The 72,089-nt window shown below is 44.7% G+C and overlaps 2 protein-coding genes and 1 long non-coding RNA gene across 3 annotated transcripts; 2 read left to right on the top strand and 1 right to left on the bottom strand.

The window, feature by feature from the left end:
• Positions 1–44,207: 44,207 nt before the first annotated feature.
• On the top strand, positions 44,208–46,555 carry LOC138675842 (uncharacterized). Its single transcript, XM_069764409.1, has 2 exons — positions 44,208–45,154; positions 45,594–46,555. Exons 1-2 carry the CDS (start codon positions 44,744–44,746, stop codon positions 46,122–46,124), a joined length of 942 nt encoding a protein of 313 aa, XP_069620510.1. The 5' UTR covers positions 44,208–44,743; the 3' UTR covers positions 46,125–46,555.
• A 610-nt stretch (positions 46,556–47,165) lies between these two features.
• On the bottom strand, positions 47,166–52,061 carry LOC138675841 (uncharacterized). Its single transcript, XM_069764408.1, has 2 exons — positions 51,661–52,061; positions 47,166–48,626 (listed from the first exon to the last, which is right to left on the bottom strand). Exon 2 carries the CDS (start codon positions 48,618–48,620, stop codon positions 47,361–47,363), a length of 1,260 nt encoding a protein of 419 aa, XP_069620509.1. The 5' UTR covers positions 48,621–48,626; positions 51,661–52,061; the 3' UTR covers positions 47,166–47,360.
• Positions 50,356–50,967, top strand: LOC138674048 (uncharacterized). The gene is made up of 3 exons (XR_011320448.1): positions 50,356–50,622; positions 50,704–50,796; positions 50,874–50,967. It is a non-coding gene; the product is annotated as an uncharacterized lncRNA (long non-coding RNA).
• Positions 52,062–72,089: the final 20,028 nt, after the last annotated feature.

The following is a 72,089-nucleotide window of genomic DNA, read 5'->3' as shown; positions in this document are numbered from 1 at the left end:
AATAGGGGAGCAAAAAATGAAAACGCAAAACAAAAATACCTCCGGTCATGAAGGGATAAAGTTGTGTTCCAGACTGCACAGTCTATTAAGTGAACAGTCCAGGACATTTCATAGCAATAAACTGCCATTTATATATCAAAAACATAAAAGAATACACTACTTGAGATTACCAAAAATCAAGCTAATGAAAGTGTACTATCAATTTGTTTTTAAAAGTAAGAAATTAGAATTTGCTTGCATATTATATTTAGTCAGAAAATACCGTATTTTCCGGCGTATAAGATGACTTTTTGACCCCTACAAATTGTCCCAAAAGTCGGGGGTCGTCTTATACGCCGGGTACGGTGTGTGCAGGGAGCGATCCTGGATGTCGGCGTGTGGTTCCCATGGTCTGGAGGAGAGGAGACTCTCCTTCAGGCCCTGGGATCCATATTCATGTAAAAAATAAAGAATAAAAATAAAAAACATGGATATACTCACCCTCGGACGGCCCCTGGCTCACAGCGCTGCTAGCGTCTCCCTCCGTTCCTAAGGAATGCAGAGAGTGAAGGACCTTCGATGACGTCGCGGTCAGGTGACCGCTCACCTGACCGCTCATGTGACCGTGACGTCATCAAAGGTCCTTCACTCTCTGCATTCTCAGGAACGGAGGCAGACGCTAGCAGCGCTGTGAGCCAGGGGCCGTCCGAGGGTGAGTATATCCATGTTTTTTATTTTTATTCTTTATTTTTTACATGAATATGGATCCCAGGGCCTGAAGGAGAGTCTCCTCTCCTCCAGACCCTGGGAACCACACGCCGTATAAGATGACTGGGTGTATTAGATGACTGGGTGTATAAGATGACCCCCGTCTTATACGGCGGGCATATCCCAAATTCCATATTTTATATGGAAAAGTTGGGGGTCATCTTATACACCCAGTCGTCTTATACACCAGAAAATACGGTAACTTTCTTACATCAAGCAGGTCATCGCAAGAGAAAGAGGATTTTATTAACAGAAGGTTCTCATGGGTCTTCAAGGCCACATTAACAGCCCACCTACAACAGGAAAAGAAAAACCTTGTACACTGCCTATTTTCTGCAATCTTAGATCTTTAAAAATGAGAGAATACTTTACAGACATTTATAATTAATGCTGAAATGACTGGCCAAATCTATGTTTGTAAGGTGCATGTTAGAACACGGCCCTCAAGAATAGATCACAGGGACTGCTGTGTCCAGAGAGTGCACTTTATGCTTACACCCTGCATGGTCCTAACACAGCCTGTAAATTCACGACACATGTGTGATGCCCCAGGGTCCTGGTTGTCACAGTGGCATTGCTTTCCTCACGGGGAAAGCGATGTCACGCTTGGAAGCAATGAAGGATTTCTTTTATCAGGTTTTATCAGGTAACCACAATGCACAGAACATATTCACGCTCAAGAACAGCATTTAGTGTGCGTGCAGGAGAGCGAAGCACAGGAAAGTGACAACAGGGGAGGACAGCTGTGTATGGGTTATCTCCCTGTGAAGCACAGATTACCGTTAGCTGGAAGACCGTGGTTGTGAGGGACTCTAAAGTCTGCCGTCACACTAGCAGTATTTGGTCAGTATTTTACATCAGTATTTGTAAGCCAAAACCAGGAGTGGGTGATAAATGCAGAAGTGGTGCAAATGTTTCTATTATACTTTTCCTCTAATTGTTCCACTCCTGGTTTTGGCTTACAAATTCTGATGTAAAATACTGACCAAATACTGCTAGTGTGACGGCAGCCTAAGACTTACAGCAGAAACTGGCAGGACAGCTGGATTACAAATCACTTGTCTGCCTTAATACCCAGGAGGCACAGTGGCACATAGAGCCCAGGTCGTGATAGAGACCCTATAAAAAGGCTCGAGTCTCCTGTCATACGGGTTTGTGTCCCACCTTTATGGAGGACAGAGAGAACTGTGAGGACCTTGCCAGAAGCCATAGGCAATAAGGGACTACAATACCACCGCGCTATGAGGAAGGCTTTTAACTCCACCTGGTAAAGGGGACTCTGAATTCGCTTCCAAGCCGGCCGGACCCTGTCTGTACTGCCTGAAGTCTTCAGTAAACCAGGTAAAGAGTCTGCAAACCTGTGTCCTCCGTTCTTTGCTGCACCACTCACCATCGTCATCCATACACCGGGAGCCCTGGGGACCTACTTCACATGTGGGAAGTTATACCATCTCAACTGCCTTAACATCACCCCAGTGGGTAATCACCCCTTTAAGCAGCATTGGTCCCCATTGACTGAATACCACAGGTGGCATCACGAACACAAACCTTATTCAAAACCCCTTTAAGGACATTCCCTTTAACATGGGCGCCCAGGGCTACGGACCAGGTCGCCGCCACCGTGACATACCCCTGGGAATACCGGGCTCTGTACTGGGTACCCCACGGCCCTGGCGGGTGTTCCACATAAAGAAAGACTGAACTTATTACATCTTTACTGAAGAACGAACTGCAGATAATGCATATAAGTAAATCCTCTCTTCACATGGTGTCTGCCAAAATCTGCTGTCAGGGAATATTGTGTAAAATGAAAGCAGTATGTTTTCCTAGTCATGTTTACCTGTCATCCATAATTACCTGTATTGCAAAGGTACTGTATGTGGGACAAAGTAGTTAACTATAGAGCAGATGACATTACAGTGCACCAAATGTTCTAGGATTTCTGATATGTGGTCTTTGGAGGCCTCCTATGGACACATAGAAACATATAGGTCACTGGTGGACACAGACAGAACAAGACCCTTATGCAAGAACAATATATGGCTCCTTAGCAGACCAAAAGCTCATCATAATGCTCAAATCCACCTGTTTGGAGGTGGAAATGGGCCACTTACTTCTTGGACCCCTGTGTTGCTGCACAGGTTGCACCAATGATATGTCCACCCCTGATATAGGTGTATTATCCAGGTGAACAGTACATTGCACCATCACAGTTCTTTATGTTAACTAAGAGCATTTCCAGCACCATTGTGTCCATCAGTGAACACTCATAAGTAACCAGCTACCACCTATACTGCCAATGTTTTTCTCCTCCTTTCAGGCATATAATTCATCAGAGATCCTAAACCAGTGGCGTGCACATCTGTGTTTCACTATAACAGACTGGATGTGTCACAAAAATACATGTGTTATGTAAAAAATGTAGAACACATACCATCTGCTTGAAAGATTGCAGCTTTTTTTAATGGCATTCACTTACAGTATATTCACTTATATTTTCATGATGGATTGTTTCTGCGCCTTTAATATATTCATTTGTTTAGTTTTAAGCTTTAGCAGAACAGTATCTTTGTATAGGTAATAGGTGTGCAGAGAGAATGTGAATCAAAAATTATATCAAAGGATTTTTGTCGAATTTTGACACCAAATCAACACCTTGCAATCTGTTCTGACATACGCAGATAAATATTCTGAAGTGTCATCAAGATCTTACGGCACATGTGCCATCACTGGAAATGACGGTATTTGTGCGAGATCTCCGGCAGGGGAGCAGGTCACAGAAAAGAGTGACCTGTTAGTCAGTGATAGAAGGCCAACAGCAGTCTCATACTCAGGAAGATGAGTAGTACCATCACTGTGTCTGACAGTAGCTCTTCTGAGGAATTGGCTTCTTGTTCATCACATGTCTTAATGAGTCTTGACCTGGTCAGCAATAGACTGGTAGTCCATGTTTGGACCACTTTTGTTCGGTACCATTGCATGCAAAGAACACTCTACAAGACCTGTTACATTGGAGATACTCTGACCCAGTTATCTAGCCATCACAATTCAGCCATTGTCAAGGTGGATTAGATCATAACTAGTGATGAGCGAATATACTCTTTACTCGAGATTTCTCGAGCACGCTCGGGGGTCCTCCGAGTATTTTTTAGCGCTCGGAGATTTAGTTTTTCTTGCCGAAGCTGAATGACTTACATCTTTTAGCCAGCATAAGTACATGTGGGGGTTGCCTGGTTGCTAGGGAAAAAGCATTTTACCTGTGGATTACCTACGGATTTACTGCGGATTTACCTTGGTTTTTGTGTGGATTTCACCTGCGTTTTTACACCTGTGGATTCCTATTAAGGAATAGGTGTAAAATGCTGCGGAATCCGCTCAAAAAATTGACATGCTGCAGAGAAGTTTTCACACAGAATTTTCTGCAGCATGTACACTGCAGATTTGGTTTTCCATAGGTTTACATGGTACTGTACACCGCATGGAAAACTGTTGCGAATCCGCAGTGTCAAATCCGCAACGTGTGCACATACCCTTATTCTCAGGTAAATAATATTGATGGGGCTATAGAATGCCAGCTGCATCCAAATTCTATAGTACACTGCTAATAAATTGTTAATCTCAGCTAGAAGATAATTTTACAATTTTAGAAAGCTGGATGAGTGGGAGTACAGCACCCACAAAGCTAAGTTGTGATCATCTTCATTTGATCTTTGCTCCCTTTGACTTTATTTAAATGCCAATACTCATCTACCCATGATATTTGGGATCATCATAAAAAATAAATAGCATGTAATATTAATAATAACCAATAGTATTGTTAGAATTTGCTATTAATAATATTTGCGATTATTATTATTTTTATCGCAATCAGAAATATACATGTATCACAGTTACTAAACCATTATATTTCTTCGTTTTTTTTCTGTCTACAAAATAGAATGTGTTCTGTGTGCCAAAGCTAGGGTTATTTATAGAAGCCACCGAGTTTAACACAATTTCAATTCAGTGCATTTGATTTTTCATGCATGGCAACATTTCTTCATTTGCCTGCAGGCGGAGCTGAGAGCACCATGCCCCTAAACGGAAATTAATATTCATGAGTCTACAAATTATAGTCTACAAATACACTTTAATGATTATTAGCATTTTAAACCATTACTGCAATTTTTATTTGCAAAGAAAAACATATTTTGTAAGGAGAATAGTGGGAAGATTAACAAGATTAATGCATCACATAAACAATCATAATGACTCAACCAAAATGGTGATGTATTTTTTTTTCCTATTTTGTTTTTTATTCTACACTTACTACAGGTTACTGATTGTAGAGTTACCATTATCCATCATATCAATTAGTTGAGTAAAACAATGGTACCGGAATTCACAGGCTGAAAGAAAAAGTTTAGTTTTAATTTGAAGCAGCGTTTTCAGTAATTCCTAGAACATTCCATCTGATGAAAGAAGGAATCAATACTTGTATTATTACAGAACTGTACAGTATGGATGCATTCTCCAATTGTCTGCATGTCCTCAATGCTAAGAGTGTTGAAGACATCACATAGACTATGGGCAGATAATGGCAGCTCATTAATCAGTGGGTTTGATCATGCTGTTATCTTCAGGGCTGAGGCATAATATTTTTCTATAACTATGAAATTATGTGACTGCAGCTTCCTCAGTACAAGAAATGTGGTCACCGACTAACCTCAGGCTCTTATGGCCAGGGGCTGCCGTAAGTGAGGTGTGTAAGAGTCTTGCTCAGGCAGTTACACACCCCGAATGAAAATGGCCGCCCCCGGCGGTTAAAGTAGAAATTAATAAATGAAAAACTGAAACATTTAATTTTGAATTAAAATAATTGATTATACATCAATAATTATTATCACAAAATAAAAAATGTAATTACTGGTTATTCATCTGAATCAACAAAAAATGGGTGATGGCTCTGATAAGGTCCTACTCGACATAGCAAGCCTGGGGGACATTTTCAGACCTACAGAAGCCATGACAACCCATTGGCACCTTATGATTATGTAAAGAGACTGAGGGCTGTAGCTATGGACAATCTGCTGCTCCATGCCCCACTGGCACTTTGAGATGAGTACCTCGCCTATTGCTACCGCCCCGCACCATGATACAATTACACACCAGAGGTCCTGATTGGCTGACAGAAGAAGCCCTTTCTGTCTGTAAATTATTACACTGCTGTGACAAGATATTAGTTTCTATTTCATTTTTCCATTTTCGGCAGGCAGACAGTTGAGGAAAGGGATGAGTGTTAATAATGTTTGTCTCCCATTGTAGGTAAATTAAACAATGATAGTCCTAACTGACTGAAGGCTCTTCATACAAGATACAACAACCCAAAACCATGCACTTATCCTGGCTAGAACTTGACAGTATGATGTATTTCAATGCAGCTGTCATGCTCAGGTCATAAGAGCTGACGTTCAGTATGAGGATTGCAATGCGATCTCGGCGTGAGAAATACAGCCGCCTGTCTGCCCCCTTAAGTCTATGCTGGACATGTTTTTACTCATACATATATTGAGAAATGATACATGGTTCACCCAGCAAATACTGGAGTGATCCAGCAGGTCACAAATTGCAAAACTCCAACTGGAGCATCGCCGATAACAGAAGAAGGTGCTGTAAAGTGCAGGGAACTTAAGGTACCATCACATTTAGCGACGCTCCAGTGATATAGACAACGATCCGACCTAAACTAGATCGCTGGAGCGTCGCTGTTTAGGTCGCTGTAGAGATGTCAAACACAGCAACTCCAGAACGATGCAGGAGCGATCCAGTGACGTATTTACCGTTCTCGCTGGTTGTGAGCTCTGTGAAAAAACATTGCAGGCATCGTTGCTTTTGCTGTCAAACATGATGAATCACGCCGACCTGACGACCAAATAAAGTTCTGGACTTTCAGCTACGACCAGCGATGTCGCAGCGGGATCCTGATCGCTGCTGCGTGTCAAACACAACGAGATTGCTATCCAGGACGCTGCAACGTCACGGATCGTTGTCGTTCTCGTTGTAAAGTTGCTCAGTGTGAAGGTACCTTAAGATTAGTGACAGCCCTCCTGCACTGAATAAAAAAAGTGCTAGAGCAGTGATTTAAAGGGATTCTGTAACCAAGCTTTTTCTACAAAATAGATAATATGTAACATTTCCCACACACTGTATCTTTCGTATTATAAGACACACCCCAAATTTTCATGTGAAAAATAGGAAAAAAGCTTTTTTTTTTTTTTAACAAAATGGTGGTGCTTCTTATAATCAATGCATCTTATTGCTTACCGGGGATGGTGGTTGCGGTGAAGCGAGGTCCCAGGGTCGCTGCTGGAGGAGGCAAGAGTGGAGCGTTGCAGCAGGCTGGGTTGAGCGGGTGGTCCGATGTGCGGCACTCTGCTGTGGGTGGTGGTGCTGCGCTGTGTCCACGGTGCTGCGGGGGGGTTCTGCTGACATTATGCGAAAGGCCAGAGCCCCTGGCAGTCCTTCCATGGCTTCCTGTGCGGCAGTGTACTCCGGGAATATGGCTTATGGAGAAGCACCCATAAGTAAGTTATGCGTTTGTAAGTTAGTTAGGCTCTCATCGCTTCAGAAATGCCAAACATGTGGACGCTATATGTGGTTTAGGTACACTGTGGGGCTCAGAGGGGAAGGGTGCATTTGGGTTTGGGAGAATTTGTTGAATTCATTTTGGAGGGTTATGGAGCCATTTAGCTTTTCCAGAGCCTATTTACTACCAGTAACGCGGAAGCGCCCTATATTTCCGTTAAAAGATGGCAGACCTGAGTAGTGACTTGCTTTTTTGTGGATTGAGTTGCAGCATGTGTTGGGAACATTTGACATAACATTTGAGATCACATTTATCCGGCGCTGTACGCTGACCACTTAATTTGGGCTTTCCATCTAAATCTCTGAGTGAGGTGATTCAGCTGAATGCCCCGAGGGATCCATTCACTATAACGAGGCAGCAGAGTTACTCTGGACTCCATTTGGCCTCTGTTCAGCCATGTCCTTTACAGAAGTGCACGAAACTGTGGCCGACGGCACTTTTATGCAATCCTAAAAAGACGGACAGAGGTCGAATGGCGTCCACAGTGCCTCCATCTGCCTCATTATAGGGAATCTTCTGCCAGAGGTTCTGTCTGAATCATGAATTTCAGAAATTTACACGGAAAAACCAATGTAAGCGCTCAGCATAGAGCACAGGGTAAATATTCGCCGAGCCTTATTGCAATCTTTTGGAGGCAGAATGAGAAAAATCAACAGCAGGTGAAAAATTGATTTTATTTTTTTTTTTATGCCGTTCCTCGTGTGGTATAAATGATTAGGCAAGTTTATTCTTCGGTTCAGTGCAATTACAGCGCTACCAGATTTATATCGGGTTTTTATGTTTGGCTGATGTCACACACTAAAAGATGCTTTATATTGCAAAAAATAATTTTTGCATCACTATATTTTGAGAGCTATAATTTTTCCATTATTTGGCCCACACAGTCATATTAGGGCTTGTTTCTGCGGGACGAGTTTACATTTTATTGGCACCATTTTCAGGCACGTGACTTTTTTAACGCTTTCTATTCTGATTTTTGGGAGGCAGAATGAACAACAACCAGCAATTGAGGATTTTTTTTTTTTGGGGGGGGTTATGCTGTTCTGTGTGTGGTTAAAATTGATAAGGCAGTGTTATTCTTCGGGTCAGTACGATTACAGCGATACCTACTTTAAATAGTTTTTTATGTTTTTGGCGCTTTTGTGCAAGCTGACCGCTTGTAAAGCATGGGGATGCAGCAGCATTCCCATGCTTTGCAAACTGTCAGTTCTGCACAGGCAGAGAAGGTTGCTGATCGTGTACTGCATATGATTAGCAACCTTCCTAGCTCTGGTGACCCGGATGTCATAATGATGACATCGGGTCACCATGGCAACGATCGGGACCCTGCATCATGCCATGGGGTTTCCAATCCAAAGGCAGAGGGGCTGTCATCCCCCTGCCAGCTCCCGGAATACTGCGATCATGTTCGATGGCAGCATTTATGGGGTTAAAGTGCCTTGAGCGTTGCTTGACCGCCCCTGGCATTTAATGCAGAGTGTCAGCTGTCAGAATCAGCTGCCACCCGGCGTCGATCATCCACGCATCACCCGATGATGTAATAATCTGTCCCTGGTCAAATAGGCCCATGGCGCAGGGACGGATTATTACATCAGATGTCAGAAAGGGGTTAAGAGGGGGATTTGTATACAAAGATCGAAAAAGGTACTGTTTGGTTAATAGGTTTCTTGTAAATAATGCCCCTGGTGTGTTGGGTAGGGAGATTTACTTTATTACTTTTTTTGTAAAATCTACATCATGAAAATTTTATAAGGATTTGGACTTTAAAGTAATACCTTTTAAAGTGCATTAACTATTTTCAGGGCACATTGTTCTGGACTGGACAACTTATCTATCCTCTTTCATAATGTTTTTATTGTAAGTTAGAGGAAGTTCATGGTCTGTAAAATACAAATTAAGAGACTGTAAGGCATTAAAAAGCACAAAAATGTACAAATGTTCTGTGCACTGTAATATTCCCATAGCAAAGGCATTATATACCAGAACTGTGCTTGACAAGTACATCTGGCTCCACAGACAAATGTATAATCTACAGTACTGTTTTTTAAAAAAACCTGATATAGAGGTCATATAATAAAAATGAGACATGAACAGAACCTTTGTTATAAATTAATGGTTGTATACCCTTTATGATAGAAGCCATGACAGCCATTATAACTTCCATATATTTTAAAGGTAAAGCATAGTGTATAGTATAAAGCATAAGAGGGGGCACAGGAGAGGCACAGAGGGAACCAAGGAACGAGAACAGTCTTTGTTTCAATATCAATATAAAAAATAATGCCACATAGAAAGAAACGTTTATATAACTAAATGAAAGCTACCACTCAGTAACAGACACAAACACAAAACAGTAGTCAATTTAGGTTGAAAAAGAAAAAAAAATATTATACACTACTGTTCAAAAGTTTAGGGTCACCCAGACAATTTTGTGTTTTCCATGAAAACTCATACTTGTATTAATCAAATGAGTAGCCAAATGAATTGAAAATCTATTCCAGACATTGACAAGGTTCGAAAAAAAGATTTTTTATTTGAAATAATAATTTTCTCCGTCAGACTTTGCTTTCGTCAAAGAGTGCTCCCTTTGCAGCAATTACAGCATTGCAGACTTTTGGCATTCTAGCAGTTAATTTGCTGAGGTAATCTGGAGAAATTTCACCCCATGCTTCCAGAATCCCCCCTCCCACAAGTAGGTTTGCTTGATTGGCACTTTTTGTGTACCATGCGGTCAAGCTGCTCCCATAGCAGCTCAATGGGGTTGAGATCTGGTGACTGCGCTGGCCACTACATTACAGATAGAATACCAGCTGCCTGCTTCTTCCCTAAATACACTACCGTTCAAAAGTTTACGGTCAAAAAATTTCCTTATTTTTGAAAGAAAAGCACAGTTTTTTCCAATGAAGCTAACATTAAATGATTCAGAAATACACTCTATACATTGTTAATGTGGTAAATGACTATTTTAGCTGCAAACATCTGGTTTGTAATGTGATATCTTCATAGGTGTATAGAGGCCCATTTCCAACAACCATCACTCCAGTGTTCTTATGGTACTTTGTGTTTGCTAACTGTGTAAGAAGGCTAATGGATGGTTAGAATACCGTTCAAAACCCTTGTGCAAGTATGTTGGCACTAGTGATGAGCAAATATACTCGTTACTCGACTTTTCCTGAGCATGCTCGGGTGTCCTCAGAGATTTAGTTTTCCTTGCAGCAGCTGAATAATTTACATCTGTTAGCCAGCTTGATTACATGTGGGGATTCCCTAGCAACCAGGCAACCCCCCTCCCCCCCTCCCCATGTACTTATGCTGGCTAGTAGCTGTAAATCATTCAGCTGCTGCGATGAAAGCTTAATCTCCGAGCACTTACAAATACTCGGAGGACACCTGAGCATGCTCGGAAAATCTCGAGTAACAAGTATATTCGCTCATCACTAGTTGGCGCAACTGAAAACAGTTTGACTCATTTGAGAACCTATAAACCTGACTTTCCTTTTAGCTAGTTGAGAATCTGGATCATTACATTTGTTGGTTTCATTAAACTCTCAAAATGGCCAGAAAAAAAGAACTTTCACGTGAAACTTGACAGTCTATTCTTGTTCTTAGAAATGAATGCTATTCCATGCTAGAAATTGCCAAGAAACTGAAGACTTCCTACAATGGGGTGTACTACTCCCTTCAGAGGAGAGCACAAACAGGCTCTAACCAGAGTAGAAAGAGAAGTGTGAGACCACGCTGCACAACTGAGCAACAAGACAAGTACATTAGAGTCTGTAGTTTGAGAAATCGACGACTCACAGGTCCTCAACTGGCAGCTTCATTTAACAGTACATGCAAAACGTCAGTGTCAACGTCTACAGTGAAGAGGCGACTGCGGGATGCTGGCTTTCAGGGCAGAATGGCAAAGAAAAAGCCATATCTGAGACTGGTTAATAAAAGGAAAAGATTAATATGGGCAAAAGAACACAGACATTGGACAGAGGAAGATTGGAAACAAGGGTTATGGACAGACGAATCCAAGTTTGAGGTGTTTGGATCACACAGAAGAACAATTGTGAGACGCAAAACAACTGAAAATATGCTGGAAGAGTGTCTGATGCCATCTGTCAAGCATGGTGGAGGTAATGTGATGGTCTGGGGCTGCTTTGATGCTGATAAAGTTGGAGATTTGTACAAGGTAAAAGGGATATTGAATAAGGAAGGCTATCACTCCATTTTGCAATACCATAAAATACATGAAAAGATGACTGTCAATCTTCCGCTCTCTGAGGTTCCATGCAAGATGTCGCATCAGGTGGGGGGTAAGAATGATTATGAGAAAGGACAAGAATAAGCCCATATCTATAACAGGAGGTCCTGCTCAATGACCTGAAGAGAGCTGGTAACACAGACTCAAACATTACTATTAGTAACACTACGCCGTCATGGATTAAAATTTAAAATCCTGCAGGACACACAAGGTCCCCCTGCTCACGCAAGCACATGTCGAGACAAGCACATGTCCCTAAGTAACAGCATTGAAGATGGGTTATGCCTGGGTCTTCTAGCTTGACAATGACCCAAAACACACAGCCAGGGAAACTAAGGAGTGGCTCTGTAAGAAGCATTTCAAGTTCCTGGAGTGACCTAGCCAGTCTTCAGACCTGAACCCAATAGAAAATCATTGGAGGAAGCAGAAACTCAATGTTGCCCAGTGACAGCCCCAAAATACAAAACATCTGGAGAAGATCTGTATGGAAGAGTGGGCCAAATTCCCTTCTGCAGTGTGTGTAAACTTGGTCAAGAATAGAGATAAGCGAACCTTTCATGGTTCGGTCTGGCAGTGTGAATGTCCCGATGTTTGATGAACATACCCGAACACCACTTAATTAAATGTGAGGCAAATCTAAAAGCTGCTAAAACATGTCAAATTAGGGGCAGACACCAGGAAAAGTGGCATCAACAAACCCAGAGTACAGATATTACAATTATTATTATTTATTATTATAGCGTCATTTATTCCATGATGCTTTACATGTGAAAAGGGTATACATAGCAAGCAACAAGTACAATAATCTTGAACAAAAATTAGTCACCGACTGGTACAGGAGGAGTGAGGACCCTGCATGTGAGGGCTTACAATGGATGGGTGAGAATACTGTAGGTGAGGGTAGAGCTGGTCGTGCAGCAGTAAGGTGGAGCGAGGGTTACTGCAGTTTGTATGCTTGTAGAAAGAGGTGGGTCTTCAGATTCCTTTTGAAGGTTTCCCTGGTAAGCGAGAGTCTGATATGTTGGGGTTGAGAGTTCCAGAGCAGTGGAGATGAAAGGGACAAATCTTGTATGCGATTATGGGAAGAGGACATAAGAGAAGGAGATCTCGTGAGGATCGGAGGTTGTGTGAAGGTAAGTACCAGGGAACTACAGTATGTCACAGATGTATGGAGGAGGCAGGTTTTGGATTACTTTGTATGCCAAACTTAGGGTTTTGACAGATGAGAGAATTAATGAAATGGGTGAGGGGGGAGGGGAAGGGGGACGGAGACTGCAAGTGATGGAGGGAGACTGCAAATGATAAATTGAGGGAAGGGACTGCAAATGATGAAGTGGGGGGACTGCAAATTATGAAGTGGGGGAGGTGGACTGCAATTGATGAAGTTGGGAGGAGGGGGACTGCAAATGATGAAGTGAGGGGGAGAGACACTGCAAATGATGAAGTGAGGGAGGGGAGGGAGCTGCACATGATGAAGTGAGGGGGGACTGCAAATTATGAAGTGAGGGATGGGAGGGGCACTGAAAATCATGGAGGGAGGTGAGGGAGACTACATATGATGAAGTGATCGGGGGAGGGGAGTGAGGCTGTACGTGATGGAATTTGGGGGTTAATAGAGACTGCACTTGATGGAGTGGGGGGGGTAAGTGGGCTGCACATGATGAAAGGGGAGTGAGGCTGCATGTTATTGAGTTTGGGGGTTAAAGGAAACTGCACATGATGGAGTGGGGGGTAAGTGGGACCGCACATGATAGAGGGGGAGTGAGGCTGTACATGATGGAAGTTTGGGGTTGAAGGAGACTGCACGTGATGGAGTGGGGGGGGGGTAAGTGGGGCTGCACATGATGAAGGGGGAGTGTGGCTGTACATGATGGAATTTTGGGGTTAAAGGAGACTGCACTTGATGGAGTGGGGGGGTAAGTGGGGCTGCACATGATGAAGGGGGAGTGAGGCAACACATTAATGAGTTTGGAGGTTAAAGGAGACTGCACATGATGGAGTGGGGGGTAAGTGGGGCTGCACATGATCGAGTGGGGGCAAGTGGGGCTGCACATGATGAGGGGAGTGAGGCTGCACATGATGGAGTGTGGGGATTAAAGGAGACTGCACATGACGGAGTGGGGTGTACATGATGAAGTGGAGGGAGTGGAGCTGTACATGATGTAGTGGGGCCGCACATGATAATGTGGGGGGTAAGGCGGATTGCACATGATGAAGGGGGAGTGGGGTTGCACATGAAGGAGGGAATAAGGTGGACTGCAAATAATGAAGGCGGAGTGGGGATGCACATGATGAAGAAGGGGGAGTGGGGCTGCACATGATGAAGGGGGAGTGGGGCTGCACATGAAGTGAGGGGTAAGGGGGACTGCACATGATGAATTGGGGTGTAAGGGGGACTGCAGATGATGAATTGGGGGTTAAGGGGGACTGCACATGATGGAGTGGGGGTAAGGTGGATTGCACATGAAGTGGGGGAGGGGGGACTGCAAATTATGAAATGGGGGAGGGGAACTGCAAATGATGAAGTAAGGGAGGGGGAGGGAACTGCACATGATGAAGTGAGGGGGAGGGGACTGCAAATTATGAAGGGAGAGATGGAAGGGGCACTGAAAATGATGGAGGGAGGTGAGGGAGACTGCATATGATGAAGTGATCGGGGAGGGGACTGCAAAAGATGACTTGAGGGTGGAGGATGGGCAGGAGCGGGCTGGGCCAGGTGGCAGAGAGGCAAATGCCCCCCAGGCTGCTCCCCCAGCAGCAGCACAGATCCAGCCGCCTGATGGAAATTGTGCGCGACCATGTGCGCTGTAGTGTGACGCGGCTGGCAGCAGACACAGCCGCATCACAGTCTCAGCAAACATGTCTGCACTGAGACCGGGAGCTGTGCATGGCCGTCACCTTGATGGCTGCACAGCTCCTGCTCCCTTCATGTTCTCTGTATCTCCGGGTCAGGTGTTGGGCATGCACGACGATGTCATCACGAACGCACCAACATGTCCTGGATGCTGGAAGCAGAGAGGCGCTGTAAGGGAGCAACTGGTGAGGTAAGTATGAAAAACTTTTTTGTTTCCTTTATAAAATGAATTCCATGGGTGGGGGCACCTGCAAGTGATGAAGTGGGGGAGTGTAAGGAGGATTGCACATGATGGAGTATGGGGGTTAAAGGAGACTGCACATGACGGAGTGGGGCTGCACATGATGAAGTGGAGGGAGTGGGGCTGTACACGATGGAGTGGGGCTGCACTTGATGATGTGGGGGGTAAGGGGGATAGCACATGATGAAGGGGGAGTGGGGCTGCACATGAAGGAGGGGATAAGGGGGTCTGCAAATGATGAAGGCAGAGTGGGGATGCACATGATGAAGAAGGGGGAGTGGGGCTGCACATGATGAAGAGGGAGTGGGGCTGCACATGATGAAGTGGGGGAGTGGGGCTGCGCATGATGAAGTGGGGAGTAAGGGGGACTGCACATGATGGAGTTTGGGGGTTAAAGGAGACTGCACGTGATGGAGTGAGGGGGTAAATGTGGCTGCAAGTGATGAAGGGGGAGTGGGGCTGCTAATGGAGTTTGGGAGTTAAAGGAGACTGCACTTGATGGAGTGGGGGTAAGTGAGGCTGCACATGATGAAGGGGGAGTGAGGCTGCACATTAATGAGTTTAGGGATTAAAGGAGACTGCACACGATGGATTGGGGGTAAGTGGGGCTGCACATGGTGGAGTGTGGAGCAAGTGCGGCTGCACATGATGAGGGGGAGTGAGGCTGCATATGATGAATTGGAGGGAGTGGGGCTGTACATGATGGAGTGGGGCCACACATGATGATGTATGGGGTAAGGGGGATTGCACATGATGAAGGGGGAGTGGGGCTGCACATGAAGTGTGGGATAAGGGGGACTGCACATGATGAAGGGATAGTGGGGATACACATGATGAAGGGGGAGTGGGGTGCACATGAAGAAGAAGGGGGAGTGGGGGTGCACATTATAAAGTTGGAGGAGTGGGGCTGCACATTATGAAGTGGGGGTAAGGGGGACTGCATATGATGAATTGGGGGTAAGGGGGACTACACATGATGAAGTGGTTGAACGAGACTGCATGTAATGAAGTGTGTCTGAGGGGGGACAGCACATGATGAAATTGAAAGGGGTATGGGGCTGCAAATCATGAAGGGGCACTGCAAATGAAGTAAGGGGGTGATAGGGGACTGCAATGGATGAAGTAAAGGGACTTCAAATTAAAGTGGGGTGACTGTAAATGATGAAATGGGGAGAGGACGGGGACTGCAAATGAATTCAGTGTGAGGGACGGGGTACAGCAATTTAATTGAATGTGGGGTGGGGAGAGCAAATGATGAATTGAAGGGGGAGTGGGGAGAGCAAATGATGATCTAGGGGAGAACAAATAATGAATTTTGAGGGTGGGGGAGTAAATGATGTATTGAATGTGGGGTAGAGCAGTTGATAAAGAATAGAGAGTGGGAGAGAAAGACATGACAATGAATTGGGGCGGGAGGGGCATGTAAATATAATGAATCAAGGTTAGGGTTAGAGTGGGAGGTACACAGTGGGGGGCATTGAGGATGAAGTGACTGGTAATGAATTGGGGGAAAGAGCACAAGTGCTAATTAATTTATATATTAAATGGGGAAAGTGGCTATTTATAGTTAGTGGGTGCACAGTGGTGGATTATAATTTATATTTGGAATGATGGCCTAATCTATATATATATAATTGCCTAAGGGTTTTTCCGTCTGTCTGTCTTTCTGTCTGTCTGTCCTGGAAATCCCGCGTCTCTGATTGGTCGAGGCCGCCAGGCCTCGACCAATCAGCGACGGACACAGCGACGATGATGTCATAAAGGAGGTAGACATCCCGCGTTTCTGATTCAGCAACGGGCACACTATCGACGTAGATGTCATAATGGTTGCCAAGGCGACGATGATGTCATAAAGGTTGCCTCGACCAATCAGCAACGGGCAAAGTCTGCCGCGAATTCTGGAATCATCATTGTCCATATACTACGGGACATGCATATTCTAGAATACCCGATGCGTTAGAATCGGGCCACAATCTAGTAATGATAATAATAGTAATAATAATTTTATTTCTATAGCGTTGACATATTCTGCAATACCAAAAGGAATAAGGGCCCTGCTCACGAGCTTACAATTTATGAGTTTGCATAATAACTAATTTTATTTTGATTGTGGGTGCACCTTTGTATTCAGATGTGTAGTGTAGAAGAAAGGGAAAAAGTGGGGAATGTGCTCTGGAAGCGGTGCTCTAGGTAACTTATTTTATGCAGAAACGAGTCCTGGCAGGAAGAAGTGATGGCGGTCTGTGCTGGGTGAAGAAGAAAAGCAAAGATGAAGGACTTCAGCTAGAGACGTCACTGGTGAGTCAATGTGTTACCTGTACACTGACACTATACACTGTATACTATATACAGAGCTCCTGTGTATAATGTCACTGGCAGTGGTGATCACTGTAGTACCTGTACACTGACACTTTATACAGAGCTCCTGTGCGTAATGTAACTGGTGGTCCCTGTATTACCTGTACACTGACACTATATACAGAGCTCCGGTGTATAATGTCACCAGTAATCACTTTATTTCCTGTACACTGACAGTAAATACAGAGTTCCTGTATACAATGGCACTTAGTATAGTGTTTTTTTAAATTAATGATCAGTATTGTAGTATTCAGTCACTATGTGGTGGTGATATGTGGTCTGGTCATGGTGTGGTGGTATTTGTTCCTTGTATGTGGTATTATTTGGTCACTATGTGGTGGTAATATGTGGTCTGGTCATGGTGTGACGATATTTGTCCCTTGTATGTGATATTAATGGTTGTTTAAAAAAAAGTGTGTCACTCATTCACTTAAAGAAAAATACATAAAAATATATTTATTTTTAATGGTTTAGAGTAGAGTACGGCCTGGACGAAAGAGTCTACCGTGTCGTGGTGTCAGCTTAAAAATTCTTTTGGCCAGAACAAAAGCTGCTGGTTATGAATGTGATCTGGTGTTTGATGGGAAATGTTAATTTCTGATCCATGAGGATGTGGTGGAGAAGTTGAGTTTTTCCAAGAGTGAGATGGTGGAGGCGGAGCTGGTGTGGAGCCTGGGTGGAGTCTCAATGGAACCCGAAAATATTGCCTGTATGGGGCCCCGAAATTCCTAGTGGAATCCCTTGTCTGTCTCATAAGCTGCAGACTGCAGCTTCCTGAAACTTCAGTGTGCTCACGCAGGCGGCGCAATGACATTATTGCCTCATGCCAATCTGCCGACTGGAAGAGAAAATGGAGGTTGCAGTGCTGGGAATCAGGATGAGGCGAGTATAAACTTAATTATTTTTAACATCGAGAACTGGGGCCATCATACCATATATATGGGGATAACTGGGGCCATCATACTATGTATATGGAGATAACTGGGGCCATCATACTATGTATATGGGGAGAACTGGGGCCATCATACTATGTATATGGGGAGAACTGGGGCCATCATACTATGTATATGGGGAGAACTGGGGCCATCATACTATGTATATGGGGAGAACTGGGGCCATCATACTATGTATATGGGGAGAACTGGGGCCATCATACTATGTATATGGGGAGAACTGGGGCCATCATACTATGTATATGGGGAGAACTGGGGCCATCATACTAATATATATATATATACATATACATACACCGTAAAAAATTGGAACAGCACAATGCTCACCGGTGGGTGCCTGGCCTCCCGGGCAGAATGGTCCACTCATCTGCCCACATAGATACAAAAATCAGCAAATGAAGGCAGCACTCCAAATCCTTTCAAAGGTGAAAAATGTGACTTTATTGAACCCACATCTCTGTGCGACGTTTCGGCTCACACTGAGCCTTTTTCAAGCAGTGAGTGTCATTAACCATAGTGCTTTTATAGGCATAATCTACATACATTTGCATATTTCATGGATCCTTAGGCATAAATATCTGTATACATACATATATCAACAATTGTGTAAAAACATCTCATATGTGCAATCCACATCTCATAAAGTGCATAGTGCCAAAGTGCTAGTAAGTTCCAACATCTTCACTATTATTTTGGTCATTTCATACATATTTCTTTTCAATAGATATCTCTCTCCTAATACATCTTATATTTGTTTATGTTCCTTACCCCGCCATACATAGGTAAATATGCAAATGTATGTAGATTATGCCTATAAAAGCACTATGGTTAATGACACTCACTGCTTAAAAAAGGCTGTGTGAGCCGAAACGTCGCACAGAGATGTGGGTTCAATAAAGTCACATTTTTCACCTTTGAAAGGATTTGGAGTGCTGCCTTCATTTGCTGATTTTTGTATATATATATATATATATATATATATATATATATATATATATATATATATGCAACTGGTGCCATCGTACTATATTTATGGTGGGAGCTGGGGCCATCGCACTCTATATACTATATATCTGAGGCTGTGGGGACCATCATACTATATATGTGGGGCAGTGGGATACCTTCATACTATATATAATCTATAATATAACGCTGGGAGCGTCACTCTGTCCGAAGCCTTTATAGACTGCGCAAGCGCCGGCGCAGTCTGGGCCTCACAGAGTGACGCTGCCAGGAGATCGCGGTATGCGTAAACACTGAATGCACACCGCGATCTCCACCGGAGAGTCAGGGACCGCCAGGAGGGTAAGTATATTCACCTGTCCCCCGTTCCAGCGCTGCGTGCGGCTCCGTCTCCCGGGTCCTCTGCTGTGATGTTCCCAGTTCAGAGGGCGCGATGACGCGCTTAATGCGCGCCGGCGCCGCCCTCTGACTGAACAGTCACAGCCAGAGGAGCCGGAAGATGGCGGCACGCAGTGCTGGAACGGGACAGACAGGTGAGTATAGCAAGTGCTGGGGGCCTGAGCTAGCGGCGACTCCGGCACCTGACCCCCACAGCGCGCCGGTGTCCCCGCCTGCTCAGGCCCCCAGCACTCGGCGCCCAGCGACCATAGGTGGGTATGGTATTTATATATTTATATATATATATATATATATATATATATATATATATATATATATATATATATATATATATAGCAGCATATGGGGCGTATATGCTGGAGCATCTTATGGGGAGCATATAATACAATGGTGGCGCAGGATGGGAGCAGCACATGACAGAACGGGGGCGCAGGATGGGAGCAGCACGACAGAACGGGGGGGCAGGATGGGAGCAGCACATGACAGAACGGGCGCAGGATGGCAGCAGCGAATTACAGAATGGGGGCGCAAGATGTGAGCAGCACATGATAGAATGGGGGCGCAAGATGGGAGCAGCACATGACAGAATGGGGGCACAGGATGGGAGCAGCACATGACAGAACAGGGGCGCAGGATGGCAGCAGCACATGACAGAACGGGCGCAGGATGGGAGCAGCACATGACAGGATGGGAGCAGCAAATGACAGAATGGAGGCGCAGGATGGGTGCAGAACATGTCAGAATGGAGGCGCAGGATGGGTGCAGAACATGTCACAATGGGGGCGCAGGATGGAAGCAGCACATGAGAGAATGGGGGCGCAAGATGGGTGCAGCACATGACAGGATGGGGACGCAGGATGGAGCAGCACATGTCAGAATGGGGGTGCAGGATGGGTGCAGCACATGTCAGAATGGGGACGCAGGATGGAGCAGCTCATGACAGGATGGGGACCAGGATGGAGCAGCACATACCAGGATGGAGACCATATACCAATATAGATGCTCGCCACCCGGGCGTAGAACGGGTTCAATAGATTATATATATATATATATATATATATATATATATATATATATATATATATAAAAGAAACTGTGGGAACCATCATATGGGGGCTGTGGGACCACCATATTCCATATAGGGAGCTGTAGGGACATGATACTATATATGGAGGGGATGCGGGATAATCATACTCTATATATTAAGCTGTGAGGTACATAATATCACAATTAGAGAGCTGTAGGGGACCATCATACTATATATATGGCGTTTTAGAGACATACTATTTGTGGGGAGCTATGGTATACAGTATATAGAAAACTGTAAAGCCTCATAATATATAGGAGGCAGTGGGAACATCATATTTTATATCTCATATCTATGTACCAGCCTGTTTTTAAAGCCTGTTATCACTGCTGCTTTAATGCAATAGCCAGAGATAAGCAGGAAAAAGGAGGGCCACCACAACTGGAGGGCCACTGCCTTCTGATTGCCCCCAGGCTGAAAAGTGCCAGTCAGCCCCTGGGGATGGGGGACCGCAAATGATGAGTCAAAGGTGGGAGGTAGGGAGAGCAAGTGATGTATTGAAGATGGGGGTTGGAAGAGAAATTGATGACTTGGGGACTTAGGAGAGAGCAAGTAATGATGAATTTTGAGGGTCGGGGAGTAAATAACGATGTATTGAGACTTGTGGATGGAGATTATTGATGCCAGTGAGAAGCAAAAAAAAGTTTTTGTTTTTTTTTAAATATAGCAGTTCAACTCACCCCCCTTTTGCCCCACTCAAAATAATAATATTAAAAAAAAAAATGCACATTTGGTATCGCCACCTTCAGAACACCACGAGCTATCAATATATAAAAATAATTAATCCAATCAGTAAACGGTGGAATGAGAATTATAATCAAAATGCCAGAAGAACAGGTTTTTGGTCACCACAACATTGCAATAAAATGCAGTAACAGGCGATCAATACATTATATCTACCCCAAAATGGTATCAATATAAATGTCAGCTTGGCACGCAAAAAATAAATCCTCACCCAGCCCCAGATCACGAAAAATGGAGACGCTACGGGTCTCTGAAAATGGCACAATTATTTTTTTTCTACAAACTCGTAATGACCTGGAAACTAATAATGGCAGGTCAGTTTTAGCATTTAGAGAACATGGTAGAAACAAAAAATTGTGGAATTGCAGGTTTTTTGCAATTTCACCGCACTTGGAATTTTTTTCTCGTTTTCTATTGCACGACATGGTAAAACCAGTTGGTGCTCATCTCACAAAAAGCAAGCCTCATATGGCCATATTGACGGAACAATAAAATGGTTATGGCTCTAAGAAGAAGGGGAGCAAAAAATGAAAACTCAAAAACCAGTAAAACCCAAGATGGTGAAGGGGTTGTCCAAGTTTGTGATGAGTCTGCAGTCATTTTATGTGACTGCAGATTTTTGAATACTCACAGTGCACACTGCTGTCAGGATTCTCTGGTGCCAGCAGTGAGTGGTATGTCATCAAACCGTAAGTATGCTATTTGCATAAGCGCAATCATGTACCAACTGGACATATGTGGAAATTGAATTCTGTGAGGCCAGACACGTCTAGTCGAATTTTTTTTTTCTGATCCATTCCATAAGAAAAAAACATATCTAATTATATTCTAAGATGTGAGTCTTGGGACAGAACATGACCAGGCAAAGAAAATAATTTAGACACTAAATTGAACAACATTCAGTGTATGATTGCATTTATTGTGGTGACTGAAATTAAACAAGTATACCAGATATTAGGAATTTTTTATGCAGTTTTACAGTAAGACAAATATATAATCATTAGATGCCAAATTGCATAATTTATTATAATTTTATTTCATATATACCACAAATTACTTTATTAGCCTTGAATCTGCACTGCATATTATAGCTGGTGGGTTTCAATGTATTATTGTTAAATCTCAAGATTCAAAACTTGCTTCATACGGTGTCTTACTGACCTTGGTTTCCAGTCTACTATCTATGACAAAGTTTAGATTTTAGCCACTTGTTGTTTTTGTTTTAAGTATTTCTTTTTGTATTACATTTCATACATAAGTAATGATGTGTCTATGTAACACGCTTTTCTTTATTATGTTTAGAGGTCCAGAGATGGACATACCATTGGTGCAATGTGTGCAGCAGCACAGGGGCCATGAGGTAGGAGGACCCATTCCTACCTCCAAAGTAGGTTGAATTGTGCATTATAAAGAGCTATTGGACTGTAAAGGGCCCATATATTGTTTTTACACAGGGGCCTTCTTCTGTCTGGATCCACTCCTGTAGAGGCCATCACCTGAGCATAATCAGATGATTGGAATGACATCTGTGATGCAGTGACCCCTGTTACACCTAGGGGGTGCTGCATTTTGCTCCTCAGGTTATGCAAGGAGGCTTATCTGTGGTTGTAATGGTTGAACTAGGCACCTGCCACCTATGGAAGTGGTTATAATTATATAATGTGACCGTGTGGTCACATGGGAAAAGATGGATTGACCTGAGTGGTCTGTGTGCCAGATCCTGGAGGGCCTCGGTGTTGGGAGGTCCTGGGAGTAGAACTATATCCCTGAAGAGCACATGAGGGACATCTTGGACCTGGGGGCCTGTGTGTTGGATGGTCCCAGATGGGGATGGACGTCCTGAATAGCGCACAGAGGGGATGCATGTGCAGAATCCATGATGGCACTGCGTTTGGGCAAGCTACAGCCCATCTGAGGATCTGGAATGTCAGGTGGCCTGGTGAGCAACGCATTGCCCGGGATGGTGATCCCAGTTCGGCAGCTTCCCTGAGAGAGAGCACTGACAGGAGTCAGCGTATGGAGCAGGAGCTCCTGGAAGGTAACCCAGCATATGGTAACCCATGGTAACTGGACGAAGTAAGGTCCAGCATGATTAGAGACTGCAACCGTGATGTAGTATGTTGCTGCCTGTTAGGCTCTATGGACATTAATGAACTGTATGGCGTGCGGTCACCCACGATAACTGGACACAGAGGTTCGGCATGTTTAGTGACCGCGTTTCAAAGCCATATACTATGATGTGAAGATTGATGTAAAGACTGTTTGCTTGTTGTTCAGATTTCTGTGGCTTATGACTCCTGTTATGACCTGGTGGTCAGGACAATAATGGACCTGGTGGTTAAGAGCACACGGAATGACCTGATAGTTACTAATAATATAGGACGAGCTCTGAGACGTGGGAACTCTGCTGACCGCAATCCCTAATCCTATCACACACACTAGAAATAGCCGTGGAGCGCTCCTGACGCTCCCTAGGCGCCTCGTCACAGCCTAAGGAACTAGCTAGCCCTGAAGATAGAAAAATAAAGCCTACCTTGCCTCAGAGAAATTCCCCAAAGAAACAGGCAGCCCCCACATATAATGACTGAGTAAAGATGAAAATTACAAACACAGAGATGAAATAGATTTAGCAAAGTAAGGCCCGACTTACTGAACAGAAAAATAGCAAACCAAAGAAAAACAAGCAGGAACTTAGCTTCTGCTGGGAAGACAGGTCACAAGAACGATCCAGGAGTGAACTAGACCAATACTGGAACATTGACAGGTGGCATAGAGCAATGATCTAAGTGGAGTTAAATAGAGCAGCCAGCTAACGAATTAACCTCGTCACCTGTGGAAGGAAACTCAGAAGCAGCAGCTCCACTCACAGCAACCAGAGGAAGCCCATGGACAGAACCAGCCGAAGTACCATTCATGACCACAGGAGGGAGCTTGACAACAGAATTCACAACAGACTCCATAATAAACCACATGGACTGTTAAAGTGAAAACCCGTGCCTAAGTGCTTGAATCCCATGCCAAGCAAGTGTCCCCCAATACACTCAGTAAGTGCAATCTTACACATCATACTTTTTTCTTCTGTTACTAAAAGAAGCTGGCATTTTTGAGTGAGCCCTCATCATAACTACACAAGTTGTCAATGATGGATTATAATGAGGTCAATCTGGGTGATAGCCCAGGGTCCAGTTGCGTGGGGGGCCCTGGGCTACCGCTCAGATTGACCTCGATCGCCATCATGGCATTACTGCCCTGATTGGCGTATGGGGCCCATATCAGGCCCAGTCTCATCTGCTCACCAGGCCCCCACCGGCTGGCAGCTGACGTCAGACATAGCGTGCACGTTGCCGGCGTCTGACTTCATTGTGCGCTACAGCTGCGTGGAGGGAGCTTCGCCGCAGGAGCATGGCTAAGTAAGAAGAACTCGTTTTTTTATTGAGAGCGGCAATCCAGGGGGCCCAGGCAGAATGCTGGAGACACGGGGGGCAGAATGTTGGACACACTGGGGGCAGAATGCTGGACACACTGGGGGCAGGACTGGAGACACTGGGGGCAGGATTGGAGACAGATGGGGCCGGATTGGAGACAGATGGGGCAGTATGGAGATATAGGCATGATTGGAGACACAGGGCAGAATGGAGATACGGGGCATGATGAAAGACATAGGGGCAGGACTGGAGACACTGGAAGCAGGACTGGAGACAAATGGGGCAGGATTTGAGACATAGGGGCAGGATTGGAGATACGGGCATGATTGGAGACACGGGGCAGGATGAAAGACATGGGGGCATGATTGGAGACACTGGGGGCAGGATTGGAGACAGATGGGGCAGGGTTGGAAACAGATTGTGCAGGATCATGGGGCAGGATGGATACGATGGAGACAGATGGGGCAGGATGGGGAGATCATATGGGGCAGAATGGATACTCATGAGGGCGGGATGGGAGAACATTTGCCTGAAGCCAGGAATGAGACACAAAGGGGCTAGGATGGGGAATATTATTACCATAGGGGCTAATTAAGGAATATTATTACTGCAGTGATGCATTTATTTTATTTTTTGAGTATACTGTTTTAAATGGGGGGGCGATCCTGTTACTGTGTAGAGTGATACTATGTCGCCTTTTTTTCTTCATGTGGTGTAATGTAGAAGTTGGGAAAAATTAAGTAATGTGTTCTGCAAGCAGAGCTCGAGATAACTGTTATTTGCTGCAGAGACGAGCCCTGGCTGGAAGAATTGATGGCGATCTGTGCTGGATGAAAGATGAAGGACTTCACCTAGAGACGTCACTGGTGAGTCAGTGTGTTACCTATACATTGACACTAGGGTTGAGCGACTTTTCCTTTTTTGGGTCGAGTCGGATTTTGCAAAACCCGACTATCTCAAAAGTCGAGTCGAGTAAAATCGGCCGATTTTCTCGAAAAGTCGGGGATCGACCGAAACACGAAACCCAATGCAAGTCAATGGGGAAGCATAGTCGGCAGTGAGTGGGGGCCAGGAAAACACCTACAGTGCCTATTTTAATGGCAAAACATCCATTCTTGGTACTGAAGCTTGTCAATCTTAATTTACCTTATAATAACAGTTAGGCATTGGAAATTGGGGTCATTTGGCTAAAGTTGTGGGGGGTAGGGCTGGTTCAAGTATTTTGTGGGCCCAGGAAATGTGGACCACGTCAAGGCAGTGGAGCAGGGAGAGGTAAGTATTTCAACTTTGCAAGTGCTGTGATCCTGAGCAAGCAGGGGGGGCCCACTCATTGGCATTGGCACTGGCACAGTACGACGGTGCCAAAGTACGGCGGTGTGTTTGCACGGCGGGGGCGTCTCCCACCGGCAGCGACACTTTTGCGTACTATGAGGGGCCCTGTGCCAGTGACGTCGCCAACGAGTATCCCCCCCACCTGATGAAGGAACCTGCACTTTCATCTGCACCTTAATCTTTGTCCCTGTGTAAGGTGGTATAGTATGCGGGAAGGGGAACCTGACTTTCAGCAGGGTCACATTCTGGCTGTGTAGCGTGCACGGGGAATGTAGCGTTCTGTGTCAATGTACCAGCAGACTCATCTTTCACTGGCTGGGCAATTGGCAGGATGAGGAGGAAACACAGATATAGGCCCAAATAATAAAGTGGGCTAAATGCAGTTCAAAATTGGTAACAGGACTAACCAGGGGCCATTGCTTTGTTCAGTGGAGTACAACTGTACTACAGTGAGTAGGCCCAAATCAGTAAGTAGGCTAAATGCAGTTCAAAATTGGTAACAGAAGTAAACAGGCAGCACTGGTTTGTTCAGTGGAGGAGAACAGCAAGGAGCGGCAGACACCGTTAGTAGGGCCAACAAAACAAGTAGGCCAAATGCAGTGTTATATTAAAAACAATTTAACGAGAGCCTGAAGATAGAAGCTAGGGAAAGGCAACCTGGAGAACACCTTGGAGCGGAAGACACCGTCTCTACAACCCAGACCCAACTTGTAGGCCTAATGCAGTGTTGTTTCAACAACTACTTAACGAGAGCTTGAAGATAGAAGCTACGGAGAGGCAACCTGGAGAACACCTTGGAGCTGCAGACACAGATTGTAGACCCCAATGAAACTTGTGGCCCCAATGCAGTTTTAAAATTCCGACAGGCTGAAAACCAGACAATTGCGGCTCATTTTTTTTTTTTTTTTTAAGAGGAGGACAGCTGTATTGAGTGGCGCAGACAGACACTGCTAGTAGGCCTTACAACACAAAGTTGGCTCGCTGCAGGTTTAAAAAAGGTTACATGGGTACACAGGCAGCATTGGAGAGACCGCAGACAGACTTAGCAGGCCTAAAATAAAGAAACTAGGCTCAATGCAGCTTTGATTTTGTGGTAGGGGTACACAGGCAGCATTGGTGTGGTCAGTGGAGGACAATTGGAAGGAGTGTCTGACACAGTTAGTGCTCCCAAAAAATAAATAGATGTTAATGTCGTGCAAAACAACAAAACAAAAAAAAAAAAAAAAAAAAAAAAGGGTGGCATACTTATAATTTGGCGCAAAGTATTTACTGGTGTAAATATACAGTAGGACACGGCCCCTGACTATTTAAACTAGCATCATACATGTCAACAAATTGGTATTGTCAGTGCCAGGTATTGAAAGATTTCAGCGCATAGACTAAACATTGGTGGAGCTGTGAGAGATAATTTTGCAAGTGGTAGAGCACTGTTTGAGCTGGGGGAGACACTCTCTTGTGGCCGGCGGTACAGGCCCATGGCCCCTCATGTTACAATGGTGTGTCTGACGTTGGGTGCGCGCCACCACCGCCAGAGACACTTCATTGTACTATGAGGGACCCAGTGGCAGTGCCGTCGACCAAAAGTGGGCACACCCACCTCTTCAGACAAACGGCATTCTCACGGGTGCTTGCACCAAGTGGCGAGACCACAGCCCCGTGGGGGGAGTTAGCCCATTTTGGGAGGTGTAAACATGTCGTATGCTGGACAAACAGCAGCTGCAAATTAAGAGATTGGAACAGTCAGTAAGACCAGTCCACAAGCAAGACCTTTTTATAGGAAAGCTAGGTGTCAGCCGGGAAAGGTGGGGCAAAATAATTAGAAATCCATGAGTGGTTCATTTTAATGAAGGTTAGATCATCAACATTTTGGGTAGCCAGACGAGTCCTTTTTTCAGTCAATATTGAACCAGCAGCACGGAATACTCTTTCTGATAGCACACTAGCTGCTGGGCAAGCAAGCTCCTGCAATGCATATTCTGCCAATTCAGGCCAGGTGTCAATTTTGGATGCCCAGTAATCAAATGGGAATGACGGTTAAGGGAGAACATCGATAAGGGATGAAAAATAGTTAGTAACCATACTGGACAAATGTTGTCTCCTGTCACTTTGAATTGATGCTGCAGTACCTGTCCTGTCTGCGGTCATTGCGAAATCACTCCACAACCTGGTCAGAAAACCCCTCTGTCCAACGCCACTTCTGATTTGTGCACCTCTAACACCTCTGCCCTGTTGCCCCCTGCAGCTCGTGTGAGAACCATCACCAGCGCTGTGTGCTGGGAATGCCTGAATCAAACGGTCAACAAGAGTTGATTGTTTTGTTGCTAATATTAGTTCCAAGTTCTCATGTGGCATGATATTTTGCAATTTGCCTTTATAGCGAGGATCAAGGAGGCAGGCCAACCAGTAATCGTCATCGTTCATCATTTTAGTAATGCGTGTGTCCCTTTTGAGGATACACAAGGCATAATCCGCCATGTGGGCCAATGTTACAGTTGTCAAATCTGCGCTTGTGCTGGGTTGAGGGGCAGTTTCTAGCAAATCAACGTCACTTGTCTCCCCCAAAAACCATGAACCCGGCCTTGCTACGCCACCAGTTTCTATTGCCCCCTGAGAAGCTTCCTCATCCAAACAATACTCATCCCCATCATCCTCCTCCTCTTCGCCCACCACCTCGTCCTGTAGACTGCCCTGAACAGACAATGGCTGACTCATCAAGGCTTCCCTCGTCCTTGGCTGCAGACGCCTGCTCCTTTATGTTCATCAAACTTTGCATCAGCAGACGCATTAGGGGGATGCTCATGCTTATTATGGCGTTGTCTGCACTAACCAGCCGTGTGCATTCCTCAAAACACTGAAGGACTTGACACATGTCTTGAATCTTCGACCACTGCACACCTGACAACTCCATGTCTGCCATCCAACTGCCTGCCCGTGTATGTGTATCCTCCCACAAATATATAACAGCACGCCTCTGTTCACAGAACTTCTGCGGTGTGTCTGTTGTCGCCCAAACACTTCATTGCCAATACAGCCTGCTGACGCTTGCCACTAGCTGTTCCATAATGGGACACCTCGTGTGCAACAGTGGCAGCTGCGGATGAAGTGGTCGTGCGACTGCGGTCTGTGGACGAGCTCTTCCTTCTGCAGGAGGAGGAGGAGGAGGGGGGCCAACGCCTACAGCCAACTGTTTCCAAGACCGTGGGTAGGCAGAACTGTCCCAATATTGCTGTCCCCTGTGGACCCTGCATCCACCACATTAACCCAGTGTGCCATGATGGAGACGTAACGGCCCTGGCCATGCCTACTGGTCCATGCATCTGTTTTCAGGTGCACCTTTGTACTCACAGATTGCCTGAGTGCATGGACGATGCAGTCTTTTACATGCTGGTGGAGGGCTGGGATGGCTTTTCTCGAAAAGAAGTGTTGACTGGGTAGCTCGTAGCGTGGTACAACGTAGTCCATCAGGACCAGTAGGGCATCATCTCTAACGAGATTAGTCTAGCAATGTGGGCGTTCAAACCCTGTGCACGCGGATGCAAGGATGAGTACTTCCTTTTCCTAACGAGAGTCTCATGTAGGGTGAGCTGGACTGGAGAGCTGCAGATGGTGGAACTAGCGGGGGTGCCGGTGGACATGGCAGACAGAGAGGGTTGGAGATGGTATTCTTGCTGGTGCCCTACATACAGTGTTTCCTACCACGAACCTGGTTATTCCCTGACTGCTTTGGCCTTGCGATGAAACCACATTTAGTGCACGTGGTGCGATAAACGGTGGGCTTACAGTGAGGGAAGGGATGTAGCGTTGCTGACTAGCTTCATTGTGAGAGGGTGCAACAACGTTAAGGGATGTTTGGTAGTTAGTCCAGGCTTGCAAGTGCATGGTGTTTAAATGTCTACTCATGCAACTTGTATTTAGACTTTTAACATTCTGACCTCTGCTGAAGGTCCTTGAACATTTTTTACTGATGACTTTGCGCTGATCATTTGGATCTTGTTTAAAAAAAATGCCAGACTGCACTCTTCCTACTCTCAGATACCTTTTCAGGCATTGCACACTGAGTTTCTTTAACCGGATGGCCACGCTGTCCTACAACTGGTTTTGGTTTTGCCACACGTTTTTGGCCAGATACGGGCCTGCCAGATGGAACCTGTTGCGATGTTGATGCCTGCTGCAGCTCCTCCTCTTCCGCTTCAGATCTACTGCCGCCTGCACCCTGTTCCCCCAATGGCTGCCAATCGGGGTCAAGAACTGGGTCATCTATGACCTCCTCTTCTATGTCCTGTGCACCTTCCTCTGTGTCACGTGTAAGCCGGTGCTATAGCGTTCGTGACGGGACTCCATAGTCTCATCAGTGTCAGATTCTGGATCAGTACACTGCGAGGGCAATGTTCTGATCTGAGTCAAAGGAACAGCATAGTAATCTGGCTGTGGCTGTGCATCTGTTCACTCCATGTCCGATTCATCTGGTAATAGGCATGGCCTGTTAACAATTTCCCTTTCTAACCCAGGAACGGTATGTGTAAAGAGCTCCATGGAGTAACCCGTTGTGTCGCCTGACGCATCCTTCTCTGTTGTTCTTGGTGAAGAAGTCAAGGAAGCGACTTGTCCCTGACCGTGAACATCCACTGACGACGCGCTGCTTTTACATTTATCAGTTTCCGAAGAGGAGGCGAAAGAGCTAGAGGCAGAGTCAGCAAGGAAAGCCAAAACTTGTTCCTGCTGCTCCGGCTTTAAAAGCGGTTTTCCTACTCCCAGAAAAGGGAGCGTTCGAGGCCTTGTGTAGCCAGACGATGAACCAGGCTCAACAACTCGAGACTTAGGTGCTATATTGCTTTTCCAACGACCACCTGATGCTCCACCACCACTACCATCATTACCAGCTGGCAATGACCGCCCACGGCCACGACCTCTTCCACCAGACTTCCTCATTGTTTGAAAAACGTAACCAAACAAACAAACGGTATTTGTTACTGTAAAACCAGTTACAAGGTGTACTCAAACTTGCGTTGAATTAATATCTCCCTTTATAGATGGGTGAGACTGCAGGGAAAATCAGGCCCACTGTATAACAGTACACAGCTTAAGTGGCAGACAGATATGCCACTAACAGGACTGACGCAGATGCACACATTAACAATAAAAATCTCCCCCTTTTTATTTTTTCTGGGAGAATATTGAAGAAATCAGGCCCACTGTTATACAGTAGGTTTTCTGTGGCAGAAAATGAAAGACAGATGCCACACACAGGACTGGCAGTGATGCAGATTTGCCAATCTTAATCTCCCACTTGTTTTATTTTTTCTGGGAGAATTGTGAAGAAATCAGGCCCACTGTATTAGAGTATATTTTCTGTGGCAGAAAGTGGCTTGAAGAGATATAACAAAAAAAAGGGACTGTACTACAATTACTATCTCCCTACAGTAATCTCAGAAAAGTATGGCAGACAGCAATAAAAAGGACTGCTGCACACAAAAGTCAAAAGTGTGGACAAACAAACAAGATAGCTGTGCAGAAAGGAAGGAGCAACAGGATTTGTGCATTGAAAAAAGCAGTTGGTTTGCACAGCGGCGTACAAACAGCAATGCAGCTATCAGGGAGCCTTATAAGGCAGCCTAAGCTACAGAGCTGATGCACCCCCAAAAAAACTCCACTGTCCCTGCAAACAAAAGATGGTGTTGGACAGTGTAAATCACTACAGCACAAGCGGTTTGGGGGTTAATGTACCCTGTCTAACGCTATCCCTGCTTCTGAGGAAGCGGCAGCAACCTCTCCCTATACTCAGATCAGCAGCAGTAAGATGGCGGTCGGCATGCACGCCCCTTTATAGCCCCTGTGACGCCGCAGAAAGCAAGCCAATCACTGTAATGCCCTTCTCTAAGATGGTGGGGACTGAGACCTATGTCATCACGCTGCCCACACTCTGCGTCCACCTTCATTGGCTGAGAAATGGCGCTGAACGCGTCATAGAAACGCGACTTTGGCGCGAAGGTCGCCGACCGCATAGCCGACCCCACGCTGGGATCGGATCGGGTTTCATGAAACCCGACTTTGCCAAAAGTCAGCGACTTATGAAAATGACCAATCCGTTTCGCTCAACCCTAATTGACACTATACACTGTATACTATATACAGAGGTCCTGTGTATAATGTCACCAGTGATCACTGTATTACCTATACATTATATACAGAGCTCCTGTGTATAATATCACCAGTGATCACTGTATTACCTGTACACAGAGACTGCATACTAAGTACAGATCTCCTGTGTATAATGGCACTTATGGTGATAGTGCTGTGGGGGTTTTTTTATTACTGATCAATATTGTAGTATTCAGTCACGATGTGGAGGTAATATGTGGTCTGGACATGGTGTTGCGGTATTTTTCCCTTGTATGTGCTATTTGGTCACTTTGTGGTGGTACCATGTGGTCTGGTCATGGTGCGGTGGTATTTGTTCCTTGTATGTGATATTATTCGGTCACTGGTGGTAATATTTGGTCTGGTTATGGTGTTGTGGTATTTTCTTCTTGTATGTGATATTATTCGATCACTGTGCTGGTAATATGTGGTCCTCACATGGTGTAGCGGTATTTATTCCTTGTATTTGATATTATTGGTCATTTAAAAAAATTGAAAAATAAATAAAAATATACCTAAATTGTATTGCATATTTTAACAAATATTTAATAGGTTACAGTAGAGTAGGGCCCGGCCAAAAGTGTCTATGGTGGCGGCTTAAAAAATCTTTAGGCCAAAACAAAAGCTGGCGGCTATATGTGTGATCTGGTGATGGGAACTGTTAATGTGTGATAGGTGAAAAGTGAAGTTTTACTCAGCAACTATTTTTCTGGAATAATCTGGTTCAGGTATATGATGACCCCATCGCATGACCCCGTCGCATGATCCCGTTGCTTGACCCCGTCACATGACCCCGTCGCTTGACCCCATCACATGGCCGGGGGGCCCACAGAGTCTGAACAGCCCGGGGCCCTGGCTACCCTTAATCCACCACTGCAAGTTGTTGTCTGTGTGCCTTTGTCGACTCCATTGGCAGATATTAATAAGAACAATTGGAAACCAATGAAAGTGAACTGAAGAACTGTGTATGGAAAAATCCATCATCTACAGTCAAGCTCCGAGGTATATTCGGATCTGTTCAGACAGTATTGACAAGGAACTACAGCTGCGATCACTGAGGAACACATTCCTACAACAAGGATACCATCCACTGGTAATAGATGAACAGATCCACAGGGCTACAAGGATTCCAAGAAACAGCCTACTGGATTACAAACGGAGAGAGGATAACAACAGGGTACCTCTTGTGGTCACATACAACCCCCACATGAGCATCCTAAGGAAAATTGGTGCCGATCTCCAACCCATATTCCACAGAGACCACAAATTGAAAGACATTCCCAGAACTGCCACTTCTCTCCTATAACAGCCCCCTAACAGAAGGAATTTCCTTGTCAGAAGTGTCCTCTCATCACATCAGTGACTGGCACATTCCCATGTAACAATAAAAAATGCAAAACTTGTACCCACTGTAACGTTGTACCCACTCAGGTGCGTAGGAGGAAACAGGGGCCACATTCTCTTCTGCGTTCAAGTGGGTTTATTGCTCCATAAACCACATAACAGTGTGAACAACAGGTAAACAAACAGCTTTTAGCTCAGGAAAGGAAAATACAAAAGTCCAGTCCTTCAGGCTCAGTCCTGCAGCCTTAACACACTTTGGAGGCTTTCTCCTCCACACACACAGACTCCTGTCTGTAGTGTCCCATCTGGACACAGGGACCTCTGTCCACCCTGACAGATTCCCAAACACTCTCTTACCATGTGCTACACATCTCCATTAAGTAGCCTGAAACCACACCCATTGGTGAAGTAACGTCACATGATTAGACATGTGGCTATGACATCACCACAGGTCCTTAAACAAACACAAATAGGCATGGTTATGCCCCTTACCCAGGGGTGAGGTATATGGGTAGCCAGACCCTCCCATCTCTCATAGCTACCCGTAACCCGGACCCAAACATCCTAAACAATTCCTTATTGCCTTATGTGTATTAAACAAAACACTCCGGGTTACATCACAGCGGCAAGCCTTCTCTGTGATACATACCTCCCATCGACTATACAAGCTTTAGCCATGCTACATACCTCCCCCCTCTGCCTAAAGCCGTGGGGCTTGGCACTTGTCCTAAACCAACTAGAGACCCCTCAGTCGTCCCTGACAGTCAAACCGTCCGTTTAAGTCAGGGCCTGTCATTGAACCCTTTCGTCGGCATTAGTCATCCCTTTCGGTCAGATCCCTTAATAACGATGACCCCTTGTCATCTCGTCTGCTACAGGATCTCCTGCTTAGGTCACTTAACCCTGAGCTAACTGAGGCATCACTGCTTCTACCCGTTTCATCAGGCCACCTTCTCCCATGGTTTTTATTGCCTGGAGAGCAATCCGTCCACTTTTCTCTATGTCCCCTGCTAGCTTCCGCTTGAGGACTTCTGGTCTTACGCAAACTTCTTCGCATCTCTGGCAGCTGTCTATTAACTTGCCATCTCTCAAGTCTCAGCTGCTCTACCTCCCTTAGGTATGCCATGCGATATTCCAGGAGCATGCGGATATTCCTGAGACTCTCTCTGGATCCGACAACCAGGAACGGAACCATCCCATCTTCACCCAAGACCTGGACCTCTTCATCAGCGGGTATCCTCAGTCTCTTCAGACCGGATTTATCCACCATCTCCTGCATCACTCTCCCAAGTTTCCCAATGACTTTCGCCACCAGACCTTTAGGTACTTGGACTGTGTCTTCCACTAAGCCCAGCCGACTAATAGCTTTCCTTTCACGCTCCAAACGTCGAATGGCTTCATCATTCTTCAAAATGATCTTCTGCTTTGTACGGAGGCAGTGTAGGTGCATATCCCTCAGGACAGCCACCCGCTTCACTGTGACTTCCATAGTCGACAGTATCACCAACTGTTTAGTCTCTGGTGCCCAGTGCACACTACATGCTTCCACCGCTTTTCTAAAGGCCTCATGCACACCTTCACCGGTACAGGCTTCTTGCACATCCTCGGGTACATCTATCACACTCTTGAAGAGCGGGGTCTCACTCTCTTCATGGACGGACGGCTCCGGTTCTTCTATGGACCTTTCCATTAAGACATCTGCCATGACCGGGTGACTGTCTTGTTCTGCCTTTACCGCGAGCTCTTCCTCAGTTTTACCCTTCTCAACAACCTTTGCCAAGATGGGTATCGGCAGCTCCGCCTTGTTATCACTCGGGGATGACTGCTGTACGTCTCGGACCCGTAACTTCTCCTTTGACAGAAGACTTCTTACTGCTTCTCGGAGCACTACCACATTTTCGCCTAAGGCCTTATTCTCACTGTGCCACACTGTCAGGTGACCTCTGAGCTCAGAGACCTCCTTCTCCATCTCATCCAACCTGTGCTCCGCCATTTGTCTCAGGGCCTTTTCTTGTTCGAGAGACTCTTTGAGCAGCTCTATCTCGCTTCTCCCATCCTCCGGATTGGTGGAGCATGCATCACTTGAGGAGGTATCTAATTCAGGCACCACTTCTTTGGTGGCCACCTCCACTTCTGCACCCTCAGACTTTGCACTGTCAGCGTCAACCCTCTCTGGTGTCTTAGCGGTGACATCCTTAGGTTCGTCCCATTCCCCTGGGACTTTAAAGTACTCCAGACAATTCAAGTCCTCAGCACCAGATTTTCTGGAGCCTTCACCCTCTTCCGTCATATCTTCACAAGGTGCAACTGGTTCAGCCCCTTTGCCTTTTCTACGTCTCCGGCGACGGGAGGAAGACTTGCCAGCGGAACCTGAGTCAGCCTTACTGCATTCTTTTCCACTGGTGTCATCATCTGAATGGAAGTCACCACCACCCAATTGGTCTTCCTGGAACCGACAGTCCCCACTTAAACAGGTCACAATTTCTGGCATGGCTGTCACTGCCATCCTGTCTTCACCCTGTGGAGCCCTGTCGTTCCCCTGTGTCAGTATTTCTGATACCGGTACATCATACTCAGTTGTAGCACTTGTTACTGGCCTTGTCATGTCACAGTCACCCTTGGAGTCTGTGTCACACCCCACAATAAGGCGACCCCCCAAGTCACACTAACTGGGTGTCAGCTCCACTCTGTTTAACCACCACATCCTTATCTACCAGTTCATTACCAGTCACACTGTCGCACACTTCAGGTGACGTCAGGTCAGTAAGTTCGGCAGACGCACGGTTTCCTCTGGTCGCCCTTATACCTGACCCATCAGTATTGGGAGGTGTTTCTGCCAATGTTGTCTCACCAAGTTGGGCCCGTTCACCATTTTCTTTGGGCATGTCCAGCTTAGGTCTGTCCACACTAGGGGGCGCATTCACAACATTACTACCTCCCATACACATAATTTCCACAAACACTTCACCTTTTTCCCACCAGTCCCACAGTGCTTCCAAATCTTGTCCTATTACCATAGGACACGGCAAGTTCGGGACTACAGCCACCTCATGGTATGTGGAAACATCAGCTGCGACAATGTAGAGAGTGGCTACCTGAAGACCTTTAGCGTCCCCACTTATGCCACTTATTTTCACCTTTGTCCCAGGTGACACAGAACTTCCTGGAAGGGTCCTCAGCAAAGACGCTTCCCTCCCCGGGTCTAACAACCCCCGCACACGCTCTCCATCCAGCCAAAAAAGACACAGTCGTGACTCGTCACTGATCGGCTCCCCTTTTTTTGGTCCCGCCCCCTTTTGGGCAAGTGCTCTATTTTTTGACACCACCCCTGTTCGGGTTACAGCCCCCATTTGGAATTCCACCCCTTTTTGGGCTACTACCCCTATCTGGGTTACCGCCCCTTTTTGGGACTCCACCCCCTTTTGGGCAACCATCCCCGTTTGGGTCCCCGCCCACTTTTAGGGACACTCCCTTCCCTGGGGTACACTCTGTGGACTTCCCCACGGAACTCAGGCCCCAGTTCGCACAGTACACCACTTAGTCTCTGGGCCTGTACTGGCCCTTTAAGAGTCTGCAAAGAGAAAAAAAAAATGTTTTTTTTTTTTCTTTCAACACTTCACCAGCTCCTGCTGGCAATCACAAGCCGCTTCTGCTGAACCTCTTGCTGCAACTGCAGCCGCACTCCACAATGCTCTGTACAGCTCCTCCGCAGACTTCGTGGACCCGCCGATCCACCGCAAGCCCCTTGTCACCTTCGTAACCCCTCCGAGTTACAACACAAACTTCGTGACCTCACCGAGCCACAGCAAGCTGACTTTCAGGAAAAAAAACTTCACAGTCTTTCACTGACGCTGGTCAGAACAACACAGACACTGGTCTGTTTCACACCCGGCTTTACAGCCCAAACACAATTTTCACTGACTCCAGTCAGTATCACACGGTTTTTAGACCGTTACCCGTTGGCAACTTCACGGGCTCCTGAACACCCCTCAGCCTCAGAGATGCCCAGACGCACTGTCTCTGTTTTCTTCCAGTCTGACCCCGGTCAGTACACACGGACACCTGTCCGTTACCTGTTGGTGCCGGCCACACAGTTTCCCGGATCCCTCTTCTCCTCAGAGGTATCCCAAAACAACAGTTCTCACTGATCCCGATCAGTATTTACTCACGGTTTTCAAGACCGTCCACTCCTCTGGCTCAGACCAGCCAGCGCTGCAACACGTGCTCCTTGGATCGTTGCCCGCAGTCTAAAACACCAATTGTAACGTTGTACCCACTCAGGTGCGTAGGAGGAAACAGGAGCCACATTCTCTTCTGCGTTCAAGTGGGTTTATTGCTCCATAAACCACATAACAGTGTGAACAACAGGTAAACAAACAGCTTTTAGCTCAGGAAAGGAAAATACAAAAGTCCAGTCCTTCAGGCTCAGTCCTGCAGCCTTAACACACTTTGGAGGCTTTCTCCTCCACACACACAGACTCCTGTCTGTAGTGTCCCATCTGGACACAGGGACCTCTGTCCACCCTGACAGATTCCCAAACACTCTCTTACCATGTGCTACACATCTCCATTAAGTAGCCTGAAACCACACCCATTGGTGAAGTAACGTCACATGATTAGACATGTGGCTATGACATCACCACAGGTCCTTAAACAAACACAAATAGGCATGGTTATGCCCCTTACCCAGGGGTGAGGTATATGGGTAGCCAGACCCTCCCATCTCTCATAGCTACCCGTAACCCGGACCCAAACATCCTAAACAATTCCTTATTGCCTTATGTGTATTAAACAAAACACTCCGGGTTACATCACAGCGGCAAGCCTTCTCTGTGATACATACCTCCCATCGACTATACAAGCTTTAGCCATGCTACACCACATATTACCAGCAAATATAGTCTGTGTGCCAAACACAAATCAGGACTACAAGGTCTCGGGTTACTTTTCATGTACATCCTCTAACGTGGTGTACATGATACAATGTACGAGGTGCCCTGGAAGTATTTATATTGGGGAAACCATACAAAAACTACAAACTAGGATGAATCTACACAGACACACAATCAGGAATGAAATCCACACGCCTGTGGGAGAACATTTCTCTGGAACTGGACACAGTATGACAGATTTAAAAGTCTTAATACTAAAAGGTCATTTCAGGGATGACAGGGAAAGAAAAATTTGGGAATTCAAACTAATGAAGATGATCAATTCGTTGACACTAGGACTCAATTTAACACCTGTATTTATGACTCAAGATTCAAGATTCAAAGAAGCTTTATTGGCAGGACCAAATACACATCAGTTTTGCCAAAGCAAGTGTATAAAGGCAATAGGGATAGGGACTGTGGGGATGTTGGGTAGAAGCTGTAGGGAAGGTGGATGGGGGCAGATCCATTGTGGGGGTTATAGTCCATGGCATAGGGGAGGTGGATGGGGCAGATCCAGGGTGGGGGCTATAGTTCATGGCATAGGGGAGGTGGATGGGGCAGGTCCAGGTTGGGGGCTATAGTCCATGGCATCATAGTTCTCTTTCTCGCAGTCTATGGCATTCGCTCACATACCGCGCTGCTATCTCCACCGCTCTCTCTTCTTCTCCCAGCAGGATATATGTTTTCTCTTCCTCCTTCATGGTGATGAAGTCTGGGAAGAGATGTGAGAGTCTCCTGAAGTGAGTGTCCCTCACTGCTGAGTATTTGGAGCAGTGTAGCAGGAAGTGGGTTTCGTCCTCTATGGCCTCCTGGTCACAGTGTTGGCACAATCTTTCCTCCCTGGGCTTGTAGCTCTGCCTGTGTCGGCCACATTCGATGGCCAGACTGTGGGCACTGAGTCTATATCGGCTCAGGATCTTGCGGTCTCTGGGGTCCGGGAGTTTCTCCAGATATGGGGCCAGTCTGTAGTCTCTCTGTAGGCTCCGGTACATGGTCAGTTTCTGTGAGCTGATGATATCATTCTTCCAGTCACTGACATACCTCTCCTGGCCTTCGTCTACCATCTTCCTGATTCCGGCTTTTGTCAGGTTGTTGTGATTGGTGTTCTGCTCCAGTTGGGTTTGGCTGGGCTGTTCCGAGGGTTCTGGTTTTTCTGTTTCACCTACATGTATCAGGGCTTTATGGTGATGGGAGCTTGGATTGCTCCTATGCAGGTGAGCCCGGAATGACAGCGCCCTCTTTAGAACTGTTAGGTGTAGAGAAAATCTGCCCAGCTCGGCCCGACAAGCACTGTTGGAGGTGCTCCGATGGACCTGGAGAAGGTGCTTGCAGAATTCCAGGTGGAATATTTCTGTTGGACTGGAATCCCACTTTGACCAGTCTGGGTAGGTGTGAGGACCCCCAGGACTCACTACATGGATACAATTCACACCTGAACCAGATGGACTCCAGATAACTAAGAACATCAATCCCACTGCCTCTCCATTTGTAAGAAAATGCCTAATTTGATTTCCTTGGCTTATCTTTAGAAGGCCTCACACTTCCCACCCCCTGAACAAATGTCCTACTGTAGTATTTTTGAATTTTGTGCTTTTTTCTTAAGGTACCTTCACACATAACGATATTGTTAACGATATCGTTGCATTTTGTGACGTAGCAACGATATCGTTAATGAAATCGTTATGTGTGACAGCGACCAACGATCAGGCCCCTGCTGGGAGATCTTGGTCGCTGAAGAAAGTCCAGAACTTTATTTCGTCGCTGGATCTCCCGTGGACATCGCTGGATCGGCGTGTGTGACACCGATCCAGCAATGTCTTCACTGGTAACCAGGGTAAACATCGGGTAACTAAGCGCAGGGCCGCGCTTAGTAACCCGATGTTTACCCTGGTTACCATCCTAAAAGTAAAAAAACAAATAGTACATACTTACCTATCGCTGTCTGTCCCCGGCGCTGTGCTCTGCACTCCTCCTGTACTGTCTGTGTGAGCGTCAGTCAGCCGGAAAGCAGAGCGGTGACGCCACCGCTCTGCTTTCCGGCCGCTGTGCTCACACAGCCAGTACAGGAGGAGTGCAGAGAAGCAGAGCGCCGGGGACAGACAGCGGTAGGTAAGTATGTACTGTTTGTTTTTTTACTTTTAGGATGGTAACCAGGGTAAACATCGGGTTACTAAGCGCGGCCCTGCGCTTAGTTACCCGATGTTTACCCTGGTTACCAGCATCGTTGGTCGCTGGAGAGCGGTCTGTGTGACAGCTCTCCAGCGACCAAACAGCGACGCTGCAGCGATCTGGATCGTTGTCGGTATCGCTGCAGCGTCGCTTAATGTGAAGGGGCCTTTATTAATCTATTTGTAATCTTGCCCGAAGAAGGAGCCACTGTGCTCTGAAAGCTGCAAACATATTATTTTCTGGTTAGCCAATTAAGGTATCACTCCTAAAAAACTTTTGTCATCATTGGGCAGAAAAGTATTCACATCCCTGTATAATCCAAATTTCTCAACAATACATAGCCATTCGTACTGTAAGATGGCTGCTGGACAAGTCCTTGAGGGAAGGGCAGCTATTAGCTGCAGTGAAGTGAGCTTGAAAGCATGCTACAGCACATATAGTGCTGAAAGAGTTATCAGGCCATTCCAGGGCCGGGTTTTACGAGCAGTTATAAAAGATGGGTGGGAATGGCCGCTCACATATCCCGACCCCTGGGGCGTGTTTTGACAGATAAAATGGAGGCCGAGTGTCTCATTCAGTGTCTGGAGCTGGAGATGTGTGGATCTCCTTTGTGTTGGTCTGTGCTAAGGCCTAAAGAAACCGGACACTATCCTGAGCAGGCGGACCCGATGTATGCTGCATGGACTTTTATGTTTTCATTTTGTGCCAGAAAAGGCTGTGTTTTATTGCCATCCCGAGCGGTTTGTGAACTTTGAATAAACTTGCCTGGACATTGCAGCAATACTACTTCCTGTGCCTACCTCAACCGCAGCTGAGTGCGTACAATCCTCTACATTCCCTTAAGGCTGGGTGCACACCATCAGTATTGGCAGGGCTTTAGACACAGCACATGTCCTCAGCGTCCAAAGTGCTGCCGGCTATTGAACGCAGGTGAATCAGCATGTGTTCATTGAACCATGCAGAATCACCGCATCCAATACATTGTACGGGTGAAATTTATCTTGTGGAGACTTGTGTTTCTGCAAGATAAATTGACATGCTGCGGTCTGGAAAGATGCGTCGCATGTGCGTCTCCGCAGGTAAGCGTGGGTTCATACATGGTGGAGATAGGATTTCTTGAAATCCCATCCACTATGCTGTAACATCTGCATGCTGTGTATTGGACGCTGTGGATGAATGCAGCATCCAACCCACAGCGTTTACTGACCGTGGAAACCTACCCTAAAAGGGACACGCAAATTACTTTGTCATCAATGTACATTAGTTGACTTGAATGTTCCCAAGTGAAGAGAAGATCATGTGAAACCATCTTCCACAAAAGTACCTGCACAACAATCAAATAAAATCTGTGTAGAAACGTTACAGATTCCAACAATGATCTATTATAAAGTATGGTGTACTTTTGAATATGGTGCAGGGAGCATAGAAGTACGGGGGAAAAACATTTTGACTTAGGTCTTATGCACATGGCTCCATACAATGTCTTACTTGTTGCACAGCTAGGGCCCTATTTGTCCCTATATTTTGTAAGTGCCCAGTGCTTAGGGCAGCAGGTTGCATGAGGTTGTGTTTGGAAAAAGAAAATGTATTTTTATGTCTTCTGCTGCTTCCCACTTTCCTCCGGACTGCTTGTCCTTCGTGGGAGACAATTTAATGTGCTCTGTGGCATCATACAGAAAAGGGAGCATAGCAGCACTGCTATGATTAGTGGGTCTACAGAACAAAGACTGCTAGTTCAGTAATCCGAGCTCTGTCGGTGCACTCACAACTCCCCCATAACTGAAATATAATATATGTGTCACACCAATACTTGTTTTGTAATGTCCGAAGTGGGTGAGAGGCAAGGTGATTGGGTGGTATGCTGCCTGTGCTATTCCGGCATCACAACAATGTGCAAAGGTCTATGAATATTGGTCACACCACATCTTTAACACCATTTTGACATCCTCAGGACATGTTCGGCAGCTGTTGGGTGCATGTGTATGGTGAATCCATCTCTAATGGTGGCATCTAAGTGGTTTAATCCAACACAACGTGATCAGTTTCTTTAGCCTGAATCACCAATAGGAGGAGTGAGTACAAGGAGTACCTAAGGTAGCATGATCTCTAGATACAGCACCTTTTACAGGACCTTATGATGCTATGATTTTATGCAAAGACATTAGATGTATTTTTCTATCTCATTATCTATCTTTCAGAAAGAATACAGACCTCACCTCTGCCTATTCACAGTAAATAAAAGTCGACCAAACCAGCCATACAATGTGTATGGGCCCTCCCAACTCTCCCTCAACAGATGATGGTGAGGAGAGAAGGATCTGGCCTGTTGAATTTCAATGGCTGATCATTTTGTTCAATGTTGAAATAAGCCTGTACCAAAAGGAGTCTGACATCGACGCTCTCAAAAAAAACATAGAAATGATCAGCCGAGATCAACGTTCCTATGGGTATACATGGGGGGCTTGGTAGAGATGGCTATCTGACAAATTATCATGCGGCGATACCTGTCCAATGTATATTAGGACCTTTACAGGTTCATTCTCGCCTGTAAGATTAAATGGGACTATCTACAATGAATACTGCCATCTTTGTTCCACTAGCTTGAGATAGGACTATGTTTACTCAGCTGATGAGTGATGAGACTAAAGGTACCGTCACACTAGACGATTTTACAACGAGAACGACAACGATCTGTGACGTAACAGCGTCCTCGTTAGCGATATCGTTGTGTTTGACACGCAGCAGCGATCTGGATCCCGCTGTGATGTCGCTAGTCGGCGCTGAAAGTTCAGAACTTTATTTTGTCGTTCGATTGGCGTGTATCGTTGTGTTTGACACCAAAAGCAACGACGCCAGCAACGATCATAGGGGCCGTCGCAGCGTCTTGCTCTAGCCAGGTAGGCGTTGTACATTAAAAAGGAGACGCCTTTACAATACATTGCAGTGACGCCCGTAATAGATTTAAATTTTAAACGTTTTCTTGGAAAATATCAATTTACCACGATCACATAAACTTCCCATACTATGATAGCCTAGGTCCAATACATATCGCCTGATTAATACAATAAAATATGCAATTACAAAGGATAGGGGACCGCCAAGTGATAAAGTATTACCTAAAATAAAAAAAAGGATACGCTATTACAAAAGGTGACTCCCTCTGTCCTGATAAAGCCTGGGAGGTGGTGTGTACATTCCATAAAGGAGGTCTTTACAATACATAACAATTACAAAAGGAGACGCCTTTACATTACATTATAACATTAAAAAAGTGACCTCAGGACATGACTTTACAAAGGAGATGCCATTGTGTCGCAATAGTCTGTGATGTGGTGTCTACATTATAAATAAAGGGGGTCTTTATAATACATTACAATGACAAAGGGGAGGACATAATGACATTAAAAAAGGTGACGCCATAACATGACTTTACAAAAGGAGATGCCATCTGTCGCCACAGCCTACATGGGGATTACAACAGCCATTACAAAAAAAGGCTTTTACTTTATTTAATAAAAAAAAAATGGTGACGCCATAACGTTATACAATGGAGTGGGTGTGATGTCTCCCTGTGAACTGTGATAGGCCACAGCGGGATCATCTATAGGTAGGTTCTATAGCAAGGTTCCGATATAAAAAGCTTGAGTCAACTGTTCAATCACTTGTGCGTATTTCAACTACGAGCATCTTGCAATAGGTTGGAAATCCACAACTCTGCATCGTGTTCATTCTCCATCTCGTAAGCGTACTGGTTGGAAATCAAGATCTTTGCAGCGTCTTTGTTTTATAACCTCTCGTGAGCGTCTTGTTTTGAAATCTGGAATTCTGCTCCGTATTGATTTAACATCTCGTGAGCGTCGTGGTTGTAAATCGAGACCTTTACATCGTTCTCTAGCTTCTTGTGAGCGACCTGGTTGGAGATTTTGAACTCATCAGCGTTCTTATTAAATCTTTCATGGTAATTTTTTTTTTTTTTTAATCTGCCATTTTCAAGCCCCAAAATTGGTATTAATAATATAAAAAAAGCATACGAACCATTCCATCCCTAAAATGGTGGCTACCAAAAGGAAAGAGCGCACGGCCCATCCCATACAAGAGAAGGCTGCTCACATTAGGAAAGGCACAGGGGCCACAACTTTCTTGCTTGATGTTGCTTCATTTTTTTATTTTTTTTTTAGATGTCTGCCAATGAACAAGACTGTGTTCGGGCACTCATAGAGATGTACCGCTCCCTGCCCTGCTTGTGGAAGATAAAGTCGGCGGATTACAGCAACCGCTACAAAAAGAAAGATGCGTATGAGAACCTGGTGGCCATCTACAAGGAGCATCATCCCACTGAGACGGTGGATGAACACATTGTGCGTAAAAAAATCCAGGCTCTCCGCACAGTCTACAAAAAAGAGTTGAACAAGGTGGAAAAGTCGCTGAAGTCTGGGGCCGGAACTGACGACGTCTATGTGCCCAAGTTGTGGTACTATGACCTGCTGGCGTTCACTCGGGACCAGGAAATTCCTCGTCCGTGCCAGACTGTCACAAGCATATGTGCACCATCGCCTGAAGAGAACCTGCCCGAGTCTCCGGACGAGCATGTAAGTACCCCCTAGCTTCCCTTCTAGTAGCATGCCGTGTGTCTTGTAGGTTTATGAGACTGCATGGTTTCCAATAATAATGATTCACATTTTTCATGTTTAATCCCCCTGTTAATAACAGTTGTCACTTCCTGTTCTGAGAAGTATGTCCAAACAGTACTCCCCCCTCCTTTAAATGCATTTTTAATAATTTCCAAAGTCTATAACATAAAGATAAATACATTAACATATTGTGTCTTCCGCACATTTGTACGTACAGTATTGCTGCCCAATGTAGTTCAGCCCAGCTCTGAAAGCTCTGTAACCCCTGTGGTTTGCTACCTAGTTCCTCATAGCTTCCCATGAACAGGAATAGAGGTGTTGGAGAGGTGGGGCTCTAGGCTGAGTTGTTTGTATGTTATTGACTTTTAATTTTTTTTTCTTTTTGCTTGAATCGCAGGTGCCTCTTCAACAGCGGGAAAGACCAGAAGGGAACGATGTCCAGTCCCATCAGTCCTCCAGAAGCCCGTGTCTCGAGGATCAGACACGTCCACAGCGGCCATCTCGCAAAAGAAAGTCGACAGCGGGGACACCTGTGGATCTCCTGGCAATGGCTAACAACATCTTGTCCAAGCATGCGGCAACCCAGCTCTCCGCATTCCCAACCTTGGTTGAGGAACGGTTAAAAAAATTGGACGTTACCCAACGATCTCACGCGGAGCGATTGATGTTTGACGTTCTGAACGCGGCAGCCGCTGGAAAACTGAGCGACACATCTATGTTGAACATCACCGAGCGTCAGCCCAGTAGCCAGTTTTATTTGGGACCACCACAGGAGCCCATGCACAGCACTCCTGTCCGCAGACCAGGCCCACATCATTCTCAGTTCTGGACACCACCTGCACCTCCTTCTTTTGCAGACTTTTCACAAGGACCTCCTACGTCCACGGACCGGTACAGCGAGATGGGCACCTACTATCAAAATTTGTAGGGATCTTGTCTTGAAAACACTAGAGACTTCAGTTTTATAACGTCCATAATCCACTCTGCCTACTGCCCTGCAGTCATTGGCCTGACGCCCGGTAATTAATCCTTGTGCCTATGCATCATCAATAGTTTAAAAAAAACTTAATTTAAGATAAAAATTAAAAAAAAGGCTATCACACCTGCTATACTCACCCTCCGTCGCCTTTGCCACTCCCAGGACCACTCCATTGAAAGCGGCAGCTTACGGTCCCTGGGAAAGGTGGCGTAGGGTGAGTATAGCACTGCTTCAACGGGACTTCGGAAGGTGAGTATACAAATATATTTATATGTTAATAAACTCGGCCAATTTATCCCTCCCCTACTCCGTAATCCCCTATGGATCATCAACAGTGAAAATGTCATGTGAAAACAAATAAAATATATATATTTTTCAAATTTGTCTCCATACTACGTGGCTCTCTGGATGGGCAAAATACTATGTGGGTGGGCAATATGCAAAGTGGACATGCATACTGTACAATACCAAATGCATTATAATCGGGATAGATATATATATATATATATATATATATATATATATATATATATATATATATATATATATATATATATATATATATATATAGAACAGCACAATGCTCACCAATAGCGGGTGCCTAGCCCCCTGGATAGAATGGTCCAAGCATTTATCCAACATATATACAAAATAGGAAAAAGAAGGCAGCACTCCCAAAGTTTCATGTGAAAAAAATATGGAGATTTAATCGACCCACATCACTGCGCGACGTTTCGGCTCCCTGAGCCTTTTTCAAGCCTTGAAAAAGGTTCAGTGAGCTGAAACGTCGCGCAGTGATGTGGGTCGATTAAATCTCCATATTTTTTTCACATGAAACTTTATGAGTGCTGCCTTCTTTTTCCTATTTTGTATATATGTATGTATATATATATATATATACATACACACACACACACACATCATGAAAGCGCTAGGGCAGAAGAGGTTGTTGATTCCCATGGTTCATATGTTTGATACAGAAGTAGAGTATTTTCATAGTTCAATATTTTAATTGGAATGGAATAAAAAGAACAAGACAATGTACATAAATCAATATATCGTTATGTTGACATTGTTACTTGACAAAGAAATTGGTTGGGTTCTAAAAAGAATGGTACACGAGAGCGGATGAACAAAAACAAATGTAATCCATAATAAATGGTAAAAGATATGCCTACAGTTGCGCTACAATTGTTGGTGCTGCCATGAGACAGCCCCTGGACCATTGAAAAAGTCACAGTATTTTTCCCTGCAATTTGTCGCGTCATCATTGTTCCTTCCGGATCCCAGACTTTCCAGGCCAGAAACCCTGTGCTCATCTAGACGCCATTCTCCCTGGGTTATATCCCCGTTTGCAGGGTCAACAGAGTCTACATACTGTGGAGGGCTGTATGCAGTGGCATCACGGCGGCGCAAAAAGTTGTGGAGGACGCAACAAGCAAGAACCACAGAGTCTATAGACGATAGTTTCATGTTCATTGCAGTGTGGAAAACACGAAATCGGTTTGCCATGATTCCAAACGCATTCTCCACAACGCGTCTAGCTCTCGAAAGCCGGTAATTAAATATGCGCCGCTCAGGTGTCAGAGTTTTCTGGGAGAATGGCTTCAAAAGGTTGGGATGCAGTGGGAACGCCTCATCTCCGACAAACACAAAGTTCATGTTTTCAGTAGTGTCACTGTTGGGAGGCAAGGCCAGTTTGTTTTCTTTCAAGCGGTCCCCAAAATCGGTTAGCTCCAAAACTCCGCCATCAGATAATCTCCCGTTAATCCCTACAGACACACTTACAAATTCGTAGTTCGCATTAACGAGGGCCATCAGAATTACGCTGAAATAACCCTTATAGTTATAATAAAAGGAGCCGGAGTGTGGTGGTTGGGTGATGCGGACATGTTTCCCATCCAAGGCACCCCCGCAATTAGGGAACTGCCATTGCTCATGAAATCCCCTTGAAATCTCTTTCCAATCATCCGGGGTCTCCGGGAAAGGCATGTAATTTTGGTGTAAAGCAGAGATAATTGCTTTACATGTCTCCGGAATTATGACGCTGAGTAGGGTTCGGGAAATCGCAGCGCAGTAATGCAAGTCTTGCATAGACCTTCCAGTCGCCAGGAACCGGAGCGTAACAGCCAGTCTCTCATCCACAGGGACAGCAGCTCGCATCCTTGTATTTTGCCGCCTAATATAAGGTTCCACAGCTTCAAGTAGGAAATTAAATGAATCCTCGGACATTCTCAGGTAGTTCTTGAAATCATGCGGGTTGTTCTCCTTCAGTTCCCTGATTAGGCCCATGTGGGACAATTGATTCCTCTTCTGCAGCCACTGTCTGGTCCACATGCGGCGCTGTCGCTTTGCACGATTGTTTCGCGCTTCAGCCTCCAGCTGGTTCTGAGCTTCTAACAGCAATGCAGCCGCTACAATCGCAGGTACATCCGAAAGAGACATGGCAACCTGAAAAAGCACAATAAAAAATAATTATTACATATGATTTGCTAAAGTGACACAAGACAACCAATACTGTTAAATAGTGTTCACACATCTTTTTTTTTTTTTTTTTGGTTAGAAGGCAAAGTTCACATTAGCGTTTTGTTCGGTGCAGCCACGGCAATGCATGTGCCACTATATTTTACCTAGGGGCCTGAAATAACATGTGTTGCCCTATCGTTTTGTGAATCATGCGTCAGGACACAGAGGACGATGCATGATGTTTTTTTTTCTGACCCTAAAACCATGGAAAAGTTAATGCATGGGTCACAAAAAGCGGCGTTGGGCATGTGCTCACATATCTGTTCAGCGTTGCATCTCAGACGCTGCCCTGTTCTACAGAAATGTGAACATAGGATTTAATGGAAATTTATATTTACATGTGTAATAAGCAGCGTTTAACACTACAGCCGCACCTCATTAACATCCCAAAATTACGATACAAGCTACTACAAAACTGAAAGCAAGACAATAAACGCTGTGACTTGGTAACAGGAACGCCAAAAAAAAAGGATGTCTGGAGCCGGCGTCACAAACGCGACGCTGTGCATAATCAGAGACGCTATAGCGATGCCGATCGCGCCGCAGCTAGGACCTCCTCTGGGCATGGTTAGGCGGTGCCGTACAGCGTCTATCTTTAGAAAATGGCGGCGAGACAGCGCTGTGCTCCTCTGGGGCAGGCCGAGGTGCGTTTTTTTGTGGACAAGATGGATGCCCTCGACTATGAGGGACGGAGGAGCCGGCCTGCCCACCCAAATTTGCACAAGAATGCAGTGCTGGGCCGCATTGCAGAAATGATGGAGAGGAGGTTTAGCATCCGGCGCAGTGCGCTGCAACTGCGCAAGAAGTGGGCCGACCTGCGCTATAAGCAGCCACTCCATCTGGCACACTTGCGAGCGGAGGCAAAGCAAGGCAAGTATCAGAATGGTGGAATTGGAAGACGCACGGTACCGAGCGGGGGGAAATGGGAGACTCGTGCCCGTGGTTGCCAACTTGTCCGGGACTTACGAGGACAAAAATTTAATATTTTCTTTTCAAATTTCTATAATGTCCAAGCGCAAAAATGCGTTGTCGCGTAAAAATTGGTCAGGTCATGAATTCCATAATCTCCACCCCCCATATTTAATTTATACGGATGTCCGCAATTGTAATCCCGATTGTCCTGAAATCATTACGTGGAGGTTGGCAACCCTGCTTGCACTGCCAGTAGGGGGAAACAGGAGACGTGCACTGCCGTGAGGTGCTTCCTATGTTCTATATATGTAATTACATTTAGCTTGTCAAAATTGATTTTTACTCCTTCCCGCAAATGGCCTCTTTTTTTTTTTTTTTACTACAGCTCTGTACTTTTGTTGTCTAAACATGGCGATTTCTTTTTTTTAATTTTTTTGTGTAGAGAGACGCCGCCGGCACCAGAGGGCACTGGCCTCCACCACAGCGGCCAGCAGCAGGCCACAGCCTGGACCGTCACGTAAGTTATCCATCATTCATTTCAATTTTATAACTGCATATGGGACTTTACAGGGGAGCAGAAATATAGAATACATTACAGATGCTGCCGAATTTCGATAGGCTCCTAACTTTTGCTGTCAATGTTGTCTAGTTTTATTGTGATGTCTACAGCTCTGTACTTTTGTTGTCTAAACATGGCGATTTCTTTTTTTTATATTTTTTTGTAGAAAGACGCCGCCGGCACCAGAGGGCACTGACCTCCACCACAGCGGCCAGCAGCAGCCCACAAGCTGGACCGTCACGTAAGTTATCCATCATTCATTTCAGGCTCCTAACTTTTGCTGTCAATATTGTCTAGTTTTATTGTGATGTCTACAGCTCTGTACTTTTGTTGTCTAAACATGGTGTTTCTTTTATTTTTGTGTAGAGAGACGCCGCCGGCTACAGAGGATACTATCCTCCCCCACATCTTCCAGCAGCAGCAGCAGCAGCCCACAAGCTGGACCGTCACGTAAGTTATCCATCATTCATTTCAAAATTATAACGGCATATGGGACATAAGAGGTGAGCTGAAATATTGTATACATTACAGATGCAGTAACCCCACCACAGGCCACTACTCCGCCCTTCCGCTACCCATCTTCCTCCCCCGGCTCGGCATCATTCTCCCCAGAGGCGAGCATTCGTAAGTGACGATAAACTGCGAGCGGTTCCCCACAGCGAGTTCAATTGTTAAACAGATATGATTTTGATTCCTTTTAGCTCCGGGAACTCTGGCCCGAGACAGGGGATGGGTGGTCAGCAGCTCCAGTGATGGACAACAGGCGTCCCTTCTCCGTAAGTATACAGACAGTGGGAGGGGTTATCGGTGGGATGTCACATTTGACAGCGACTAATAAAATGCAACCAAAAAAAAAAAAAGACCTCTGGGACAGGACAAAAAAATATGACTTTTATTCTATCTTCTATCTACAGAACCGGACACTGTGAGAGAGTTGCTGGCCAAACAAGAGGGACTGGAGCGGACAGTAGCGCTCTTGGAGCGCACAGTAGTGCTGCTGCAGCATCAAGTGCAGCAACATGGACGCACGCTGCGACACCTTTTGGCGCGCGGGCGTTAAAAATGTTTTTTTTTCTGTTTTTCTTGACAGATGTTAGTGTTTTGTTGAAAAAAAAAAAAAATCAGTTCAGTTTCTAAAAAAAAAAAAATTTCGTTCCTTTAAGTTGTGTGCTGTTTTATTTACTAGCGGAGCACGCCAGGGCCAGCCAAGGCAGACACAAGAGAATTAGTTAACCTTTCCATATAGTGTGTGCAAAATTGGCAGACAGCTAGTTTACCTTTCCATATGGTGTGTGCAAAATTGGCAGACAGCGCAACTGAGTTTGCAAACCGCATAGTAATGCCTCCATCTTGTGCGTCTGCTTGCCAGATGCACAAGATGGCTGCCGGAGGCGTTTTATCCATCATTACACCATATACATAGATAAACATTATTGAATAGCCATAACTATACACAAAAGAAACAAACAACTGAAAGACATTTCATACCGTTGATGAGCAAGAAAAGAAACGATGAAGACGCCTGCAGTAGAATACGTTCTAGACAGAACGTCCACGGGAGAAGAGGATCGTAGCTGGCGAAGGATCGTTCCGAACAGGACGCTGGAAAGGCAGAAGACCGTGAAGACACAGCGCTCCAACAATATGAATCAATCGCTGTAGAGTTGCGGTTTATATTCCGGGACGCCGTAACGTCACATCCTGGGTGTCTCCCTGTGCATAAAACACACCTATCTGGCTACGTCTGCATCGTTAGATCGTTACACTCTTGCTGTGTGACACTGAGCAAACGACTAGCGAGGACGATCTGTGAGTCGCTGTTACGTCACTGTATCGCTCCAGCATCGTTCGTAGGTTGGTGTGTTTGGCATCTCTGCAGCGACCTAAACAGCGACGTTCCAGCGATCTTATTTTGGTCGGATCGTTGTCGTTCTCGTTGTAAAATCGTCTAGTGTGACGGTACCTTAATAGATCTTACTGCTGTTTTATTATGTTGCCTACTTTTTTTTTTATAGAAGTTAAATGTTGCATGTTTTAATGTTAGTTGTACTATACATAATGCTTGTTGATTTAATCTCACGGAATCAGGGTATCAATGGCATTAATATGAAGAATATTTTTGCATCTTTTACTTTGTTATTAATATTCCACTTTTCGTGAATTTTGAAGCCTTTAAACCATCTAAACTCTCACCCCATGAAATCTCATAAAAATTATTGGTTAATATAAATGTGATGATGGGGCCTGCAGTGTTAGGGGAGTTTAATGAGACACACAAAGCATCTTATGAAGTATATGCTGTTCTGTGAGTTCAATTTACAGGGCTCATGGGACTTCTTCCCAGAAAAATAATTTATGTTGGAAGTATTGAGTGCAAAATGGTTTCGATGATAGAGTTCCTGTGTTCCCTTGGTGATAAACAAAGCAGATTTCTTATGGCAATTTGCTCAGGGCTATATGATTACATTTTCATTATGAGGTAAACCTAATGAACGCATAGGGAAGAGCTGTAAAAAAACAGGGAAAAGCCTCAAATTACATGACTTTTTTATAAAACTAATATGCCGATTTGCTGTTGAGTAGACCCCCAATTTCACAGCCGCTAATTGGATTTGAGTACTATATGTATGGTTTTCAGGATCAGAGTTGTCATTAAGAAAGCAGCTAATATAAAATACTTGTTCTAAATCCTATCTCTCCAGCGGCAGATGATAATACGATAACATTAGCATGCGTTATGACATATATGAAAGTGTGACTACACTCTCTGTAATATAGGAATAAGATCCCATTGTGTTGCTAAAAGGTAGCAATTAGGTGCCACTAAAAGACCTAGGGTCCTTTGCTTGTTGTACCGGTGACCTTTTCCCCTTACAATATTCGCTGCCTGAAAAATTGTGGGAAGTGGTTAAAAATTATTTTACATTCCACTATCTGCATTAATAGAGTTAGACAGACTAAGGCCGGGGTTGTTTTGCTTAGTAGGGGCCTGAGAAAATTGACTTTTTCACATTTTGCTATTGATCTATCACTGCAGTAGAATTGATAGGAGATTGTCCAGTGTTATGTACTTAAACAAGAATTTACGCCAGGTCAAAAGTGGCCCGTTTTCATTCTTGTTTTATTCCTTCTGCTCTCTTTAGTATTACATTTTTTGTTTTTGTTTTTTAAATCCGCCATGCATGTCCAGAGATATGGCCCTTTTCCTTAAGTGATTATGTTTTTCATTGTTTTCCAAGTGGGCGTTGGTCATAGGGTAATTATGCAGAGCAGCCTAAAGACATGCCCCAAATAATCTGTGAACCACACTCACTTGGCAAAGACCACACAAATTATCACTAAATAAAAAGAACTAAATTTGGGACCATATGTTGGATTTAAAATAAATAAAAAACTGAATATTCAGGTGAGCAGCATGCATAAAATAAGAGAAAAATCTGGCCACTTTTGACCTAGTGGCAGTTCTTCTATAACCCTTTATTGACATAGGACATAGGGGTACATCATATGCCTGTCTTTGATGCATGCTCAAAAGCTGAGCATGCATCTTTCCTGGCAGATGATGGCTGTCATTCTACAATCATCTGCCACAAACAGCAGTGAGTGGAGCAGTACTCTGCCCATGACTGTTAACCTGGTAAATGCTGCAATGTGGCCTGGGAGCATACTGTTTTAGTTGCCCATTGACCTTCCTGTACTGCGATCGAGGGTGCCAATAAATTGCAGTGACAGCCAAGGGTTTGCTGTTCATTTATTTTTGTTATTATTATTGAAAGGTGTTGTCCCACAAACAACATTTACCAACTATGCATTGCATAGGTAAGAAATGTATGACCTTGGGGTCTGAGCTCTGAGACCCCACTGCTAACAAGAATGGAGCTCTCAAAGTTCGCTGAATAAAAGCATAAGTGAGCATCTGCAAGCAGTGCTCTAATAGCTGTATATAGTTGTTATTAAGGTGCATATCATCCATAGCAGCAAACCATGCTGCCACTATGGGGCTCATAGGCTGGGGTGGGTCCTGGCACCGCTCAGCACCTGGCCCTCTCTCCCATCTGTCTTCATAATTTCAACGTCATCCGAAGCCGTTGAATTGAATGATGGATCAGGGATTCACCATTCAGCCTGTGCCTGAGAATCTGAACTGTAAGGTCTCTACATCGCTACTGTAAGGGGGAACCTTTGTACTTGAACTGCACAGACTGGAGCAGCTTGACGAGGGGACGAGGTGTGTAATGATGTTGCATTTTTTTAAAGTCAGTAGCTGTGTGAATCCTCATACAGAGAGGGAGGTGAGCTGTGTCGACATCATAATGAGTGGGAGGCAGGAAGGGACATCATACTGATTTCGGAGTGGGCTGTGAGGAACATCAAACTAAGTGGAATGGCGTAAGGCCATAATACTGAGTGGAGGGCTGGCATTGAGGGCCATAATATTGAGTATGTAGCAGTGGGAGCATCATACTGAAGGAAAAATCATACTGTGTAGGGGGCTGTAAGGACCATTACATTGTGTGTGGTGAGGGCTATGAGGTATCATATTAAGGGGGAAATCATACTGTGTAGGGGGCTGCAGAGACCATTGCATTGTGTGTGGTGGGGGTCATGAGGTATTATATTGAGGGGGGAAATCATACTGTGTTGGGACCATTGCATTGTGTCTGTGAGGTATTATATTGAGGGGGGAAATCATACTGAGTGGGGGGTTGTGGTAGCAACATACTGAGCGGCTGTGAGAGCATCGTACTGTGGAGCCATCATACTGTATGGGGGACTGTGGGGGCAATGATACCTTTAGGAGAGCGATGGTTGTGGGGCTGTCGTACTGAGTGGAGGGCATCATACTGACGGGTGTGAGGGTATTATACTCTATGCGTGTCGCTGTCAACATTTTTGAAAGAATCAAACTCTATAATCACCATGAAAGTTGTTTTGAGAACACTAAGGGACTTCAATAGTCACATACTTTGTACGTGCCACAATACATACCACTGTCCCTGTTTATTAAACTTGTGAGATACAAGCCCACCTACTCTGCTGAATTTTTTTTAGAGGGGGAGGTGTAATTAAAACTTTTGATTTAGTCCCCATGAGTTTTGTTAAGAAAAATGTGGAACCATAGACAGTGAATAGCATACATATATGAACACACAATGCTATTGTGCATCAAATGTGTAAATGGTTGTATTCCCATAAATCTTATTCACAGCACAGACGTTGTTGACTGTTATTGGAGCAGGTGTTGGACTTATTCACTAAAGCTTCGTTCACACAAAGAAATTAACCCCCCTGTTCTTTGTATCAGTATGGATCTCAGCAACCACAACTCCAGGAAGAATACATTTATCATGTGGGTTGGTAATAAATGTTATCAAAAGGACAAACTCTATAACAAAGACTACAACCTTTAAATAGGGTTAATGAAGTCACCCCCTTAACAGAAATCCTTAATCCATAACATTTTCTTTTATATTTATACTTTGTCTTAGATTTACTTTATGCGATTTTCGTAGGTTGTAATGAGCTCGTTAGGGGCTAATAAAAGGTGGCCGCCTGTGTTAAATATTCAGCAGCGCACTTAGGTCTGCCATTCGTTGTGGCAGTGGAGATTAGTTTTCCCACATTGCTGGATTTACTCCAACAGTGCCAGAAAATAAGGATGTGCAGGCCACTATTGTATGCAATGCCAATAATGTTATGGGAAGAAGTGCGTGTGCCGCACTCATCAATATGGAAAAAACAGACCTTTATTTCATGACTTAAAACACTGGCACCGGTCATGCAAGGAGTACAACGTGTGGTGAAAGTATGCAATGGCCATTTTATGTATCTGGACTTGTGAAGCCAGTGGAAGTCTGCAATTATGTGAAATGCCTGGTTTCATTGCCCAATGCACTCCTTGCGTGTGAATAGCTGATGCTTTAAGTTATACGGTATAATAAAGGACTGTTTTTTTCCATATTGATGAATGCTGCACTTCCACTTTTAATTAGATTTATAAAAGCTTGTGTAACCCCTTTTAATTTCCTAATTAGGCTGATCAATGTTAGGAGGGAGGGCATGATAGTGCAGTGTAATTATGATGTCACAGCGTACAGAAGACTGATTTTTTAAACAATGGAAGACTAAAGTTCCCGTTTTTCCCCATTCTTGACCAGGCATATTTTCGAGTTAGCTTACACGCGCTTTTAGTAGCTCTACTCATTTTTGCCTCTTTTTCTGCAATACATGGGACTTCATTTTTAATTCCTTTTTTTGCTAATGTTTGGGGAAGATGTAGAGAAAAATAAGAAACACGTTTTTCTTGATTGTCTTTATTTCTATTTGAATTGTATTTGGACTGGTGGTGTTTCTTTTTTTTAGTTTACTTTTGTTTGTTTTTCTTGCTTTTATGATTTTTTCATTTATTTTACACGCAGTGCCCCCCATAAGATCTTAAACGTTCTTTGAGGGTCATTTGAACATTAACACTTTATTTTTTTATTGTTTATTTCCCCTGTAACTAGTGCTGGTATATTAGCCCCTGTAACAGAGAAATTCAGAGTGCATAGCTGAGCTATCTGGGTCTCCTGGGATCCAGCAGCTCCTGCCCTGTCCCTACACCCAATCACCATGTGACCTCTGGGATAGGAGGAGGAAGCACAGTCAGTGCTTCCTAATCTGTGCACACACTTGTTCAGTACTATATACACAGCAATCAAGAAGGCAAACATGATAATAAATAATGTCTTCCTTCTCTTTAGGAAGTCTGGCTGTCTGATGGCCGGCTCCACATCCCCACAGCTTCATGATCTCCAGCAAGTTGCTTACTATGCAGTGACAATTTAAAACATCACTGCACGGTAAAGTGTTGAATGCCCTGATGGCGCACACAAAAAGTAGTTAAAAAAGCATTCCCAGAAAAAAATTTTTTAACGTTGCCTCATTTTGTATAGTACGGCAGTAATGTATGGTAAAAGGTAGTACAGGTAATTCTATTTCTGTGCATTTTACTGCCAAAACATCAGCTCCATTCCTTGCCACCATTATATCACATGATTTTCACTCTGACTACGTCATTAGTACTACTGCGTCATCTATGTGGATCGGAATCTCACATTTCACAGAAAGGCACAAAGAGACTGACAGATAGGACAATGTAGAATTCTGAGCTGCTAAATCAACAATAAAGAGAGATGTAAGAGAATTATCTGCAATATCTTTTATCTGATATACAAACAAAAGCAAAGATGAAAACAATTCCCAGAACGCTTCTTTAACAGCTGTAGTCTGAATTAATTTAATGGTGTGTTGTAAGCACTTACAATATGGATACTTAGAATCTTCCAGGTCGATAAATTAATATAGTCTACTCGGAAGTTTATTTCTGCCTGTGTTATAGTAATAAATTACAATATATGAGTACAGGCCAAATGAGTAAAATACTATACCGTGCTCCCATAGTTAGGCTGTGTACTGATGGTTTGTTTATTTTTTAAAGGGGATCTGTCACCAGATTTTTGCTACCTCATCGGAGAGAAGCAAAATGTAGGAAAAGAGAACCTGATTGCAATTATGTATCACTTAGGCTATGTGAACACATTGCGGATTAGGCTTAGGAATTTCTGGTGCGGATTCTGCCTCTCTTGGCAGAAAACGCAGGTGCGGATTTGTCGCAGTTTTTGTGCGTTTTTGATGTGGATTTGCTGTGGATTTTATGCGGATTTCTTGCGGTTTTTACCCTTGCAGATTTCTATAATGGAATGGGTACAAAAACGCTGCAGATCCACAAAAAAGAAGTGACATGCACTTCTTTTAATCCGCAGAGTTTCCACATGGAATTTTCCACACCATTAGCACAGCATTTTTTTTTTACCATTGATTTACATTGTACTGTAAATCACTTGCGGATCTGCAGCGTTTCTGCACTGAAAAAAATGCTGTGGATCCACAGGAAATCCGCAACGTGTGCACATACCCTCAGTTTACTGGGTGCAGCAGTTGTGACAGTTTGAAGCTATAGCATATAGAAGAGCTCAGAAAGCAAACCTAGCCCACACTACAGCTCTTCGTGTACATTGTCTTTTCACAGTAAACCGCTTATCAGATGATCAGAGGAGGGGGAGTGGTCGGACCAGAGCTCACTTGAGCTGTAGTCCAGGCAGTGATAATCTCCTGGTGTAAAACTTTAAAGGTACCGTCACACATAACGATATCGTTGCTTTTTGTGACGTACCAACGATATCGTTAACGAAATCGTTATGCGTGACAGCGACCAACGATCAGGCCCCTGCTGGGAGATCGTTGGTCGCTGGGGAAAGTCCAGGACTTTATTTCGTCACTGGATCTCCCGCTGTCATCGCTGAATCGGCGTGTGTGACACCGATTCAGCGATGTCTTCACTGGTAACCAAGGTAAACATCGGGTTACTAAGCACAGGGCCGCACTTAGTAACCCGATGTTTACCCTGGTTACCATTGTAAAAGTAAAAAAAAAAAAAACACTACATACTTACATTCCTGTCACGTTCCCCAGTGTCAGCGCCGGCCGGCCATAAAGCAAAGCACAGCGGTGACGTCACCGCTCTGCTTTCCGGCCAGCGCGCTTACACAGTGCGGGAAGCTGAGGCTGGGGGACGCGACAGGAATGTAAGTATGTAGTGTTTTTTTTTTTTACTTTTACAATGTTAACTAGTGTAAACATCGGGTTACTAAGCGCGGCCCTGCGCTTAGTAACCCGATGTTTACCCTGGTTACCCGGGGACTTCGGGATCGTTGGTCACTGGAGAGCGGTCTGTGTGACAGCTCTCCAGCGACCAAACAGCGACGGTGCAGCGATCGGCATCGTTGTCTAGATCACTGCAGCATCGCTTAATGTGACGGTACCTTAACACTCAAATAGATGTGTGGAGAAGACATGACACACAATGGATGTGTGACACACATCACTCACACATTAGATACATATCATAGACATCACTCACATTAGATACATATAATTGACATTACTCACATTAGATACATATCACACACCTGTCTCTCACACATTAGATACATATCATAGACATCACTCACATTAGATACATAATGCACTCATGTCAATCACACATTAGTTCCATGATGCACAATCAACAGTCACACGTTAAATGATACATTATACACGTCACTCACACATTAGAAACATGTCACAAACACATTAAATATGCATTGCACACTTCACTCACACATTACAAAATGTGCACAATTATTAGGCAAGTTAATATTTTAACCCCTTTAAGCCCGAGGGTGGTTTGCACGTTAATGACCGGCCCAATTTTTACAATTCTGACCACTGTCACTTTATGAGGCTATAACTCTGGAACGCTTCAACGGATCCTGCTGATTCAGACATTGTTTCTCGTGACATATTGTACTTCTTGACAGTGGTAACATTTCTTTGATATGACTTGCGTTTATTTGTGGAAAAAAAAGGAAATTTGTCGAAAATTCAGAAGATTTTTCTGTATTTTCATGACTAAGAAAATTGTAAATTCACACTGAAGGCATCACAACTATGAATTAACACATGTGGAATTATATACTTAACAAAAAAGTGTAAAACAACTGAAAATATGTCTTATATTCTAGGTTCTTCAAAGTAGCCACCCTTTGCTTTGATCACTGCTTTGCACACTCTTGGCATTCTCTTGATGAGCTTCAACAGGAAGTCACCGGAAATGGTCTTCCAACAATCTTGAAGGAGTTCCCAGAGATGCTTAGCACTTGTTGGTCCTTTTGCCTTCACTCTGCTGTCCAGCTCACCCCTAACCATCTCGATTGGGTTCAGGTCTGGTGACTGTGGAGGCCAGGTCATCTGGCGTAGCACCCCATCACTCTCCTTCTTGGTGAAAGAGCCCTTACACAGCCTGGAGGTGTGTTTGGGGTCATTGTCCTGTTGAAAAATAAATAATGGTCCAACTAAACGCAAACCGGATGGAATAGCATGCTGCTGCAAGATGCTGTGGTAGCCATGCTAGTTCAGTATACCTTCAATCTTGAATAAATCCCCAACAGTGTCACCAGAAAAGCACCCCCACGCTATCACACCTCCTCCTCCATGCTTCACGGTGGGAACCAGGCATGTAGAGTCCATCCGTTCACCTTTTCTGCATCGCACAAAGACACGGTGGTTGGAACCAAAGATCTCAAATTTGGACTCATTAGAGCAAAGCACAGATTTCCACTGATCTAATGTCTATTCCATGTGTTCTTTAGCCCAAACAAGTCTCTTCAGCTTGTTGCCTGTCCTTAGCAGTGGTTTCCTAGCAGCTATTTTACCATGAATGCCTGCTGCACAAAGTCTTCTCTTAACAGTTGTTGTAGAGATGTGTCTACTGCTAGAACTCTGTGTGGCATTGACCTGGTCTCTAATCTGAGCTGCTGTTAACATGAGATTTCTGAGGCTGGTGACTCAGATAAACTTATCCTCAGAAGCAGAGGTGACTCTTCATCTTCCTTTCCTAGAGCAGTCCTCATGTGAGCCCGTTTCTTTGTAGCACTTGAAAGGTTTTTGCAACTGCACTTGGGGACACTTTCAAAATTTTCCCAATTTTTCGGACTGACTGACCTTCATTTCTTAAAGTAATGATGGCCACTCGTTTTTCTTTACTTAGCTGCTTTTTTCTTGCCATAATACAAATTCTAAAAGTCTATTCAGTAGGACTATTGTTGTGAATTCGGTTGTCGGGCTCCCTCCTGTGGTCATGAATGGTACTTCGGCTGGTTCTGTCCATGGACTTCCTCTGGTGGGTGTTTCTGAGTTTCACAGGTGACGAGGTTAATTCGTTAGCTGCTGCTCTATTTAACTCCACTTAGATCTTTGCTCCATGCCACCTGTCAATGTTCCAGTATTGGTCTAGTTCACTCCTGGATCGTTCTTGTGACCTGTCTTCCCATCAGAAGCTAAGTTCCAGCTTGTATTTCTTTGGTTTACTATTTTTCTGTCCAGCTTGCTATTTAATTTGTTGTCTTGCTTGCTGGAAGCTCTGGGACGCAGAGGGAGCGCCCCCGCACCGTGAGTCGGTGCGGAGGGTCTTTTTGCGCCCTCTGCGTGGTCATTTTGTAGGTTTTTGTGCTGACCGCAAAGTAACCTTTCCTATCCGCGGTCTGTTCAGTAAGTCGGGCCTCACTTTGCAAAATCTACAGTGGGGCAAAAAAGTATTTAGTCAGTCAGCAATAGTGTAAGTTCCACCACTTAAAAAGATGAGAGGCGTCTGTAATTTACATCATAGGTAGACCTCAACTATGGGAGACAAACTGAGAAAAAAAATCCAGAAAATCACATTGTCTGTTTTTTTAACATTTTATTTGCATATTATTGTGGAAAATAAGTATTTGGTCAGAAACAAAATTTCATCTCAATACTTTGTAATATATCCTTTGTTGGCAATGACAGAGGTCAAACGTTTTCTGTAAGTCTTCACAAGGTTGCCACACACTGTTGTTGGTATGTTGGCCCATTCCTCCATGCAGATCTCCTCTAGAGCAGTGATGTTTTTGGCTTTTCGCTTGGCAACACGGACTTTCAACTCCCTCCAAAGGTTTTCTATAGGGTTGAGATCTGGAGACTGGCTAGGCCACTCCAGGACCTTGAAATGCTTCTTACGAAGCCACTCCTTCGTTGCCCTGGCGGTGTGCTTTGGATCATTGTCATGTTGAAAGACCTAGCCACGTTTCATCTTCAATACCCTTGCTGATGGAAGGAGGTTTGCACTTAAAATCTCACGATACATGGCCCCATTCATTCTTTCATGTACCCGGATCAGTCGTCCTTGCCCCTTTGCAGAGAAACAGCCCCAAAGCATGATGTTTCCACCACCATGCTTTACAGTAGGTATGGTGTTTGATGGATGCAACTCAGTATTCTTTTTCCTCCAAACACGACAAGTTGTGTTTCTACCAAACAGTTCCAGTTTGGTTTCATAAGACCATAGGACATTCTCCCAAAACTCCTCTGGATCATCCAAATGCTCTCTAGCAAACTTCAGACGGGCCCGGACATGTACTGGCTTAAGCAGTGGGACACGTCTGGCACTGCAGGATCTGAGTCCATGGTGGCGTAGTGTGTTACTTATGGTAGGCCTTGTTACATTGGTCCCAGCTCTCTGCAATTCATTCACTAGGTCCCCCCGCGTGGTTCTGGGATTTTTGCTCACCGTTCTTGTGATCATTCTGACCCCACGGGGTGGGATTTTGCGTGGAGCCCCAGATCGAGGGAGATTATCAGTGGTCTTGTATGTCTTCCATTTTCTAATTATTGCTCCCACTGTTGATTTCTTCACTCCAAGCTAGTTGGCTATTGCAGATTCAGTCTTCCCAGCCTGGTGCAGGGCTACAATTTTGTTTCTGGTGTCCTTTGACAGCTCTTTGGTCTTCACCATAGTGGAGTTTGGAGTCAGACTGTTTGAGGGTGTGCACAGGTGTTTTTTTATACTGATAACAAGTTTAAACAGGTGCCATTACTACAGGTAATGAGTGGAGGAAAGAGGAGACTCTTAAAGAAGAAGTTACAGGTCTGTGAGAGCCAGAAATCTTGATTGTTTGTTTCTGACCAAATACTTATTTTCCACCATAATATGCAAAAAAAAATGATAAAAAAACAGACAATGTGATTTTCTGGATTTTTTTTCTCAGTTTGTCTCCCATAGTTGAGGTCTACCTATGATGTAAATTACAGACGCCTCTCATCTTTTTAAGTGGTGGAACTTGCACTATTGCTGACTGACTAAATACTTTTTTGCCCCACTATATTTCATCTCTGTGTTTGTATTTTCATCTTTACTCACAGTCATTATATGTGGGGGGCTGCCTTTTCCTTTGGGGAATTTCTCTGAGGCAAGGTAGGCTTTATTTTTCTATCTTCAGGGCTAGCTAGTTTCTTAGGCTGTGCCGAGTTGCATAGGGAGCGTTAGGCGCAATCCACGGCTATTTCTAGTGTGTTTGATAGGTTTAGGGATTGCGGTCAGCAGAGTTCCCACGTCCCAGAGCTCGTCCTTATTATCAGTAACTATCAGGTCATTCCGTGTGCTCTTAACCACCAGGTCCATTATTGTCCTGACCACCAGGTCATAACAGTACAGCTGGCCCGAATTACTAATGCATCTCAATAGAGGGATAAGAGAAGTTCTGAGACCATTTTTTTTTCTTTGCAGTGTGTTTTGTCTCTATTTTCCCCTTTGCCTCTGGGTGGTTCAGGACACTGGTGTAAACATGGACATTCAAGGTCTGTCCTCTTGGATGGATAATCTCACTACAAGGATACAAAACATTCAAGATTTTGTGGTTCAGAATCCGATGTCAGAGCCTAGGATTCCAATTCCTGATTTGTTTTTTGGTGATAGATCTAAGTTCTTGAATTTCAAAAATAATTATAAATCGTTTCTTGCCTTGAAACCTCGCTCCTCAGGTGACCCTGTTCAACAAGTAAAGATCATTATTTCTTTGTTACGTGGTGACCCTCAAGACTGGGCATTTTCCCTTGCGCCAGGAGATCCGGCATTGTGTGATGTTGATGCGTTTTTCCTGGCGCTTGGATTGCTTTATGACGAACCTAATTCAGTGGATCAGGCAGAGAAAATCTTGCTGGCTCTGTGTCAGGGTCAGGATGAAGCGGAGATATATTGTCAGAAGTTTAGAAAGTGGTCTGTGCTCACTCAGTGGAATGAATGTGCCCTGGCAGCAATCTTCAGAAAGGGTCTCTCTGAAGCCCTTAAGGATGTCATGGTGGGATTTCCCATGCCTGCTGGTCTGAATGAGTCTATGTCCTTGGCCATTCAGATCGATCGACGCTTGCGTGAGCGTAAAGCTGTGCACCATTTGGCGGTACTATCTGAGCATGGGCCTGAGCCTATGCAATGTGATAGGACTTTGACCAGAGCTGAATGGCAAGAACACAGACGTTGGAATGGGCTATGTTTTTACTGTGGTGATTCCACTCATGCTATTTCCGATTGTCCTAAGCGCACTAAGCGGTTCGCTAGGTCTGCCACCATTGGTACGGTACAGTCTAAATTTCTATTGTCTGTTACTCTGATTTGCTCTTTGTCATCCTATTCTGTTCTGGCATTTGTGGATTCAGGCGCTGCCCTGAATTTGATGGACTTGGAGTATGCTAGGCGCTGTGGTTTTTTCTTGGAGCCCTTGCAGTATCCTATTCCATTGAGAGGAATTGATGCTACGCCTTTGGCCAAGAATAAGCCTCAGTATTGGACCCAATTGACCTTGTGCATGGCTCCTGCACATCAGGAGGATATCCGCTTTCTGGTGTTGCATAATCTGCATGATGTGGTCGTTTTGGGGTTGCCATGGCTACAGGTTCATAATCCAGTATTGGACTGGAAATTTATGTCTGTGTCCAGCTGGGGTTGCCAGGGGGTACATGGTGATGTTCCATTTTTGTCTATTTCGTCTTCCACTCCTTCTGAAGTTCCAGAGTTTTTGTCGGATTATCGGGATGTATTTGATGAGCCCAAAGCCAGTGCCCTACCTCCTCATAGGGATTGCGATTGTGCAATTAATTTGATTCCTGGTAGTAAGTTTCCTAAGGGCCGATTGTTCAATTTATCTGTGCCAGAACACGCCGCTATGCAGAGTTATATAAAGGAATCCTTGGAGAAAGGCCATATTCGCCCGTCGTCATCACCGTTAGGAGAAGGGTTCTTTTTTGTGGCCAAGAAGGATGGTTCTTTGAGACCTTGTATTGATTACCGCCTTCTTAATAAAATTACAGTCAAATTTCATTATCCTTTGCCGTTCCTGTCTGATTTGTTTGCTCGTATTAAAGGGGCTAGTTGGTTCACCAAGATAGATCTTCGAGGGGCGTATAATCTTGTGCGTATTAAACAAGGCGATGAATGGAAAACAGCATTTAATACGCCCGAGGGCCATTTTGAGTACCTGGTTATGCCATTCGGGCGTTCCAATGCTCCATCAGTATTTCAGTCCTTTATGCATGACATCTTCCGAGAGTACCTGGATAAATTCCTGATTGTGTATTTGGATGATATTTTGGTCTTTTCGGATGATTGGGAGTCTCATGTGAAGCAGGTCAGAATGGTGTTCCAGGTCCTTCGTGCGAATTCCTTGTTTGTGAAGGGGTCAAAGTGTCTCTTTGGAGTTCAGAAGGTTTCATTTTTGGGGTTCATTTTTTCCCCTTCTACTATCGAGATGGACCCTGTTAAAGTCCAGGCCATTTACGATTGGACTCAGCCGACATCTGTGAAGAGCCTGCAAAAGTTCCTGGGCTTTGCTAATTTTTATCAGCGCTTCATCGCTAATTTTTCTACTGTTGCTAAACCGTTGACTGATTTGACCAAGAAGGGTGCTGATGTGGTCAATTGGTCTTCTGCGGCTGTAGAGGCTTTTCAGGAGTTGAAGCGTCGTTTTTCTGCTGCCCCTGTGTTGTGCCAGCCAGATGTTTCGCTTCCGTTTCAGGTTGAGGTTGATGCTTCTGAGATTGGAGCAGGGGCTGTTTTGTCGCAGAGAAGTTCTGATGGCTCGGTGATGAAGCCATGTGCTTTCTTTTCTAGAAAGTTTTCGCCTGCTGAGCGTAACTATGATGTTGGTAATCGTGAATTGTTGGCCATGAAGTGGGCATTCGAGGAGTGGCGTCATTGGCTGGAAGGAGCCAAGCATCGCGTGGTGGTCTTGACAGATCACAAGAATTTGACTTATCTTGAGTCTGCCAAACGGTTGAATCCGAGACAGGCTCGATGGTCGTTATTTTTCTCCCGTTTTGATTTTGTGGTTTCGTACCTTCCGGGCTCTAAGAATGTGAAGGCTGATGCCCTGTCAAGGAGTTTTGTGCCTGACTCTCCGGGTGTTCCTGAGCCGGCGGGTATTCTCAAAGAGGGGGTAATTTTGTCTGCCATCTGCCCTGATTTGCGGCGGGCGCTGCAAAAATTTCAGGCTGATAGACCTGACCGTTGCCCAGCGGAAAAACTGTTTGTCCCTGATAGATGGACTAGTAGAGTTATCTCTGAGATTCATTGTTCAGTGTTGGCTGGGCATCCTGAAATCTTTGGTACCAGAGATTTGGTGGCTAGATCCTTCTGGTTGCCGTCTTTGTCGCGGGATGTGCGTTCTTTTGTGCAGTCCTGTGGGACTTGTGCTCGGGCTAAGCCCTGCTGTTCTCGTGCCAGTGGGTTGCTTTTGCCCTTGCCGGTCCCGAAGAGGCCCTGGACGCATATTTCTATGGATTTTATTTCGGATCTCCCCGTCTCTCAAAAGATGTCAGTCATTTGGGTGGTTTGTGATCGCTTTTCTAAGATGGTCCACTTGGTACCTTTGTCTAAATTGCCTTCCTCCTCTGATTTGGTGCCATTATTGTTCCAGCATGTGGTTCGTTTACATGGTATCCCGGAGAACATCGTTTCTGACAGGTTCCCAGTTTGTTTCAAGGTTTTGGCGATCCTTTTGTGCTAGGATGGGCATTGATTTGTCTTTTTCCTCGGCTTTCCATCCTCAGACAAATGGCCAAACCGAACGAACTAATCAAACTTTGGAAACATATCTGAGATGCTTTGTTTCTGCTGATCAGGATGATTGGGTGTCCTTTTTGCCGTTGGCTGAATTCGCCCTTAATAATCGGGCCAGCTTGGCTACTTTGGTTTCGCCGTTTTTCTGCAATTCTGGTTTCCATCCTCATTTCTCTTCAGGGCAGGTTGAGTCTTCGGACTGTCCTGGTGTAGATACTGTGGTGGATAGGTTGCAGCAGATTTGGACTCATGTGGTGGACAATTTGACATTGTCCCAGGAGAAGGCTCAACGTTTCGCTAACCGCCGGCGCTGTGTGGGTCCCCGACTTCGTGTTGGGGATTTGGTTTGGTTGTCGTCTCGTTATGTTCCTATGAAGGTTTCCTCTCCTAAGTTTAAGCCTCGTTTCATTGGTCCGTATAAGATTTCTGAGGTTATCAATCCTGTGTCATTTCGTTTGGCCCTTCCTGCTTCTTTTGCCATCCATAATGTGTTCCATAGGTCGTTATTGCGGAGATACGTGGCGCCTGTGGTTCCATCCGTTGATCCTCCTGCCCTGGTGTTAGTTGAGGGGGAGTTGGAGTATGTGGTGGAGAAGATTTTGGACTCCAGTACCTGGTCAAGTGGAAGGGTTATGGTCAGGAAGATAATTCCTGGGTTTTTGCCTCTGATGTTCATGCTGCCGATCTGGTTCGTGCCTTTCATTTGGCTCATCCTGGTCGGCCTGGGGGCTCTGGTGAGGGTTCGGTGACCCCTCCTCAAGGGGGGGTACTGTTGTGAATTCGGTTGTCGGGCTCCCTCCTGTGGTCATGAATGGTACTTCGGCTGGTTCTGTCCATGGACTTCCTCTGGTGGGTGTTTCTGAGTTTCACAGGTGACGAGGTTAATTCGTTAGCTGCTGCTCTATTTAACTCCACTTAGATCTTTGCTCCATGCCACCTGTCAATGTTCCAGTATTGGTCTAGTTCACTCCTGGATCGTTCTTGTGACCTGTCTTCCCATCAGAAGCTAAGTTCCAGCTTGTATTTCTTTGGTTTACTATTTTTCTGTCCAGCTTGCTATTTAATTTGTTGTCTTGCTTGCTGGAAGCTCTGGGACGCAGAGGGAGCGCCCCCGCACCGTGAGTCGGTGCGGAGGGTCTTTTTGCGCCCTCTGCGTGGTCTTTTTGTAGGTTTTTGTGCTGACCGCAAAGTAACCTTTCCTATCCTCGGTCTGTTCAGTAAATCGGGCCTCACTTTGCTAAATCTATTTCATCTCTGTGTTTGTATTTTCATCTTTACTCACAGTCATTATATGTGGGGGGCTGCCTTTTCCTTTGGGGAATTTCTCTGAGGCAAGGTAGGCTTTATTTTTCTATCTTCAGGACTAGCTAGTTTCTTAGGCTGTGCCGAGTTGCATAGGGAGCGTTAGGCGCAATCCACGGCTATTTCTAGTGTGTTTGATAGGTTTAGGGATTGCGGTCAGCAGAGTTCCCACGTCCCAGAGCTCGTCCTTATTATCAGTAACTATCAGGTCATTCCATGTGCTCTTAACCACCAGGTCCATTATTGTCCTGACCACCAGGTCATAACAGACTATCAGCTGTGTATCCACCAGACTTCTGCTCAACACAACTGATGTCCCAACCCCATTTATAAGACAAGAAATCCCACTTATTAAACCTGACAGAGCACACCTGTGAAGTGAAAACCATTTCCGGTGACTACCTCTTGAAGCTCATCAAGAGAATGCCAAGAGAGTGCAAAGCAGCCATCAAAGAAAAAGGTGGCTACTTTGAAGAACCTAGAATATAAGACATATTTTCAGTTGTTTCACACTTCTTTGTTAAGTATATAATTCCACATACGTTAATTCATAGTTTTGATGCCTTCAGTGTGAATTTACAATTTTCATAGTCATGAAAATACAGAAAAACTTTAAATGAGAGGATATAAATATGCAGTGGGGAAAAAAGTATTTAGTCAGCCACCAATTTTGCAAGTTCTCCTACTTAAAAAGATGAGGGAGGCCTGTTATTGACATCATAGGTAGACCACACCTATGAGAGTGAAAATGAGAAATCAAATCCTGAAAATCACCTTGTTTGATTTGGCAAGATTTATTTTGCAAATTATGGTGGAAAATAAGTATTTTGTCACCTAAAAACATGCAAGATTTCTGCCTCTCACAGACCTTTAACTTCTTCTTTAAGAGACTCCTCTATCCTCCACTCATTATCTGTAGTAATGGCACCTGTTTGAACTGATTATCAGTATAAAAGACACCTGTCCACAACCTCAAACATTCAGACTCCAAACTCTACTATGGTGAACATCAAAGAGCTGTCAAATGACACCAGAAACAAAATTGTAGCCCTGCACCAGGCTGGGAAGACTGAATCTGCAATAGGCAAGCAGCTTGATGTGATGAAATCAACTGTGGGAGCATCAATAGGAAAATAGAAGACATACAAGACCACTGATAATCTCCCTCGATCTGGGGCTCCATGTAAGATCTCACTCCATGGGGTCAAAATGATCACAAGAAAAGCAAGCAAAAATCCCAGAACCACACGAGGGGACATAATGAATGACCTGCATGGAGCTCAGACCACCATAACAAAGGCTACCATCAGTAACACACTATGCCGCCAGGGACTCAGATCCTGCAGTGCCAGACGTGTCCCCCTGCTTAAGCCAGTAGATGTCTGGACCCGTCTGAAGTTTGCTAGAGAGCATTTGGATTGTCCAGAAGAGTATTGGGAGAATGTCATATGGTCTGATGAAACCAAAGTAGAACTGCTTGGTAGAAACAAAACTCGTCGTGTTTGGAGGAGACAGAATGCTGAGTTACATGCAAAGAACATCATACCTACTATGAAGCATGGAGGTGGCAACATCATGCTTTGGGGCTGTTTCCCTGCAAAGGGACCAGGACGACTGATCCATGTACATTTAAGAATGAATGGGGCCATGTATCATTAGATTTTGAGTGCAAACCTCCTTCCATCAACAAGGGCATTGAAAATAAATCATGGATGGGTCTTTCAGTATGATAATAGTCCCAAGCACACCGCCAGGGCAACAAAGGAGTGGCTTCGCAAGAAGCATATGAAGTGTCCTGGAGTGGCCTAGCCAGTCTCCAGATCTCAACTCCATAGAAAACCTTTAGAGGGAGTTAAAAGTCTGTGTTGCCCAGCGACAGGCCCAAAACATCACTGCTCGAGAGGAGATCTACATGGAGGAATGGGCCAACATACCACCAACAGTGTGAGCCAACCGTGTGAAGACTTACAAAAAATGTTTGACCTCTGTCATTGCCAACAACGGATATATAACAAAATATTGACATAAACTATTGGTAATGTCCAAACACTTATTTTCCACCATAATTTGCTAAATAAATCTTGCCAAATCAGACAAAATGATTTTCTGGATTTGTTTTCTCATTTTGACACTCATAGTTGACTATTGAAAACTTTTTTCCCCCTGTGTTGAAGTCGGCAATTTTGGATCCAACTTTATTTTTTCCAATGGGAAGAGGGTCATGTGATACATCAAACTTATTGAGAATTTCACAAGAAAAACAATGGTGTGCTTGGTTTTAACGTAACTTTAGTCTTTCATGCGTTATTTACAAGTTTATGACCACTTATAAAATGTGTTCAAAGTGCAGCCCATTGTTTTGGATTGTCAATGCAACCCTCTTCTCCCACTCCTGACACACTGACAGCAACACCGCAGAAGAAATGCTAGCACAGGCTTCCAGTATCCATTGTTTCAGATGCTGCACATTTTGTATCTTCACAGCATAGACAATTGCCTTCAGATGACCCCAAAAAGTCTAAGGGGGTCAGATTGTGAGACCTTGGTGGCCATTCAACTGGCCCACAATGACCAATCCACTTTCCAGGAAACTGTTCATGTAGGAATGCTCAGACCGGACACTCATAATGTGGTGGTGCACCATCTTGGGTGTCAGGTCCGAGCATTCCTACTTTTCCTTCCCTCCTGGCCATTATAGTTGGTTTGATCAGACCATGTTTCTGCACAGTCAGTCACAGCCCTTACACAGTACACAGCATGGGCACATTTATAAGATTGTTTCAGCACAGGAACATTATATTTAAACACATCCAATTGTGGAAATTATTATTATTCCAAGATCTATTGATTAAAATGAAATTGTGCTTGTGGGAAAACTCCTGAGCTGATGATCAGCTCCATACAGGCTCATATTCTGCATGAAGTGGCACCCAGAGCAGTCCACTCAGCAGTGTCCCTCCAGGAATCTGTCCAGTGAGGCAGATTGTCAATCCAGGCCTGCCATATACTATATGATAAAATGAATGGTGTCTTTCAATTCTTTCAATTGTCCATCAAAAATTATAGTCTGAATCAACGGAAACAAAATTTGTTGTCTGCTGTGCTTTCCTATAAAGTTAAACAGTTTGCAGGCGCATACCTGCCAGACAGGTTCAATGAACACGTTTGACCTCCAAACACTACATGTACCAAGCCTAAGAGATTCCTAGTAGGGAATTACACATGTGAAATGTGATCGCATGCTGTGGATTTAAAATATCCAGCACAGAAAATGAATAGATAAATTAAATGACTTGCTAAATAATGATACAGTACAGTTCCAAGTATTATCTGTCACAAAGCCATTCCATTTTTGCTCTTTAACACATTAACCTTCCCTTTTGTTATGATGATCAGAATTACATTTAATGTAGCATTGCATATGACTGGCAGGTGTCAAAAAATGACTGATGTGTAAGTACAAAATAAAAAATAATAATTGTAGGTTTTATTAAATTAAGCTATTGAAAAGTTACTGTGCTAGGAACTATAGCCTATTAAATACTTTTCCACTGCAAGAAAATAATAGTTTTTTAGTGGGAACTGGTGTGCCTACAGGTCCAGGTACAGATATCTTTTTTTTTCAGGACCTTAAATCCTTAAAAATGAATCATTGTTTTAATTTTTATGTAATAAGTCAATCTTACACAAAAATATTAGCAAATTTATAATATTTCCTATCAGAGAAATCTACTTCTTTCTCCTCCTGGACTGATTTTCACTCTCAATTCATGGGTGAAATCTGTATTTAGTGAAGACATATAAGATACTATGGAGAAAGAGGAGGAGGAGCAGGAGGAAGACACAGACATTCTGCCACAAGTTCTCCTGAAACAACAGTTAAGGCCCCTTCACATTAAGCGACGCTGCAGCGATACCGACAACGATCCGGATCGCTGCAGCGTCGCTGTTTGGTCGCTGGAGAGCTGTCACACAGACAGCTCTCCAGCGACCAACGATCCCGAGGTCCCCGGTAACCAGGGTAAACATCGGGTAACTAAGCGCAGAGCCGCGCTTAGTAACCCGATGTTTACCCTGGTTACCAGCGTAAAAGTAAAAAAAAAAAACACTACATACTTACCTA

The sequence above is a fragment of the Ranitomeya imitator genome, chromosome 4 (genome assembly GCF_032444005.1).
Source record: "Ranitomeya imitator isolate aRanImi1 chromosome 4, aRanImi1.pri, whole genome shotgun sequence".
Taxonomy (NCBI): Eukaryota; Metazoa; Chordata; class Amphibia; order Anura; family Dendrobatidae; genus Ranitomeya; species Ranitomeya imitator.
This window is presented reverse-complemented; position numbering and strand designations above follow the sequence as displayed.

Coding starts and splice junctions, on each gene's coding strand:
- LOC138675842 (XM_069764409.1), top strand. CDS start 44,744: ATGTCTGCCAATGAACAAGACTGTGTTCGGGCACTCATAGAGATGTAC. Junction 45,155..45,593: donor CCGAGTCTCCGGACGAGCAT/GTAAGTACCCCC, acceptor CTTGAATCGCAG/GTGCCTCTTCAACAGCGGGA.
- LOC138675841 (XM_069764408.1), bottom strand. CDS start 48,620: ATGTCTCTTTCGGATGTACCTGCGATTGTAGCGGCTGCATTGCTGTTA.